The sequence below is a fragment of the Nicotiana tabacum genome, chromosome 13 (assembly GCF_000715075.1).
Source record: "Nicotiana tabacum cultivar K326 chromosome 13, ASM71507v2, whole genome shotgun sequence".
Taxonomy (NCBI): domain Eukaryota; kingdom Viridiplantae; phylum Streptophyta; class Magnoliopsida; order Solanales; family Solanaceae; genus Nicotiana; species Nicotiana tabacum.
The window spans coordinates 102,941,647-103,013,735 of NC_134092.1; the positions used below are offsets into that span (position 1 = coordinate 102,941,647).

The window sequence follows — 72,089 nt, forward strand, 5'->3', positions numbered from 1 at the left end:
TTAGAGACTACGATGGTCGGTATAGACCTCATAATGAATGTCCTACAGATAGTGCCTCCAAATCTTCAGCGCTTGGATAATGGCTACCAACTCTAAGTCATGAACAGGGTAATTCTTCTAATGTTTCAACTATCGAGATGCGTAATCAATCACCCTACCATCCTGCATCAATACTTCACTAAGCCCAATACGCGATGTATCACAATACACGGTATAAGATCCTGAACCTGTAGGCAACACCAACACTGGGGTTGTAGCCAAAGCAGTCTTGAGCTTTTGAAAACTCAACTCACACTCATTAGACCATCTGAAAAGAGCACCTTTCTAGGTCAACTTTGTCAATGAGGCTGAGATAGATGAAAACTCCTCTATGAACCGGTGATAATAACCTGTCAAACCTAAGAAGCTCTGAATCTCTATAGCTGAAGTAGGTCTAGGCTAGTTCTGAACTACCTCAATCTTCTTAGGATCCACCTTAATGGCCTCGAAAGATACAACATCGCCCAAAAAGGCAACCGAGTCCAACCAGAACTTACACTTTGAAATTTTGGCATATAACTGACTATCTCTCAAGGTATGAAGTACAACCCAAAGATGCTGCCCGTGTTCTTCTCGACTTCGGGATTTAACCAAAATATCATCAATAAAAATGATCACAAATGAATCCAAATAAGGCTTAAACACCCGGTTCATCAAATCCATAAATGTTGTTGGGGAATTTCTCAAGCCGATTGACATTACTAAGAACTCATAGTGACCACACCGAGTCCGAAAAGCTGTCTTAGGGACATCTGATGCCCTAATATTTAACTGATGGTAGCCAGATCTCAGATCAATATTCGAAAATACTTTGGCACCTTGAAGCTGAACAAAAATTATCAATCCTTGGCAAGGATACTTGTTCTTGATAGTGTCTTTGGTCAACTATCGATAGTCAATACACATCCTCATCGTCCCATCCATCTTCTTCACAAATAACTCCAGTGCACCCCAAGGCCAGATATTAGATCTAATGAATCCTTTGTCAAGCAAATCCTACAATTGCTCCTTCAATTCCTTCAACTCAACTAGGGCCAGATGATATGATGGAATAGAAATGGGTTGAGTTCAAGAGTCAAGTCAATACAGAAGTCGATATCTCTGTCGGGTGGCATACCAAGTAAATTTATAGGAAACACCTTAGGAAACTTACGCACAACTATACTGAATCCAAGGAAGGAACCTTCACACTAAGATCACAGATATAGGCTAAATATGCTAGACATCCCTTCTCGACCATACGCCTAGCCTTCACATAAGAAATAACCCTGCTAGTAGAATGGCCGGGAGTCCCTCTCAATTCTAATCGAGGCAACCCTGGCATTACTAGTATCTCCGTCTTGGCGTGACAGTCCAAAATAGCGTGATAAGGTGATAGCCAATCCATACCCAAGATAACATCAACGTCCACCATATCAAAAAGTAGAAGATCTATACTAGTCTCAAGTCTCCCAATAGAAACCACACATAAGTGAAAAACACGATCAACTACAATGTAATCTCCCACAGGTGTGGACACATAGACATGAGCACTCAAAGATTCACGAGGCATAACCAGATATGAAGCAAAATAGGATGACACGTATGAATAAGTAGAATTGAGGCATCTCTATAGCAACCCGAAATAATACATGTGATGGCAGCGTCAGATGACTCTGCCTCGGGCCTGGCTGGAAATGCATAAAAATGGGACCTCTGCCCCACTACTCTGACCTTCGCCCCATGGGCGACCTCTAGCTAGATGGCCTCCACCTCTAATGGCCTGAACTCCACCTATAGTAGCCTGACCCCCGCCTCTAGTTGGCTATGCAGGCGGTGGAGCAACCGGTGTTGGCATAATGGCACAAGAACCCTTTTGAGGTCTGCTGATCATCAATCTAGGACAATACCTCCTGGTGTGACTTGTACCTCCACACTCAAAGCACTCTCTCGGCTGCTGAGGCTGACACTAATGGACAGGATAACTATTATAGTGATTGTGCACTAATAAGAGCTGAATGTCACAGGTCCAAATCCTTACATTGGGTAGCAGCACCTGCTCGCCCGTGCGGTGCCTGCAGTTCCCCTCGCTGTAGGCCAGCCTATTTCTTTTCCCAGGATTCCAAGCACGATCCTGTGCTTGTTGGTGGGGCTCGCCCGTAGGCTCGCCCCAACTTGTGCCGCCCATAAGATGTCTAGGCCCTTGGCCCTAGACATGTCGTGGCGCTTCATCTTAGGATCACAATCCATGCGCGCCCTTAGGGATTGGCTTAGGACATGTCTTGTCCCTCGCCCAAGACTGAGCATCGCTCCCGCGTGCACAGCCCAATCCTCAAGCTTGACACTCGCCTAGTGTATCCGCGTCTAGCTCGTGCCTCGCCCGAGTAAGGCAACCTTTAGCCTTTGGCCATTGTCATGCGCGTCTTTTGTGCCATGCCCATACATTGCCCTCGTGACACGCTTCCATCCCGAATGGTGAAGTGTCGCCCCACAACTGAACCTTTAGGCCAACGGACCCTTGCTTGCATGGTTGAACCCAAGCCATGCTCACAAGTCGACACATGATGCCCCTATGATAGGTGCATCAAGTATCCAATCGGCACGGAGGTCTCGTTCCAACATTTGGTAGCCCGCGGGGCTGGCCGTCCCACACATCAAGCCTCCAGTACCACTTTGATTCCCAACGCTATCCCGAAGGCGTTGCACCGTCCATAGAGTTCCCAAACTCGTATGGATATCTTTGACACTCATTTGAGTCATCTAGGCAGGACCTTGAGGTTGCCCCCAAGGTAGCTCGTTCTATACGGCTCGGTGGCAGCACGTATGGGGGAGGTAGGTCGGAGCTTTCATCACCTATACCCCCTTTATATATGCTTAAAATTAAAAAGCCCAAGTTGCCCGAGTAGACAGACCTACGTCATACAATCAGAAGAGCCTTTTCTCACCAGTTCATTGCCGAAATCACAACTCCAAAGTGCGAGTTGTAACATGAAGGTGCACTGAATGTTGGCTGCTCCGGACGATACCCATGTGAATCACGATTGCCTGAAGCACCATAGGATGCCTGGGGTGCTGACTAAATCGGCCTAGGAGGGTGGCCTCTGCCAAATGAACCTCTATCCTCCAGATAAGACACCACTGAAACCCCCAAAGTGATAAGGCCTCTTCTCATATGCCGCCTCTCTATCCTCAATATGAATCAACTAGATCCTTCTAGCAATCTCTACGGCCCTCTAGAAGGAAGTATCATCCCCAGTATCCTTGGCCATTTGTAGCCTGATATCGAAAGTAAGTCCATCAATGAATCTCCTCACTCTCTCCCTCTCAGTAAGGAGTAAGATAACTGCATGGCAAGCTAGATCCACAAATCGGGTCTCATACTAGGTAACAGTCATGCTACCTTGCTGAAGGCACTCGAACTGCCTATAGTAGCCCTCTCTAGTGTGAAAGGGATAAACTTCTCCAGAAGTAGCTGCGAAAATAGATCCCAAGTGAGGGGCAGTGAACCTGCTGGTTTTCTCCGCTCATAATTCTACCACTACCTCTTGGCAGAATCGGTCATCTGGAACACTACAAAGTCGACCCCATTGGTCTCAACAATACACATGTTGCGCAATACCTCATGGAAACGATCCAAATAATCATGTGGCTCCTCAAAAGTTGCACCACTAAAATGAACAGGGAAGAGCTTTGTGAACTTATCCAACCATATCAATCCCTCAGAAGACATCGGGGGCCTCTTTCCGGGTCGTATAGCAACAACGGGCTGAACTACCCTAACTGTTGGAACTGTCACAGTTTGATAAACGGGAGCCATCTGATATGGAGTATGAGTGACGGGAGTCTGTGCTCCTCTCCTAGCCCGAGAGACAGCTGGTGCCATAAGAAATACTCCAGTTTTGAGCCACACTCTCCATAAGTCCAAGTAAGCGTACTAGAGCATCCTGAAGTACGGGAGTGGCTATAAATCCCTCCGGGACCTGAGCGGGTCCGACTAGTGCGACCTGGATTGAGATCTCCTCCTCATGATCAATCTAAGGCTCCACAGTGGGTGTTTTTGTATCACGACCCAAACTGATGGGCCGCGACGGGCACCCGATGCCTTACCCAATCGAGTACCAACTTAACGTATTTTTCTTATCATACCATCATGGGTAAATGAGCCAGAAGGGACATCATGATATAACCAGAATAAAACATAAGGGAATACTAGATATAGGATGACCTAACAGGATATACAAACTTATACATGTGACATACGGATCTATAGGATCGAAATGATAATTTGTATAGTCAAAACATAGGCCGACAAGGCCATACAATCATCCATATACATGACATATGTCTACAAGCCTCTAAGAGTACATAAACGGTATAAAAAGCTGGGACAGGGCCCCGCCATACCAATCTATACATGTCCAAAGCATACTGACCAAATAGGCAACTCCGAAGCAAGTGGAGTGCACCAACACCTTCCGTTGAGCAGATAGACTACTAGGAGGACTGTCAACCTGTCAATCGAGACCTGCGGGCATGAAACCCAGCGTACCTAGGCAAAAGGGTTGTTAATACAAATAAAGTACCGAGTATGTAAGGCATGAAAGCAGTATATAAAAGACATAAAAGAAACATGGAGTAAAGAACTCAACCTGTAAGCCCGAATAGCTCTGTGAATCATGAAATATTTATAATGTCATGCATATGCATATAAATGTCATATCATACATAGGTATATGCGTACATAACATCATCAAGCCTCGGAGGGCATCCCATCATATCATCTCGGCCTCTGTGGGCGAAATCATCAACGTATACCAGCTGATCATGTGATGGTGCGTATATAAGGACATAACCTTTTCCCATACCCCATATACATATAATATACGAATATATAATGCCATATGGTCATGGGTCAATGTACATGTATAAATGAATGCAATGAATAATGAAGTAAGACAATAACATAGGCACGTGGGGAATCAAGAACATAGGCACCCTATCTCTAGTACTTCTAAGAATAAAGTCATTTATGAAAGTTCCACGTTTTCTCGTTTTGTTTGTATCATATGGATCATGCCAAAGGGAAAGAATGGATAGCCTTAACATACCTTTGCAATCTTCTCCCCAATCTTCAACCAAGCTCAATATGATCTTCTTACGTCTACAATGAGTAAACCGACTTCGTCGTCATCATATAAGCATTGTAACTCTCATATTTCAAAACCGATATTCTACAAGAAAACAGACAGCACCTCCCCTATTTTTAATGCATCCCATAAGTTACTAAAAGTCACAAAACAGCCCAAATAACAGCAACATAATTCACAATAAGATCTTCGATTACTTCAACAACCATTTTGAGCGGCAAGCTTGATTTGTGATTAACAAAATATAGTTTTAATCCAATTCCTTTTCCATGAATCTGCCTACAATATCTATAACATCATACTTATGCTTACCATATAATTTACATCATCATAAAAATAATCTTCAAAAATAGTCTACACGTCTAGCACCTTAACCTTTATCGTCAACTTCTTATTTTTCATGTTATCTTCTTTAATCAGCTTAATTAGCACATAGATAATCTTAAAAACAGCAGACATAACACAATCAAACTATTTATAATAATTTTCAGCTACAACAAACTATATATATAGCCTCAACACAGCCCATAAAAAGAGAGAACGATTCCTTATGCCATGTCAATTACTATCTTGTAGATTTCTTCTAAAACAACTCAACCAACACATGATTAACCTTAAGCACAACCAAGAACATGATTTAATTATCTTAGAAAGTAGATACAACTTGAAATCCCCAGCTGGTTTAGCTCACAACAACCCTCAATCACACCACAACACTATAGGAGTTGTATTCTCTTCTTGAATCAACTTTTGTGTTCAAGTTGGTGTGTAAACACTTTTATTTCTCCTTGAAACTCTAATATATATGAGGAAGGAACTGATTCTTACCTTAATAAAAAAGAAAAACACGAAATCTGAGGTTACTTCACCTGAAGAATCCTCCAAAACAGCCACAAGATGAAGGACTACGATCTAGCAAGCATCACGGGATCTCTAGCGCTGGAGTCATGTTTTTCTCTTTGGTTTTCACTCTAGAATCATGGAGACTGCTTTGAGAGTGTTTTCGGAGAATATAGGGTCTGGTTGGGTCAAACAATGACCCCAAATGAGCCTTGACCCGATCTTTAAAGGTTGAAGAATCACCCACCGCCTAAGTGGGTCCCATTGGAGCTGCTTGTGCAGTCTAGCAAAAACGTGAATATCTCTCTACTCCTATGTCGTATCAATGAATGATTTAATGTGTTAGAAATTAGACTCGTAGACCTTTAATTTGGTATGTGTATCATCCCTTAATTCAAAGTATATTGGGAGAAAACCTCGGCTATATTTGACCCAATTTTTAGCATATTATGAATGTAACTTGTGATGACCTTTGCCAACTTTTCTTCCACGACTTGCTTGACTTCAAAACGTAACACACGAATATCATACGACTAAAATAACTCATAACATGACCTCCTTATCATGTTAAGCACCCTAGTATACCCCAAAAGCATATGTTATAACTTCCTCGCTTGTCGACTTTCGACGAAACTTATTTTCTTCAATTCGTTTAGCTTCTAAGACTTCCAACACTCTTGGTACTTGTTATTCATGATCTTAAATATTTGTAACCTCCAAGGTAACATGATTAACTTACTTTATGTACTTTAAAAATGATCTCATTTCTAATCTTACATCAATTGACTTACGACGTACTCTTACGTACGAAAATATGGGTGTAACATGATGCATGTGCTCCTACCCTTAGTGGCTGCAACAGGGGGCTCCGGCTCCTGCCCTACTATAGATGTTGTGCGAGTTCTCACCATCTCCGAGAGAACAAGAATGAAATGATTCAAACATCAATGATAGAATAAAATCGCACGATATAGAAAGAAAGAAGTGAAATTTTCCTAAAGCTCTATAGCTTTTAGAAGATAAGTACATATGTCTCCGTACGGATCCTCCAGACACTATTAAGCTTGCTCATGACTCGTGAAATCTAGGTAACCTAGTGCTCTGATACCAACTTATCACGACCCGGAATCCCATCCCCGGGATCGTGATGGAGCATAACATTTTACTTGTTAGGCAAGCTAACGTTACCTAAATTATTTATCCAATTTTAACAGTTCAATTTAAAACATTAATGGAAATAAACTATAATAACCAGAAATGGAACAATAAAGTTTCAAATGATGAAATCTAAACATATCCCAGAATCAAGAGTCACGAATGCATGAGCGTCTAGAGTGCTACAGATAAGTACAAATGTTTGAAGCTACATAAACAATAAAGATAGACTGGAAGGGGACTTCAGGGCTGTGAACACTATACAACTATACCTCAAGTCTTCAAAAGTAGCTAAGAGGGTGTTTGGATTGGCTTTTAAGATGGTTAAATCAGCTTTTACGCTCTTTTTAGCTTTTTTTTGTCTCGCTACGCGCCGTTGGGATTAACTCTGGTATCTGCACAAGAAGTGCAGAAGTGTAGATGAGTACAATCGAACCCATATACCATGTAAGGTGTCGTGCCTAACCTCGACAAAGTAGTGACGAGGCTATGGCAAGTCACTCACAAATAACCTGTACGAAATAATAATTATAGAAAAAATATGAATAGAAATAAAGAAATAAACTCATGAAACAGATCCAGAAAACCAACTACTAGAGAGCCCCAGGATAACAAAGCCTCAAGTCTCATAATACAATATCAAGAATAACTCTACAATCTCAAACAGGTACAATACAACATATCAAATCCGTTGCGGCGCGCAACCCGATCTCACCATATCATCATCTATTCATATCATAATCCGGCCTTATTCCTTCATATTATTTCAAAATTGGTCAATACAGTTGCGGCGTGCAACCCGAACCCCAAGCAATTTCAAACCATTAACTTAAATAACTCAACACTAGTACTTGCAAAATATCAACACAAAAGTGGGTGAAATGTACAAACAATAAAGAACCACAGAATAACCGGAGAATAACCAACATCTAGCAATCTCAAACAATAGAAACATGTAGAGCATGTGACAACTAAAATATACAATTAAAGCAAGTTGAAATAGGTAGCAAATAAGCAGAAATTGCACGAGAAATGAACAAATCAAGGCAAGTAACAAATATTGCATAAATGTCAATTAAAAACATGTAACAGTTAAAGCATATAACATGAAATAACATAGAATAAATGAAGACATTGAGGTAAATACCCAACACCGCATGCTAAATCCTGTGACGGCGCATATACACTTGTCACCTCGCATATATGCCGCTTCCCCACATAATACACATAACAAATAATTCAATAAGTCCTAATTCCCTCAAGTCAAGGTTAGACACAATACTTACTTCACTCTGCAACCAAATCAAGGCACAACCGCGGCCTTACCTTTAGAATTAGCCTCCAAATCAATCAAATCTAGTCAAATATAGTTCAAATAATTCAAATTAGGCTTTAGAAACTACTCGCGAGTGAAAAAAAATCAATCTTTAATGATTTCAGAAAAAGTCAACAAAAGTCGATCGTGGGCCATCTTGGTCAAAATCCAATATTCGGACCAAAACCCAATTACCCATTCACCCTGAGCCCGATTATGTGATTTGTTTTGAAGGCCTCAGTTTGACGTCTAAATCTCAATTTCTCAAAATCTCCAATTTCTACCTAAATCCCTAATTTCTACCATAAAAAAGCTTCGATTAAAGGTTAAAATCAATGGGTGTTTATGGAAATGTGATAAAACAAGTTAAAATTCACTAACCAATGAAATTGGGATGAAAAACCTCTTCAAAATCGCCTCTAGGTCGAGCTCAAACTTGAAAATCGTAAAAAATGCTGAAAATACCGACTTTGGAATGTTTTAATACCGGGGCGTCAGGTGTTCTTCGCGTTCATGAAGCACCTGACGCGTTCGCGAAGAACAACGGCCAAAAAGCCTTCGCGTTCGCGAAGCTCATAGCACCAGACATCAGATACAGCTGAAAAAACAGCAACTCTAAAGTCCAAAAATGGTACGTAGCCTATCTGAAACTCACCCGAGCCCCTCGGGCTCCAAACCAAACATGCATACAAGTGTAATAACATCATACAATCTCTCTCGTACGATAAAACACCAAAATAACATCTCTAACTAGAATCAGACGTCAAAATGCATGAGATTTCAAAGAAAACTCAAGAACTTCTAAAATCACAACCGAGCATAAGAATCCTATCAAACTAACTCCTTTTGCATCAAATTTTGCAAACAAGTTTCAAATAGTAAAACAGACCTATACCAAGTCTCAAAACCAAAATCCAAACCCGATAACCATAAAGTCAACATACGGTCAAACTTAGAAATTTTTCAAACCTTCAAATTACTAGCTTTCGGTAAAACAAGTCAAATTAACCTAGGGACCTTCGAATTCTTTTTCGGGCATACACCTAAGTCCAAAATCATGATACAGACCCATAAGAATCGTCAAAATACCGATCCGAGATCGTTTACACAAAAAATTGGCCGTAGTCAACTCAAGTTGTTTATAAAGCCAAAAAAATATTTTATTCAAAGTTTTACGTAAAAACTTACCATTTTGACACGCATAATAATTAAGGATAACTTAGTACTACCGGGCCTCAAATATCGAGTCTCGAAACCCATATATGAATATTTAATAATTAAATCTTGTATAATTATAAAAATTAATTATTTAATTTTATTATAGTAAAAAAATAAGTGAGTTATAAACAAACGTATAAAATAAAACATGTAAAATAATAAAACTATATATAAATTAATAAAACTAACACATACAAGAATTCAGGATATCTTGGTGCTACTGGGCCTCAAATATCAAGCCTGGAACCCATATGTGAATACTTAATAATTTTTATAATCTTGTATAATTATAAAACTTAATTATTTAATTTTATTATAGTAAAAAATAAGTGAGTAACAAACAAACGTATAAAATAAAACATGTAAAATAATAAAACTATATATAAATTAATAAAACTAACACATACAAGAATTCAGGATATCTTGGTGCTACTGGGCTTCAAATATCGAGCCTGGAACCCATATGTGAATAATTAATAATTAAATATTATATAATTATAAAAATTAAGTATTTAATTTACAAAACATATAAAATAATAAAACTAACATGTAAAATAATAAAACTAACACATACAAGAATTCAAGATATCTTGGTGCTACTTGGGCCTCAAATATCGAGCCTGAAACCCATATGTGAATACTTAATAATTAAATCTTATATAATTATAAAAATTAATTATTTAATTTACAAACAAACATATGAAATTATAAAACTAACATGTAAAATAATAAAACTAACACATACAAGAATTCAGGATATCTTGGTGCTGCTGGGCCTCAAATATCGAGCCTAAAACCCATATGTGAATACTTAATAATTAAATCTTGTATAATTATAAAATTAATTATTTCATTTACAAACAAATATATAAAATTATAAAACTAGCATGTAAAATAATAAAACTAACACATACAAGAATTCAGGATATCTTGGTGCTACTAGGCCTTAAATATCGAGCCTGGAACCCATATGTGAATACTTAATAATTAAATCTTGTATAATTATAAAAATTAATTATTTAATTTACAAACAAACATATAAAATTATAAAACTAACATGTAATTAATGTTGTTTAATTTACAATAGACGACATAGAGGTTCCACCTATGCATCCCGGACCTTCCAGCGATGAGCTACTGTCGTTACAGGGCGATCATAGGTCTTCCCACATATGGGAGGGAGAGTTACTGGCCCAGACTCTCAGCGTCAGGAGAGTGGACGACATGTGGGACTTTCTGAAGGGCAAAGTTCTCCATCCCCGTGTAGTCAGACGCCTGCAGGATATGGGCTTCTATAGGATTTTGGAGATCGGGCGGCTGCAGCTCGATTGGTCTTTGATCATGGCCCTGATAGAGCGGTGGCGACCGGAGACACACACATTCCACTTGCCCATTGGCGAGGCCACCATCACACTGCAGGACGTGGAGGTTATATATGGGTTGCCCGTTGATGGACACCCCGTTGCTCTGCCACATGCCATGAGAGAGCTGACAGGTGGGCAGTACCTGGACATGCTGCAGCAGCTCACTGATTTCTGGCCACAGGAGGAGACTGTACTGGCTGGGGCCAGTCGTCTGCACCTAACGACTATCCGAGATCGTTTGGAGGTATTGCACCCTGACATCACGGGTGATGCACCAGAGCATATTCACCAGTACACGAGGTTGTTACTTCTCCTTATGTTTGGAGGGGTCTTGTTCCCGAACACTTCGGGGAACCTAGTCAGCTTGAGATTTCTTCATCATCTTGAGCGGCTAGATGATTTACCCCAGTACAGCTGGGGGCTGCTGTTCTCGCCTACCTGTACAAGCAGATGTGCCGGGCGACCATGGGCACCTAGCGTGACATTGCTGGATTTTTGCCGCTGCTACAGGTGAAAACATATTCGAATACTTTATTCATTATAACATACCAAGTAAAAATATATCTTAAATTTTATGTCCACTTTAGATGTTAGGTTTGGGCCTGGGAGCGGTTCATGCAGTTGCAGCCACCTCTACCACCATTAGCTCCGAGTGTACCACCTTTGTTTCTCCCTCTATCTAGGAGGTGGGTTCTCCGGCGAGGATATGGATGAGAGTACGAGGCTCGACATAATCTCCCCTTATGCAGGGATTTGTTGGATTTGCTGGAGGGCGCACAGGTAAATATATACCTAAGTTTACTTGGTCTGGCTTCACATGTGTTGCATATACTCACATTTTTTGTTGTTACATAATAGTTCATCTGGACGCCATACAGCGACGTGCTGATAGCTGGCTTGCCCGATTATTGCTCGGCTGACCGACTTATTTGGAGCTCTTCCGTCCCGTTGATGTGCCTTGATATTGTGGAGCATCATGCCACCGAGCGGGTACTTCGCCAGTTTGGTCGTCCGCAGCTTGTACCGCCACCGCCCACCTGGCAGACCATACATTTCATGCGGGATGATCATTCCAGGGTGAACCAAGCATATGTGGCATGGCTAGAGGCACAGATCGATACTTGGGACCAGCGACTTGAGCTGATTCTCCCCCTCCCCCCCCCCCTCACCGCGCAAGACGGATACTGAGCATGATTATATGGGCTGGTACCATGGCGTTACCCGGCTTTTCATCGGGAATCCCATTCATCGCGCTGGCGGTTGGTACGTTCCATACGTCGGGAGGCACGAGGCACTGGTATGTTATTTGGTATTCTTACTTATAATTGTAACCTAGCATTCCGTAATTTATATTTTACATGTTGTGTAGGCTATTGGTCTACATTTGTTCCAACAGTTGGGACTGCAGATGCAGCAGCATGCCGGCGAGGGAACGGCCACTTTGTACGAGTATAGCCTACAGGTTACAGAGCTGGCTGCCCGACACTGCGGCGAGCCCGAGAGGATGAGCGCTTAGGACATGACCCTGCTTATGTGGCGCCAGAGCAGTACCATCGAGGTAAGGTGTTCCCGCGAGGTAGGGCTATCCCACGAGGCAGGGCTATCCCACGGGGTCGATGAGGAGGTGGTCCCCAGCAAGGGGGCATTGAGGCACCTGTTGAGGATGCTGGAGCTGATCAGCCAGGTGACCTCCATGAGCCAGACTACCATCACGGCAGCATGCCATCATATAGCCTTCAACTTCAGCTCACTCCAGGGTCTTCGCAGGTGACCCCGTCAGATCCATTGTTGATCACGGGCACGAGCATTACACGAGAGGATTGGGATCAGTACTTTCCAGGCCCATCGACCGCTGCTGATGATCGGCCGACCCGAGATGTGGATAGTGGGCGCCGGCTGAGTTATGGCTCCTCATCGAGGGGTGCTGGGGATCTTTCACAGGCGCAGGTATGTTTGTATTACTATTAAATTTAAATTTGTTTTTATCTCATTGATTAGCCATAAATATCTTTATGTTTTTCTTATTAAGGTTTCATCCTCGCCCGTCACGGAGGCCACTTTGTGCGATGCTGACCTGGCTGCGACGGATGATCATGTTCAGGAGCCCGACGAGACCATGGTAAGACAATTTAAATTTTTGTGACTTAACACGTACATTACTAATATATATTTTCATATACTGAGCTGACTTATTCTTCTGTAGGTTACTGCTGGACCGACAGCCCCAGCACTACTGACGATCATACTGCAGCGCATCCTGCGATAAAGAGGCGACGTGATGAGGATGATCCTGATAGCGTAGCCGAGAGGGATGGGATGCGCCTCAGGCCAGCGGCTGCATTGAAGCACACAGGTTATGGGATGCATTGATTTTCTTTTTGTATTTTATGTAAATATTATTTTATGTAAATAATAGAAATAATTTTTATTGTTTACATTATATGTACATTATGTTTTTATTTTTCTGGTTCTTCGTTAATTTAATACTACAACACAAACAGAAACATAGCAACTTAACATAATTTAAATTCAGTGCAACTAATGAAAATACATGACACGGAAAGCATAAAGATAAAATACTACACTCAACACATACATATCATTGTTTAGTCACTACCGCCTAGTATTCTCTGCTCCAACCACTTTAATTTCTCTTCCGGCCTATTTTTTTTTCTTCTTCCGCCTCTTTTAGTTTCTCTTGCAATGCCGTAATTTCTCATTTCATTTCAGACTCACGGCGTTGGTATTCACAGTTCATATCCCAAATATACTGCAAAGATCATTTGTAGCATTCCTGCTTAATGGGTTCATCAAGCCATACCTCAAAATTGTAATATTTTTTGTCATTGCCTCCAAACCTGTTTACACACATACAGTATCTGCGCCCAACATGACCATCGAACCAACAATCCTTCACCATACAACATTTTCCACAATAGCACATTGGTACATAATTGCGTCCAGATATTTGTTAATGCAAAAAAGAATATGTTTTTATGGAAAGTTTTGCTATTTGTTTTGGTTAAGCGCAGATAATAACTAAAATACACTAGTTATTTATAGGCAAGGCAACACACATAACGTAGTATTTAACCGCGTTATGCTTCGCATGTTAAAGATTCTTTCGGGTACAATACAACTTTTGCAGGTGGGTAGCTTTTTAGGTCGACAAGACAACACACATAACGTAGTATTTAACCGCGCTATACTTCGCGTGTTAAAGATTCTTTCGGGTACAATACAACTTTTGCAGGCGGGCAGCTTTTCAGGTCGACAAGACAACACACATAACGTAGTATTTACCCGCGCTATCCTATTACACATGGGACTAGGACTAATTTATATATATATATATTCACATAATCATCAAACATCTTCCTCCTCCGACAATGTAGTTTCTAATAATTTTAGATTGAAATTCGAAAGTCAACGTAATAAGTTTAGTTTTTTAATCCGATACTATTTTTGATAACATGAACGGGAGGGAGAAATTCATTAATTTACTCCACTGATAATGTTAAATATCAATAAGATTTAACAATAATGGAAACATAATCTTATTTGATACATTTTGCAACATAAACAAGTACATACACTTATTACAACCACATTACGGAAATAAAACACCACATGTATCCTTGATAGTTGGTCACATTAGATGAACTTTCACCAGAAGCTGGATTACCACCGCCACCCAAATCAGCTGAAGGACATTTTCGACGGTCGTGTCCTGTTTGCGAGCATATACCACATTTGCGCGCATAAACGGTATCACCAATATCCATTTGGTTCCGTATATGCGTTCTTTTTTGCACCTATCGCTGACGCAAAAACTCCTTGTTACACACCATTTTAAATGGTTCCAGCGGCCAATAATGCTCAGCACCCACTGGCTGCAACTGCCCACTATAGGTGTTTAAGTATGCAGCAACACTATATTGTTTATCAACATAGTTGGTTGGCCCTAAGCCTGTATGTTGAAAGAACTTGATGGCATGTGAGCACGACATGTGGTAGATGGACCATTTCCCACAAGAGCATAACCTTCTAAATTTATTTATGGTGTGTACACTATTCCCCCGGTTTTGATGGATAGCAGTGCGAACTTCAAAAATATTTCAGTCGTGATCATACTGTAAAAATGAATGCCAATGTACTCGCCGCCTGTATTTCTCAAATCTTTTTATTGGTAGTGGCATAAATTCAACACCCCTTTCCATCAATGACGTTGCAGCTGCAACCCTTTCAACAAACCTCTCTGCCATCTGCTTGAATGACATTCACACTATGGCAGTGACAGGCAATCCTCGTGCAGACTTCAATAACCCGTTGAAAGACTCTGACACATTTGTAGTTAGAATTTCCCATCTTCTGCCACCATCCGCATGCAAAGTCCACTTTTTAGGCTTATGTCACATCAACCAACGATAGGCTGCCTCGTTTTCTTGCCTGATAGATTCCATGTGTTTCCGAAATTTATGCTCTTGGTGATCTGTTGCAGCCATCCACATTAAATCATGCAAATCCTTGTTGGGGTGTGCCTTCTAGAAATTGGCCTTCAGGTGCCTCACACAGTAACGGTGGTAGGCATACGGTTCTTGCCATGCAGGAAAATTCTCTACAGAACTTATAATACCACCATGCCGATCAGATATTAGACAAATACCTGAATGCTGTTTAACAACGTGCTCTTTCAAGTGGTTCAAAAATAGTGTCCACGTCTATTGGCTTTCATTGGCATAAATAGAAAAAGCTAAAGGAAATATACTTCCATTAGCATCTAATGCAACGACAATCAACAGCTTAATATCATACTTTCCATAGACATGAGTGCCGTCTATGGATATTACCGGCCGGCAATGCAGAAAACCATCAATTGCTGGTTTAAATGCCTAGAACACGTATTTGAATATATATTCTGGTATTCCCGGACTCTGCTCAAGTTTCCATTCAACAACGATCCCGGGGTTAAAGTGTTGCAATGCGGCCATGTACTTGGGTAGAGCTGCAAATGACTTATCCCTGTTACCATAAACAATTTCAAACGCACATTTGCGCCCGAGAAATACCTTTCTTTTGGTAATGGTACAACTATATTCCTGGTGGACGGATGTAATGCACTCTTTAATCTTGTACCTTATGGACGCTTCAATGTGTGGAATCAGGACAAGAGAAATCAAGTCAACATCCAAGTTGAAGTGATTCCCACCGAATGTGTCCATTTCACAAGTGTGGGTTCCAATGTATTTACCCACTTTCCACGTACATGTTTTCTTCTTGCTCGCATGCAGCATCCAATGACAACCTGTAAACCATCTAAGGCAAACAACATTGTATACATCCGGAGTTAACTCCCATACCGTCATCTCACGACACTCTTTTACGCTGTACATTTTCGCCACCCTGCTTAGGCGCATTTTATCAGGAAAAAGCATGCCATTTGCCAGTACCGTTGGTCTAGACTCATCCCACATTGTTGCCCAAATTTCGTCAGTATCCCTTGTGAGGGCGTCCACATCCGGAATACGTGGTAAATGATCAAGGTAGGGAATCTCCCATGAATGAAACGACACTTGAGACTCGTACACACTTGATCTAACAAGTGTCACGACCTAATTTCCCCTCCATGTGACGTCGTGACGGCACCTAGTCTCTATAACTAGGTAAGCCTAACATTTTGCAGAATAATGAAATAAAAATATAAATTTAACCAACTATTCAAAAATACACAACAAATCCCAAAACCCGAAACATCGTGAATCACAAACTACAGGAGAAAAAAATCTAGCGTCTCTATGCATCAGAGTCTATCAAAAGAAAATACAGAAGATAACGGATATGGGAAAAGTAGAAGGGGACTCCGAGGTCTGCGGACGTGGCAGATATACCTTGAAGTCTCCATATTTGTCCCAGCTCACTGATAGTACGGCAGATAGGAGCACCTGGATCCACACACGAAAAAAAATATGTGCAGAGAGTAGCATGAGTACACCATAATCGGTACCCAATAAGTGCCAAGCCTAATCTCGGTCGAGTAGTGACGAGGTCAGGTCAGGGACCTACTGGTAAATATATAATAAAACAAGATAGAGTATAATACCGTAATAAAATAAAGGCTGAAATCTAACAACAATAAAATCATAGAAAGTAACAGCTCAGTAAACAGAAAACACAACAGAGGATCTCCCGAAGATACCGTCTCGTAATCCCAAACGTAAATGTGCAATACAGGGGGATCTCCCGAAATACCGTTCCGTAGTCCCAAAGTAAATATGCAGTGTAGGAGGATCTTCCGGAATACCGTTCTGTAGTCCCTAAGTAAATATGCAATACAGGGGGGATCTCTCGGAATACCGTTTCGTAATCCCAAAGTAAATATGCAGTATAGGGGGATCTCCCGGAATACCGTTCCGTAGTACCAAAGTAAATATGCAGCGAAAATAATAGAATTCAATAGTTACGGCACAAAATTCTACAGTTCAACCTAAGTACCAGTTAAGGAAAGAGGGGTAAATTTACTAAACATGCTGCACGTAGTTCAAGTAAACGATTAAGGCAAGTAGGCATGCTATGCTAATCTAGCAGGATACTACACATGCTGATATAACTCAAATAAGAAAGAAATCAGGTTATTACTTAGTAGAAAATCGGGTTTTTATACAATTAGCCTGTGTACGTACTCATCACCCCACGTACACGGCGCTCATATATCAAAAACAGTACAAATCTTATGGGGAGTTCCCCCATACAAGGTTAGGCAAGCCGCTTAGCTCGAACCAAGCTCAATCAATCGGTAAGAATGCCTTTCCCCCGAATATCCGGCTTTGAATGGCCCAAATCTAGCCAAAAGCAATTACATATCATAAATACAACCATAATCGACTCATCTAATTAATTAAATCAATACTTTAACAAAAAATCCGAAATTTGCCCTAAAAAGTCAACCCGGGCCCACGTCTCAGAATCGGGTAAAAGTCACAAAATCCGAAAGCCCATTTACTCACTAGTCTAACCATTTACTAAAATCCGACACCACATTGTCTTTCAAATCGACAATTCAAACTTTCTAAATCTCTAGTCTCAAACTCCCAAATTCCACCTTAAATACACACTAACTAGGTGGAAAAATAAATGGGGAAGACAAGCTAAAATCCAACATAAGATAGATCCTTGTCCAATTGGACTGAGCTGAAATCCAACACATGGGACGGATCGCCGTGATACTTTCGGAGCATAGAAACATAGAATACCGGATGAACTCCTGCTAGACTGAGAGGCAAGACAAGCTCATAAGCCACTTCCCCAACTCGCCGCAACACCTCAAATGGACTAATGAACCTTGGGCTCAGCTTGCCCTTCTTTTCAAATCCCATAACGCCCTTTATAGGCAAAACCCGGAGCAAGACTCGCTCTCCAACCATGAATGCCACATCGCGAGCCTTCCGATCCGCATAACTCTTTTGTCTGGATTGGGCTGTGCGAAGTCTATCCTGAATAACCTTAACCTTTTCCAAGGCATCCTGAACCAAGTCCGTACCCAATAATCTGGCCTCGACGGGCTCGTACCAACCCACTAGGGACCGACACCGCCTACCATATAGAGCCTCATACGATGCCATCTGAATACTGGACTGATAACTGTTGTTGTAAGCAAACTCCGCAAGTGGCAAGAATTGGTCCCAAGCACCCCCAAAATCTATCACACACGCACAGAGCATATCCTCTAATATCTGAATAGTACGCTCGGACTGCCCGTCTGTCTGAGGGTGAAATGTTGTGCTCAACTCAACCCGAGTACCCAACTCATGCTGTACAACTCTCCAGAACTGTGATGTAAACTGCGCACCCCGGTCAGAGATAATAGATACCGGTACGCCATGAAGCCTGACGATCTCACGGATGTAGATTCGAGCTAGATCCTCGGAAGAATAGGTAGTCATCATAGGAATGAAATGAGCCGACTTGATCAACCTATCCACAATCACCCAAACTGCATCAAACCCCCGCTGAGTCCATGGGAGTCCAACAACAAAATCCATAGTGATCTGCTCCCATTTCCACTCCGGAATCTCTAACTTCTGAAGCAATCCACCTGGTCGTTGATGCTCATATTTTACCTGCTGGCAATTTAGACATCGAGCCATATACTCTACTATGTTCTTCTTCATTCTCCTCCACCAGTAATGTTGTTACAAGTCCTGATACATCTTTGCGGCACCCAGATGATTAGAGTACCGCGAACTGTGAGCCTCCTGGAGAATCAACTCATGCAAACCATCTACATTGGGCACACATAGCCTGCCCTGCATCCTCAATGCACCATCATATCCAATAGTGACCTCCTTAGCATCACCGTGCTGGACCGTGTCCTTAAGGACAAGCAAATGGGGGTCATCCTACTGACGCTCCCTGATAAGATCATAAAGAGAAGACTAAGAGACCACACAAGCCAATACTCGACTCGGCTCAGAAATATCTAATCTCACAAACTGGCTGGCTAAGGCCTGAACATCCATCGCCATGGGCCTCTCTGCTAGTGGTAGATATGCTAAGCTCCCCAAACTCTCTGCCCGGCGACTCAAAGCATCGGCCACCATATTGGCCTTCCCAGGGTGGTACTAAATAATGATATCATAATCCTTAAGTAGCTCCAACAACCTCCTCTGACGCAAATTAAGATCCTTCTACTTGAACAAATACTGCAAACTCCGGTGATCGGTGTAAATCTCACAAGGAACACCATACAAATAATGCCGCCAAATCTTCAAGGCATGAACAATAGCTGCTAACTCAAGGTCGTGGACAAGATAGTTCTTTTCATGCACCTTCAGTTATTTGTACACGTAGGCAATCACCCTACCATCCTGCATCAACACCACGCTGAGACCAATCTGCGATGCATTACAATATACAATATAAGATCTCGAACCTGTATGCAATACCAATACTAGGGCCGTAGTCAAAGTTGTCTTGAGTTTCTAAAAGCTCTCCTCACATTCCTTTGTCCACATGAACGGAGCACCCTTCTGGGTCAGCCTGGTCATAGGTGCCACAATAGATGAGAAACCCTCTACAAATCGACTGTAATACCCCGCCAAACCAAGAAAACTCTAGATCTCTGTAGATGAGGATGGTCTGGGCCAACTTTGCACTGCTTCAATCTTCTTCGGATCCACCTGGATCCCCTCACTCGATACTACATGACCTAAGAATACCACTGAGTCTAGCCAGAACTCACACTTTGAAAATTTTGCATATAGCTTCTTTTCTCTTAAGGTCTGAAGCGTAGTCCTCAGGTACTGCTCATGATCCTCCTGACTCCGGGAGTATACCAGAATGTCGTCAATAAACACAATGACTAATAAGTCAAGATAAGGCCGGAACACACTGCGCATCAAGTGCATAAAAGTTGCTGGGGCATTGGTCATCCTAAAAGACATAACAAGAAACTCATAGTGACCATATCCGGTCCTGAAAGTAGTCTTCGGGATATCTAGCTCCTGAATCTTCAACTGATGATATCCCGAACGTAAGTCAATCTTGGAAAACACTCTAGCACCCTGTAACTGATCAAATAAGTCATCAATACGAGGCAATGGATACATGTTCTTCACTGTGACTTTGTTCAACTAGCGGTAATCAATACACATCCGCATAGAACCATCCTTCTTCTTCATAAATAAGATAGGAGCACCCCAAGGTGATACACTGGGCCGAATGGAGCCCTTAACAATCAACTCCTGTAACTGCTCCTTCAACTCAGGAGGAGCCATACGATATGGAGGAATAGAGATGTGCTAAGTGCCCGACAACAAATCAATGCCAAAATTAATATCTCTGTCAGGCGGCATGCCCGGAAGATCAGCTGGGAACACATATGGGAAGTCCCTCACTACTGGCCACTAAGAGCAATCAAACACGACCGGTACACGCAGTCCACAACAAGAGAATCTCCCACAGGAGTAGACATATAAATAAGGGGACCCAAAAAATCCCAAGATACGCCCAAATACGGGGCAAAATAAGAGGACACATAAGAATATGTATAGCATGGGTCAAATAATACCGACGCATCTCTATGACAGACCGGAACAATACCTGTAATGACAGAATCAGAAGCAACTGCCTCTGTACGAGCAGGAAGTTCATAATATTTGGCCTGGCCTCCCCCTCTAGGGCTACCTCTACCTCCCTAACCTCCACCTCGAGCTGGCTGAGCAGGTGGGGTGGCAGCTGGTGCTGTAATCATAGCCTAAGGACCCGGTGGAGCATGTTGTGGCTGAGAAGTCTGTGGAGGTGCATCCCTCCTAATCATGGCGAAATCTCTCACCACATAGCAAGTGTCACCGCACTCAAAACATGCTCTGGGAGGGCGTGGCTGCTGTGACTGGGTCAGGCCAGGTCTGCTAGACTGACCACTAGGAACACCCCGTGCAGGAGGCACACTAGATACTGGTGGTGCATAATAAGGCTCCTGGGGCCTAGAAGGAGCTGGAACACCGCTGGCGGCTAGAAGAGCTGAATGAACCGAGCGACTCACATAACCCCTACCATGGCGAGCTGCTGGGGAACGAGCTCTAGAATAAAAACCAGTCTCTCGAGACCTTTTGGCCTCCCTCTCCTCTCTATCCCGGGCAAACATGCCTTCAAATCTCCTGGCAATACTCACAACCTGCTGATACGAAATATCCATCTCCAACTCCCGGTCCATACTACTTCGGATGCTGGGATGGAGTCCCTCAATAAATCGCCGAACCCTCTCTCGAACTGTGGCAACTAAGGCTGGTGCATGTCGGGCCAAATCGTTGAAACGGACTGCATACTATGACATAGTCATAGCACCTTGGCGCAGCTGCTCAAACTCTGCATGCCATGAGTCCTTGAGGCTCTGAGGGACATACTCTCTCAAAAATATGTACGAGAACAGAGTTCACATAAGTGAAGCTGCCTCAGCCGGACTACTCAACTCATAAGCATGCCACCACTGATAGGCTACTCCTCTAAGCTGGAATGTAGTAAAAGAAACCCCGCTCATCTCCGCTATGCCCATAGTACGGAGAATATGATGACACTCCTCCAGAAAACCCTAAGAATCATCTGTAGCCAATCTGCTAAAGGTAGGTGGGTGGTACTTCTTGTACCTCTCAAGTCTGAGCTGCTCCACCTCAAAAGCTGCTGCCCTAACCTCGGGTTGAGCTGGAGCTACCGGGTGCATTGGTACAATCTTTGGAACCTGGTCGACCTGAACCCGCTGCTCTGGAGTACCAGCAACGGGAGTCTGTGCTCCTCCCTCGGCCTGAGATATGGCAGGAGCAAGTGGAATCAACCCAGCCTGAGCTAAGGTGCTGAACATGCTCAGAAACTGGGCTAGAGTCTCTTGGAGGGCTGGTGCAGAAACAGGTACCTCAAGTGTCTACCCTCCAGCTGGAGCTACTGGGGGCTCCTCTGTAGCAGCTCGTGCGGGTACTCTGGATGCACCACGTGGACGTCCTCGGCCTCTACCCTGGCCCCGACCTCTCGCGGCTCTAGCAGGGGGCGCGGGTGCCTGGTCATCAGATTTGCTTGTACGTGTCCTCACCATCTGTGAGAGAATAAAATACAAAAGTTTCGAATTTTTGAAGTCAACAATTTTTTGCACGACAAGGAATCAAAGTAGTGAAATTTTCCTAACAATTCCATAGCCTCCCGAAGATAAGTACATACGTCTCTGTACCGATCCGCGAGATTCTACTAAACCAGTTTGTGACTCACGACACCTATGAACCTAGAGCTCTGATACCAACTTGTCACGACCCAATTTCCCCTCCGTGTGATGGCACCTAGTATCTACAACTAGATAAGCCTAATATTTTGCAGAATAATAAAATAAAAATATAAATTTAACTAACTATTCAAAAATACACAACAAATTCTAAAACCCGAAACATCGTGAATCACAAACTAAAGGAGAAAAATCTAGTATCTCTATACATCAGAGTCTATCAAAAGAAAATACAGAAGATAACAGACATGGGGAAGAGTAGAAGGGGACTCTGAGGTCTACGAACGCGGCAGATATATTTTGAAGTCTCCAAAGCTGTCCCGGCTCACTAATAGTGCGGCAGATAAGGAGCACCTGGATCTGCAGACAAAAAAAAATATGTGTAGAGAGTAGCATGAGTACACCACAATCGGTACCTAATAAGTGCCAGGCCTAACCTCGGTCGAGTAGTGACAAGGTCAGGTCAGGGCCTTACTGGTAAATATATAATAAAATAAGATAGAGTGTAATACCGCAATAAAATAAAAGCTGAAATCTAACAACAATGAAATCATAAAAGGTAACAGCTTAGTACACAGAAAACACAACTGGGGATCTCCCAAAGATACCGTCTCGTAGTCCCAAACGTAAATGTGCAGTACTGGGGGATCTTCCGAAATACCGTTCTATAGTCCCAAAGTAAATATGCAGTATAGGAGGATCTCCCGGAATACCATTTCGTAGTCCCAAAGTAAATATGCAGTACATGGGGAATCTCCCAGAATACCGTTGCGTAGTCCCAAAGTAAATATGCAGTACAGGGGGATCTCTTGGAATACCGTTCCGTAGTCCCAAAGTAAATATGCAGCGAAAACAATAGAATTCAATAGTTACGGCATAATATTCTACAGTTCAACCTAAGTACCAGTTAAGGAAAGACAGGTAAATTCACTAAACATACTGCACGTAGTTCAAGTAAACGGTTAAGGCAAGTAGGCATGCTATGCTAATCTAGCAGGATACTACACATGCTGATGAAACTCAAATAAGAAAGAAATCAGGTTATTACTTAGTAAAAAATCAGGTTTTTACACAATTATCCCGTGTACGTACTCGTCACCCCATGTACACGGTGCTCATATATCAAAAATAGTACAAATCTTATGGGGAGTTCCCCCACACAAGGTTAGGCAAGCCGCTTACCTCGAACGAAGCTCAATCAATCGGTAAGAATGCCTTTCCCACGAATATCCGACTCCAAATGGCCCAAATCTAGCCAAAAGCAATTACATATCATAAATACAACCATAATCGACTCATCTAATTAATTAAATCAATATTTTAACAAAAATTTCGAAATTCGTCCTAAAACGTCGACCTGGGTCCACGTCTCGGAATCAGGTAAAAGTCACAAAATCTGAAAGCTCATTCACTCACGAGTCTAACAATATCAAATTTACTAAAATCCGACACCAAATGGTCCTTCAAATCCACAATTCAAACTTTCCAAATTCCTAGTCTCGAACTCCCAAATTCCAACTTAAATACACACTAACTAGGTGGAAAAATAAATGGGGAAGCAAGATTATTCATCAAAATAATCACAAGGGACTTACCTCAAGAAATCTCTCAAAAATGCTCTCAAAAATCGCCCTAAACCGAGTTTGCAAGGTCCAAAATGACAAAAATCGCGAAGCCCTTCGGTTTTAACCACTGCCCAGGTATTTCCGCACTTGCGGAGCCTGGGCTAGCACCTGCGGGTGCGCTTGTGCGGAAAAATGTGCGCATCTGCGTAAATCACTTACCCCCTCTGCCTCCGCACCTGCGATGAAAGGGCCGCACATGCGCGTGCGCGCCTGCGGAAATCCTTTCCGCTTCTGCGGACCTTGCGCACATGGGATGACCTTAACGCGTCTGCGGGCATCGCAGATGCGAAATTCACCTCGCACCTGCGACCCCTGGCACTCCTCCACTTTTCCACTTCTGTGCTTGCCTCTCCGCACATGCGATCCCGCACCTGCGGAATCTCCACCGCACGTGCGAAAATACCAGATGCCTGAAGACTTCAGCAGCAACACAAATCCAACTTTTTGATCCGTTAAGCACTCGAAACTCACCCGAGGCCCCCGGGAGCTCAACCAAACATACCAACCAATTCTAAAACACCATACGAACTTAGTCGAGCCCTCAAATCACATCAACTAATGCTAAAATCACAAATCATCCTCCGATTCAACCTTCAAGTACTTGAAACTTCCAAATTCGACAACCGATGCCGAAACCAACCTAACCATGTCCGATTGACCTCAAATTTTGTATACAAGTCATATTCAACATTATGGACCTACTACAACTTCCGGAATCAGAATCCGACCCCGATATCAAAATTTCCACTACCGGTCCAAATCTCCAAAAATTTAACTTTCGCCATTTCAAGCCTAAATAAGCTACGGACCTCCAAAACACAATACGGACATGATCCTAAGTCCAAAATCACCCAACGCAGCTAACGGAACCGACGAAACTCCATTATGGAGTCGTCTTTATACAGTTCTGACTACGGTCAAAATCCTAAGACTTAAGCTCCCATTTTAGGGACTAAGTGTCCCAAAACACTCCAAAAACCAAAACGAAACCTCCCGGCAAAGTCACAACAGCAGAAATAATTATGGAAGAAGTAGTTAAATAGGGGATCGGGCTATAACTCTCAAAACGACCGGTCGGGTCATTACAACAGGGGGTGGAGCATTCTCTTCCTCCTCATTACCACCCTCATCAGGGAAGGGTGTGTCATCTCCGGACTCATTGGCATTGTTGTCATAAACACTGTTCTCTTTCTGATTCTTTGCATCTGCCAGATCCCGATTAAATATGTCATCTTCGGGCAATTGAGTCAGGACATGAGGTTCAACTTGCTCGTTTTTACTGCACAAACAACAAAATAATGAGCTACTCAAATTGATAAATACTTTACATATAGCTATATCACTTCACTTACAAGTCGTAATGTGTTGACATCCCATGATGGACATTATCCTGTTGGTGATGACTCCCGAATGGACCACCATGATCCAACACACCAGAACTATGCATATTCCAACTGGGCGTGGGTTCATAACTTGTAAAATTCATATCTGGCCGGTACCACCTGTGGAATATATGAGTGTTAATACAAATTCAATACAACAAAAATAAATATCGTAACACAAAGAAAAAATGAAGTTTACCACTTGTCTTGTGGATTATGTAAAGTAGGAGAGAAATTATTTCCTTGCTCCTCATTCGCCTATGGAGATAAGTTTAAATCAGGCCAAACTCTTTCAGTCGGAACCTGTTCGGCAAAAACTGCTCCAGAATAACCACCTGATGACTGAGGGTTATCCCTGCTTTGTGTAACCTTATTATTGCAAACGTCTTCAACCTTCACGTACATTTCCAATATTTTTATCAAAAGAAATTCTCGGTATTTATCCGAAGTTTTCAAAAAATAACTCAAAGTTTCATCATCCTCGATGTTAAACTCAGCGTAACAAGCAATCCCTTGCGGAGTGACAGAATACGGATATCTTCCGGTTACTTTAAAGTTCACCGAACATTTGCTCACACTCACTTTGTTACACAACAACGATACCAGTCTATCGTACTTCATTGTAAGTGGCAACTTAACATGACAATGTGGAGATAAACTATAGCTCACTGAGTTATTCGCCACCACAATCTCATCCCCTCCCCCCCCCCCCAATATAATGAAACCCTTACTTTTCGCTCTTCAGACATCATGACAAAATGCTTGAGAATTTAACAAGAAAAATTTAACAAGAGTTGAGAATATTTATGAATGGATTTTTGCAAAATCCTTAATGCCTTTAAATAAGGCAATGCTCAATCCAGGGGGTCGAATTGTTTAAGGTATATCGCCCTTTTTGTCACGACCCAAATCGATGGACCGCGATGGGCACCCGGTACCGTACTCAACCGAGTACCAACATAATGTATCTTCCTTATTACAGCATCATAGGTAAGTGGGCCACAAGGGGCATCATGAGATAATTAGAGTAAACATGAGGAAATACCCGACATAGAACGACCCAACCTGATATAGAAACTCATATTTGTGACATACGTGCCTATAAGGCTAATGTGATCCATTGTATACTTAACATATAGGCCGACAAGGCCATACAATAATCCATATACATGATTTATGTCTACAAGCCTCTAAAAGTACATACTTATCATAAAGGTCGGGGCGTAGCCAAACCAAATAATACACGTCTAAATCATACTGACCAAACAAGCAACTCCGGAGCAAATGGAGCGCACCAACATCTTCCGCTGAGCTAATAGCCTACTTGGAGGACTCTCGACCTGTCTATCGGGACATGCGGGCATGAAACGCAGCGTCCCCAAGCAAAAGGGACGTCATTACAAATAATGTACCGAGTATGTAAGGAATGAAAATCAGTAAATAATAGACAATAGACATGAGAGAGACATGGAGTAAAAGACTTGACATGTATATCTGAATATCTCTGTGAATCATTTAATATTATAATGTCATGCATATGCGTATAATTGTCATACCATGCATGGGTATATGCGTTCATAACATCATCAAGCCTCTGAGGGCATCCCATCATATCATCTCGGCCACTATAGGGGGCTCAAGACTTATCCAAAATTTTATAATTAACTAACTAATCTTCCACAAAAATTATTAATTACCCAATTATCCACATAATTCCCTAATTAATTAGGTAATATCCCATTACCCAATAATTAAGAATTATCTCAAATTACTTAAAATACTACTCACTTTTAACACACTTTATACACCGTAATATCATGGTCATGTGGTACCTTATATGGCACTAGTCCAGAAATATCGAATATTTTAGCTCAGGCCGTATTTTATCCCAAAATGTCAAACTTCGACGAAATTCATTTTCTTCGATTCACTTGCCCTCTCACCTTCACGAATTAACTTATCACTTGTTTGAAATAACATAATACCTATAATCCCAAAATAAATCTCATTCCCGAATTTACGTCGATTAACTCACGACGAAGCTTTAACATATGAAATGCGGAATGTAACATCTCATTTCCAAGCTTACATTAATTTACTTATGGCATACTTCCACGTACGAAAACATGAGGTGTAACATCATTCTCCCTTTTGGAATATTCATCCTCGAATGTTGACTGATGCACTTATCATTTTCATAACTTATGTCTTCCTAATACTTTAATATTCTCCTTGCCATTTAGGCAACTGTTCTTTGAATAAATCCAAAGGTCAGGGCATTCCCCCCTTTAAGCCTCTTTCTCACACCACTGTCTGTGGTCGGAATTCTTCCAATCTCGTAACTCTTGCTACCTCCCACCATGCAGCCTGTAGGACTTTTTTCTTGTATGTGCTCCTATGCGACTCTCTCATTCAGGTTTTAGCCAATATTTAGGCCTCACTTTGGGAACATATACAGAACTTGATAAGATGTACCTCTGGGCATCTATAGGTGTATTGAAGTTCTTCGGTCGGTACTTTGTCGAACTTACGAATATTGCCATTTCTCCTTTCGTACTTTGTAACTTCTATCCATCCATTGTTTATTTACCTCAATGTGGATCTACAATCTACCACTGATATCTTGAAACTTCTTACATAAAACATTTCCACTAGGGCTTATGTTGCATCTCTTTTAAATATTATTAGTCTTAGACTCCTTTGAGTTCATTCAGGCTATACTGAGCTTTCTATAACTTAGAAAAACCATCAACTCTCTTGTTTTCATGGGCTTAATCCTAAGGACTTATCCATTCTCATCACCTTCACACTCACCCTTTCTTATCCTTACTCCTATCTTCCTAAAACCTTGTCGCTTTACCATACTTTCGCTTGCGACCTATACATATCTATTTATATTACTCGCAACCTTTCAACTTGCTTGCATCATAGATTTTCTTATGTCATTCTGGAACATCAAGCGAGATATCACATCAACCCTGATTACTCTCTTAATCAGGCTTCTCGATACCTAGAAATCATAGGCTAAAAGATATGCCACTGACGACGCCGCTATCATTCCTGGATAATGAATCCCAGCGCTTTTCGCCTTCTATCCGACGCATGGACCATTTACGACCTTCTGTATTTGAGTATCTCGTACGTTGTTCACCTTTACCTTACTTACCTTAAAATCCCGCATCACTTCTTTTATCTCTTTCGTGACCTCCCTTCCACATAGGTATAATTCACATCCATAACTTGAAGCTCTATTATAATGACTTGCACCTCTGGTGCATACACAATCCGGTAAGAGCTTCATACTGACTTCTTATGAGGCTGGTACTCTTTTAACTGGCTTTATCATAGAGCCGTTATAAAATATGACTACTATACTATCTCTCTTGTACCTCTGATATTAAGAGTGATCCTGCAATGTTCTCAATCATGATTTCTATAATTTTCTAGGTCCAATAATCAGACTCCTGATTTACTTCGTTGTTGTAACTCTTTAGTTTTCTCTTCCTTCTGATAAATATTTATGTAGGTTTTAAGCTATCTTCCGATCTGTGGCTCGCGGTATTAGTCATTACTTTATCCTTACATGGACGCTATGGACTATCCATGGTACAATCCTCAAACAATTCAATCCTTTATCTATGACCTGGGCTCAGTTCTTTCTTTTAACTTATACCGGAATCTTCTACGACTGTATGATTGTCAACATATATGATGCATGGATAATACTCCGAAATCTTAAGTGCGTTCATAACGTAACTAACTCTGGATCATTGATCGAATAATTCTTTTCATGCAACTCATATGATCTCGAATCCTACTGTTGCTTTTACTTCCCGTTCATTAGCCATGGTAGGTGCCACTTTCTTATAGAGTGCATAATATGTTGTAGTGAGACTGTTTTTACATGACCATTTTCTCTTTAGGTCGCTGAGCTTAGGTTGAAGCCTTCTTCCTTATTTTCTCAGCTAGTCTTTCGTTGTAGTACTTAGGGAGGATCATCTAATTCTTGTAAAGTTGTGAGCTTATTACATTGTATACTCGACGGACCTTTTGATGTCCTTTCATTGCCTATAATTATCCGTAGTTACTTACCTCCATGCCCTTGTGCTTGTAGGGTTGCTTTTGAACTTGATATTTTGACTATCTTCCCAGTGACACTCTCTATTATTTCCGTAACACTCATACAGTACCTTTAACTACCCCAACTCCTATTTGAACATTCCTTAAGGGTCACGATGTCATATTTGTGAGACTGAATTCCCCTTGTTGGGGTTCACTATATTTATCTTGCACGATCTGTTGATTTGTCTATATCCTCTTGTCTAGCCATAACGAGGCTCTTCCCGAATCAACTACTAATTACTCGTTGGTCCATTCTCATATCTATATTCCGCATAATCTTTCTTGGGTTATTTTCTTTGTCTTAACTTACCTCTCGCACTAGCTCCTTATGTCTCAAGTGTTCATTCACATTTATTTATCAATAACATCCTGGGGGAAACCCTTACTGCCTTTCCCAGGCGTGTTACTTGCAAAATATTCTAGAATCGTAGCATATCTGTAGGATTTGAATAAGTGCAATTTTATCCCTTTCTCATTCTTATCGCATTCTTCCTTTATCATTTCATAGTTACTAGAACCGCTTAATTCTGACTTAATGTCATATCACTCCACATTCCCCCTTTTAGGGGAGTACTAAGATTTAGTGCTATGATGATCTACCTATAGATGTTTTACATCTTCATCTTTGACGTCTATTCACATCATCGATGACCCTTACTCGCGAGGGTGACACTTAGTGTAACTGGTACATACAGTCCCTCAAGCTTAACTTTGCTCACATTGCTTGCTTTAGAGATGTGTTTTCCTGAATGACCATTCTCTGAATTTCTCATGAATCTTCTTATGTTGTCCATTATATTATCGCCAGAACGCAAATCTGAAATTCTCATGATGCCAACCATTATCAAATCACTCAGTCCCTAATTCATGTTTAGTTTATTTTGTTCATCAATCCATACTGATTTCTATTACTCTGGGTCTAACTTTTCCTTCTGGTAATCACGTTGGTGTCACAAACTTATTTCTCGAAATGAGGATATGACTTTATGGCCTATGCTCTTTTGTTGTCTCAAGGCCTGTCACCTCTCGTCCTTTCCTTTACTTGACTATAGACTCTGTAATATTGTCATTTTTTTGATCTACCGTTGTCATCCATGTATCATATCTTACTCATAATGCTTCATTAATTCTCTTCTTATTTTCCGCTAATATTTATGTCTATCACTTTATTCTGAAAACTCGAACAAGGCATTCTTCTGCTTTTAGCTCCTCTTGCTCCATCTACTGGCTCTTTGGGTTGCCTAACATTCTTTTTCCACTAGGAACGGGAGCTACACTAAGGTAATATTTATCCCTTCAAGGCTTCCAGTGCCTATCTTTGTAGTATTCATATCTAGCTGTACTATTTTAGAGTGCACCCTCTGGGTGTCTCACTGGGAGATCTATTACCACATTTGCAATATCCTTCAGAAATGTCAACTAACACAAATAATCCATTCACCATTTTGGATTACTCTAACCCCAATCGAATCCTGATATCTTGTCCTTCTCTTAAACTATATCTATCAGCTCCCATAGGGCATAGCTGAGATAGGTGTGACAAATTGTACATACCTCTGTTATTATTGAAGGTAACTTAAAGGCTTATATTCCTCTGCCAGAATTGTAAATACTGATAATATTCATTAACTGGGCGCCTCGTACCCTTCTTCATCTTGCTTCTTTTACTTGTTCAAACTTGTGTCTATCTTCTGAATCTTTCATTGCCTTTCACCATAGGGGTGGATAGATATTCTTGCCTTAAGGCTCCTTTTTAAGAGGCTTACACATCTTAGTACACACATGGTCTACTGAAGACCTTACATTTACTTATCATAAGAATTATGCAAATTCGAGTTCCTCTGACTCAACTTTTCCACAGCTATATCTCTTATCAACCGTCTTTCTGGATGTAGGCATCGTCGTATTATGAATAAGATAGAGTTTAGGAAATTGAGTTCTTACAACTGAGCTCTACCACACGATCTAGAGTAAGAAGAAAGAATGACAGTCCTAAATGCCCTGTAACCTCCTGCTTATAAGTGTGGTGTACAACACACCCATAAACAAAACTCTACTAGATACGGCTTGCAGACTCCCTAGGACAAAACTGCTCTGATACTACTTTTGTCACGACCCAAATCGATGGGCCGCGACGGGCACCCGGTACCGTACTCAATCGAGTACCAACGTAACGTATCTTCCTTATTACAACATCATAGGTAAGTGGGCCACAAGGGACATCATGAGATAATCAGAGTAATCATGAGGGAATACCCGACATAGAATAATACAACATGTAATACCAACTTATACATAAGACATATAGGCCTCTAAGACCAAAATAACCACTCGTACATTGAACATAGGCCGACAAGGCCATACAATCCTTTACGTACATGACATTTGTCTACAAGCCTCTAAGAATACATAATTGTCATAAAGGTAGGGACAGAGCCCTGCCATACCAAACAATACACATCTAAATCATACTGACCAAACAAGCAACTCTGGAGTAAATGGAGCGCACCAACATCTTCCGCTAAGCTGATAGCCTACTTGGAGGACTCTCGACCTGTCTATCGGGACCTGCGGGCATGAAACACAGCTTTCCCAAGCAAATGGGACGTCAGTACAAATAATGTACCGAGTATGTAAGGAATGAAAATCAGTAAATAATAGACAATAGACATGAGAGAGACATGGAGTAAAAGACTTGACATGTATATCTGAATATCTCTGTGAATCATTTAATATTATAATGTCATGCATATGCGTATAATTGTCATACCATGCATGGGTATATGCGTTCATAACATCATCAAGCCTCTGAGGGCATCATATATATATATATATATATATATATATATATATATATATATATATATATATATATATATATATATATATATATATATATATATATATATATATATATATATATATATATATATATATATATATATATATATATATATATATATATATATATATATATATATATATATATATATATATATATATATATATATATATATATATATATATATATATATATATATATATATATAAAATACGTTAATAAAATCTCTCGGTACGTCATGAAAAATAATATGTCTGTCGGATAAACTTTATCAAATACGTATTTTTCTCAGACCCATGAAAAGAAGATATAATAATAATTCACATGGGGAATCAAGAATATAGACACCCCTAGTATTTCTATGAATAAAGTTATTTATGAAAGTTGTGCATTTGCTCGTTTCGTTCGTCATATAGACCATGCCAAAAAGAAAGAAGGGATAACATTAACATACCTTTAAGGCCAACTTTCTACTTGTATCCATGAACAATCCCCTCCACGCCTCAATCTTATATGCCAAAACTAGTCTTCTTCCATGTTACTTCACTACAAGAAAGTTCCCAATTTGCTATTCTCCGGAGGAAACCGATGTGTGTATAATATCTATGTTGTTTTCTGCATTTGCCTCAATCATAAAACTTAGTATCCAAGAAAAGAAATCCTTTGCCAAATATCATGTTGCTGAAGTCATAACCAACGGTACATTTGTTCTTGAAATCAATAAGCAAGTAGAGGAAATCATATGTATTCTTATGAGTCTCATCAATATTTGTTGTGAGTAGCATCTTTTAAGTATACTTGTTTGGAATGTTTTTAAGTATTAAAGTAGTCCTACTATCTTCTCCAAGACTCATTTTATTCATGCCACCTATTTAACTAGATTTATGAGTCATTTAGTTAATCCTATATAACTGCCACGTTAGGGGGCTCAAGACTTATCCAAAATTTTATAATTAACTAACTAATCTTCCATAAAAATTATTAATTACCCAATTATTCACATAATTTTCTAATTAATTAGGTAATATCCCATTATCCAATAATTAAGAATTATCTCAAATTACTTAAAATACTACTTACTTTTAACACACTTTATACACCGTACTATCATGGTCATGTGGTACCTTGTATGACACTAGTCCATAAATACCGGGTATTTTAGCTCAGGTCGTATTTTATCCTAAAAGGTCAAACTTCGACGAAATTCATTTTCTTCGATTCGCTTATCCTCTCACCTTCACGAATTAACTTATCACTTGTTTGAAATAGCGTAATACTAATAATCCCAAAATAAATCTCAATCCCGAACTTACGTTGATTAACTCACGACGAAACTTTAACGTACGAAAATACGGAATGTAACATCTCATTTCCAAGCTTACATTAATTTACTTATAGCGTACTTTCACGTACGAAAACATGGGGTGTAACACTTTTAAAGGGCGCTATACCCATTTGAATTATTGTTATGTTAGTTAAGCGAAGAAGAGTTATTGGTGGGCCCACAAAATATGTATAACGCCGTTTATAAAGGCGTTATACCTGACAGTCTTGTTAAAGTCAGACCATAGCGCCTTTATAAAAGACGTTATACATATAGCGCCATTTCAAAGGGCGCTATATATAGTTTGGTCATAATATTTTTTTTTCCATTCATTTCGGTCATATGAGTCCAAAAAAAAATAGGTTGCGGACTCATTGAATGTTGAACTCATTTCTCGAAAAAACCAAATGTGTTCTCATTTGTCCGTGGACCAATAAACAATTGGCATGTCTCGTGTATTATACGACCATACAAGTCACCCAAGGGACAATAGAACGTCCAAAAAAAAAAAATTACTCCCTTATGACAAAATCCAATGATTCGTTGGACATAAATTTTAGTCCAATATTTACAAATTAATGTATCCCTTTTATCTTCTTCTGTTTTTCTTTTTCTATTTTTAGCTCGGCCTCTTTTAAGTAGTTTCTCACATACTCATAATTTTTCGCTGACTATAAGAGCTAATTTGGCTAGTAAATATCGTAAAACGAAATAAGGAATCAAATTTCGTAAGATTCACTTTAAAAAATGTGAACTATGTATTCATCAAAGTAATGATTATAGATAACTTTTTTTGATTTCATCCAATTTTTTTAGTTAAATAACTCTGATTGTTATAGCAAAATTTTAAATATGTACCAAATGTAACAACTCGTCAAACGAATGTTGAGATGGTTATGAAAAATGATCCATTAATAATTTATATTTATTTCAAATAAATACTTTGCTTAAAAAAATCACAACATAACTGCATAAGTATCAAAACCTGATTTTAAAAGTAAAGCAAGTAACATAGGAAAATATATTTCATAAAATAATCCCTAACATAAAATTTGTTATTAGAAATACCGTGTGAGATCGTAAGATGCACTAAAATAGATAGTTAGTTGTAGTATACCTGTTCAAATGTTGCATGACAATTGACATGTAAATCATAACTACCTAACAAACAAGACTTGTGAAATAGAAATACAGTATCGTAATGTATTGGTAAAATTTTAATATAGACATAATTTCAAGAACTTAATTTTTTTTGCCCCTAATAATAAGAAAATAAAGACAATTACATCTTTCATATCACAACCATCATTGAAATGTGGTAAAACAATTATTAGTTCGATGTACAAATATTTCAGATAAATAGAGATGATACACATATAGAGAGGAACAGAGAAATTTAGAGTGAAGAAATTGAACACGATTAAAAAAATATATATATATTATGGGATTCAAGCTATTTGTTCTGTACTTCTGTCTAGCTTAATCTTTGTATATTTCAATATTAGCTATAAAAACAAATCGCAAATGGCAAAGCAAACAGATCATTTATAAAGTTTGGAGCCGCAGATCCTACATGGGACCCGCCAACACGAATCTTAAACAGCCCTTTAAAACCCTAAAACTGCCCTCCCTTTCAATTGATGTGAAATCATTTGATTGGGCACGAGTTTAAGAAAAGAGAGAATACTTTTGAATTTGTGGGTAAAATGAGTCACATATATTTTGTGTGGTTATAAATTATTACATAAAGGTAAATTGTTTCCAAATAAGGAAATAGTTCATTTTTTTTGACACAGACTAAAAAGGAAATAGGTTCATATAAATTGAAATGAAGAGAGTAATAATTAAATTAAATAAAAAACTAGAATCTTTCCAAAAATGGTCGGAGAATCAATGGCTCAGATTAACTCAAGCTCAGCTACTGTATATATATATATATTAAGCTCTGAGTCAGCAGCCTCCCCTTTCATTTCATTTCATTCTAACCGCAGTCACAACAGTTATCTCTCTCCATTTCAGAAGAGAGAGAGAGAGAGAGAGCCATGTGTGGAATACTAGCAGTTTTCGGTTGCATTGATAATTCTCAGGCCAAGCGTTCCCGAATCATCGAACTTTCTAGAAGGTAGAATTTTTTTAAAAAAAAAATTGCATTCCAATTTTTCTACAGCATTCTTATTCTTTGGGGTGACAATGGTATGCATGTGTTTTGGATTTGCTATTCGTGGACTTGTTCGCTTTCTCGTGGTCTTCGATTTGTTTTTGTTAATTTATAATCAGTGTTTTTATATGGATTTCTTTTTTGAATCTCTCAAATATATGACATTTGATTTCCACGAGAAAATTTGGCATTTTTATGGTTCTTATGATATGCGGTTAACCCTTCGCCTTGCATCGCTTCAGCGCTTTAAAAGACGAAATGATGGCTATTAGTAATACTGCTAGAGTGGTTATTGAATTACATTAAATAACAGATTGCTAGTAGATCAAATTCAGAATGACAGTGAAATATCTCTGGAAACTTGAATCCCCGTTCAATTCGCTGGTAAAACCTGGCAAAAAAATAGCTTTATCTCAAAGGAGAGTATGTCACTGTGAAATTGGTGGTATGTGTTGTTTAAGCTTTAAGGCATGATATGCTGCTCTTAGGTGATGTCAGGATGATAATACCATCCTTTTCACACTAGACTCAGCTTTGAAGCACTTTCATCTCAGTTAATCGGTGGAGGAAAATCTAGTTTGCTTTGGGCATAATATACCAAATGTCTTCCTTTTGTTTTCTAGTGTTGTTTCTCAAGAATTGAAAAACCAACCTACAATATAGTGATATAATTAACTAGTTAGCTCTTCCTGTTTTTCTGAAAATTTCCAATAATTGAGAAGCGTTTACAGGTCAATTAGTAAAGGGAGAACGGAACATTTTTTTCCTCTAAAGAACTTCTCTTTTTCCATACAGAATGACTTTCTATACAAGGCCTAAGTCTGCTTTAGTGTCTGCGATTAAGCATCTTCTGGGAAACTTCACACTTGAAAGAAGTAGAACTAGGAGGGGGCAGGTCTAGCAAGATAATTGCTTCAGTCATTTCTCATAAAAAAACATTGTTTCATTCATTATGTGCATTCATATAGAGTTGGTTAAGCTGCTAAGCTGAGCTAATAGTATGATAGCTATGAATCTCGACAAAGTAGGTTGCTTCTTAGGGCTTTATTCTTTGGCTCCGTAAAGAATTTCTTTTGGAAGGGCTTCAGAGTGGGTAGGACTGTTCTGATGATAAGCTGTAACACCAACGAAACAAGCCTTTGTAGCTGTAGAACTCGGGGGGGGGGGGGCAGAGGGGAGGAGTGAAGAGAAGTATATATTTTAAAGAATAGGGCCTTGAGAACTTATAGTAGTAAGCATGCATTATTATTATTGTTGTTATTATTATTATTATTATTATTTTTATTATTATGTAAGATGTAATTACTTAGCTAATGAGGTTTTTCCAACTATTTCCAAATTGTGAAATGTGTTGAAAGCATAATTAAGTATATAAAAGCGTGTTCTTTCTAATATCTTTAGCTTTAAGAGGAGATAATCACAAAATTTATCTTGATAATATAGCAGACAATTTTTCCTAGTTCAAATCTCACGTCACCCTTCATAAAAAATTTCCACGTGCTTGGCTTGCATGTTAGGGGACGTCTTGACATAATTAAACAAATATAATTGTCCCTCTCTAACAGCTTAAGCTTTTAGATGAGGCGGTCAACAATTCAACAATTTGCATTTGTTTGATAAGAAGTTATATTAAAAGAACACTTAAAAGGTGTCAGTATGTGCACAAACTCAAGGTGTAGACTAACTAGAAGTCAATTCAAATTTTCTGCTTGTTCTCTCTGTTTTACTTCTTTTGCACTATAGAAATTGCATTTCCAGCATTCCCGAAAGCTGCTTCCTTTGCATATAGACATCACATTTCCAGCGTGTCTGATAAGCGTTCTTGCTTATTCCTGTCCCTCTACTTGGTTGATTTTCCTCTCACTTAGTTCACTGTCTTCTTGCACGCATTATCAAATTGTGTTCTCAATTCTCTTGCCTTCTTTTCATCTGACCCCACAAAATACCTCCCAAAAAGCCTTTAGTTTCTGCTTTTCCGAGTCTGAAATTATCTGCTTATTACTGCCTTTCAAGTATTCTGATACGTTGACCATTGTTTTCCCCAGTAGTAATGCATTGTTCTCTGTCCAATCTCTATTTTTTTTTTTGTGAACCACTATTCTTTGTTGCTTCTGTTTCGTCATCCTCAGTTCCCCATCTTCTCAATTTGATTTTCCTCATTTAAAAAGCGTGTGCCCCTTTTCTTGTGCTACCCTCTCAAAAATCAGTTGCTGTCATCTCGTTTGATCTGTCATGAACCCAGTTGATGCCACATGTTTAGTTCTTTACCTCTGGACAACTTTTACTTCCTGAGAACCACAATTTCCTTTCCTTAAGAAATTCTTAGAAATTGGTTATGTAAACTGTAAAGGGAAAATTTCCCAGCAATCACCATTTGGCCTCTACGTGGCTTGCTTTTCAACTTACCGACACGTGTTCATCCCCTTTTAACAAATGCTGACCATTATCTTCTGCTTGTTGGGGCATGCTTCTTACCCATGGTGTTAACCCTGATCTTTCGTATCACATTTTTCAACTCTTAATTCTCATCTTATAAAGTGCATATCCTTGCCTCTTTAGTTGATCTTGGGTTGGGCTGTTAATCCAAATTCCATGGGCTTTGCTTTGAAGTATGATAAGCATTAGCTTTACTACAGTAGCATATTCTACGTTGCTACAGACATGAAATTTTCCTGATTTGTCTTTGATGTGATGTCTGGCAAGTGTAGATTACGCCACAGAGGACCTGACTGGAGTGGATTGCATAGCCATGATGACTGTTATCTTGCTCATCAACGGTTGGCAATAGTAGACCCAACTTCTGGAGATCAGCCACTTTACAATGAGGACAAGACCATTGTTGTCGCGGTAGGGAAATATTTATTATATCATTTCTTAGATAGTTAAGTATTTTACCAGTACATGGACTTTGGACAATATTTGTGCGTTTTGATCTTCTATAGCACAAACTTTTCTCGTAGGATAAATTTCCTCTACTTTGAGTGAATCTTAACAGGAAAATCGGAATAAACAATTTGTGATTTCGAAATTTTTAGTTCTTACATATTTGAAACATGTGCGGTGAAGTAACTAGGCGCTTGACTAGGTGAATACGGAGAATTTCCTCTACTGTTATCGATATTTTCTCAGTTCATTTGAAAGATCTCTGGGTCGTCTAGCAGTACAACTATTTAGGCAACTTAATCAAATCCCCTTCCCATGAGTTTCACTTTCTTGACTTGTTTTATATTTTGACATTTTGCAATGCCGAAAATAAATTGTTTTTCCATTTTATGACCTTTAAAATGTTGAGGTGAAGGGCTAGGCGGTACTTTAATCGACTTATCGGCAACAATGTATTAGATACAGAGCACAAACTTGTTTGGGTGCCTAAATTGATATTTTTGAAAAGTCGATGGAGTAAATGGAAATATGGATTAGCAAAAATATTGAAATAGTAGATCTAAACAATGGATGACTGAATTTAGAGGAGGACCTTTTCTTCTTTCCTTGTTGAAGTGGTTATAAGAGAATTATTGGAAGAAAATGTAAGCTTTAGGGTAGTGTTGCACCATAACAGTCATGCTTTCCCTCAATTATTAGTGTAGCTGATGAATGCTTTTGGAAAGGTGGCTGATTTTTTGCTGCGTATTTTATGTCTTTCATCATCTCAAAATTTGTTGTGTTTTAACAGTGCTTGGAAGGCCTAGAGTCTTCTGAAAAAAGTAGGCTGAGAAAACATGAGTAAGCAAATTTCTTCCTGCTGGCAATTAATCTTTGTATATGAGGTGAAGCCACATAATCTAACATGGTATTAGACATATAAATATTATTTTTGACATAGAGCAGACAGAAATCTTGGGTCTAGTTGCTATCTCCCTTCCTAATAAGATGCCCTCATTGCTATATCCCAAAACAGATTCACCCTAGAACGAATAAATCTCTCCTTGCAGCCACATATATATTAATAAGTAGTGTAACACTAAAACATTTGTGCTTCTGCAAAGTCTGTTGAAGTGGGCGATTAAGTAATAAATTGTGTGAGTTTGACTGAAGAGAAAGTAATAAATTGTGTGAGCTTCTCACATTTTCATGATAATGTCAATTCATCTGATTGAACTTTTTGAAGGACATCTCCTTTTCTAAAAGTTTTTGTTCACTTCCTGAAAATGGTTGCTTTCCCAAATGTATTCTCCTGTATTTTCCTTGTGCTTTATGTTGACCAGGATGACTCTGGCCTTCCCTTTTTCAAATGGTGACTTCATTACCTTTTAACAAAAGATCAAATAGCCTTTGTATGCTTGAAATCGAAGCAGAATTTAGGGCTCAATTTCTCTAGGAGATGTGTAGCAGTAACATAACACGTGGTTAAAGCAACTTTTAAGCACTGCCACTGTCAAATTTGATATGACGCTATTACTATTTAGAGTGTCAAATAGTATTTCTTTTGACTACCAATTTTTCAATATCTTTTTTATACCTTTTTTCTTTGACTGTGACTTATAGTATATTTTATGTAGTTTCAGAATATATATTTTAGTTTTTAAAGAATTGATGTCTGAAAGTACAGCCAATTAGATGGTTTCACCCTTGTACTTCAAATCTTATAAGTTGTTTAGGTTAAAGGAATAATATGCATGATTACATTGTTTGGATTGAAATTCAGAAGATCAAATGTGCAGGCAAAAAGCTTGCGGAAGATATAATTCTGTCATTTTGTTGTTTAGATTAACTTCCCCTGTCAAATAGCTAAAACTAATTCATACTTTCTCAGGATCCTTCTTGATTGGACTACTCTGATCTTCTTCCATATATTGATATATCATATTCCTTTTGCTTTTAGGTTAACGGGGAGATATATAACCATAGAGAATTACGGGAAAAGCTGAAGTCCCACCAGTTTCGAACTGGCAGTGACTGTGAAGTTATTGCACATCTTGTAAGTACTTTCAGAATATATTCAAATAAATATACATGACTTCTCAGTTTCTGTGCGAAGAATGATTTCAAAATACCATGACTCAAATTTCTCATCAAAAGAGAAAAAGGTGGATTGTAGTAAGAGAATGAGATTTTTTGTCATAATTTCTTTCTTATGGTATTTGAACTCCGCAATCTACCTATCGCAGTATGAAGACTATGGAGAAGACTTCGTTCACATGTTGGATGGAATGTTCTCCTTTGTGCTTCTTAACACCCGTGATAAAAGTTTCATTGCTGCTCGGGATGCAATTGGCATTACGCCCCTTTATATGGGATGGGGTCTTGATGGTATGTAATTTTTCCATTTCATAATTTTTGGTATATTGCCCTTTTAATAAATAGCCTGTGAGTTATGTGAAGTTCCTTTGTTGTTTCCTTGTTTTTTATTTGCCTGATGCATCTTTGTTGTTTTGCCTACTATAATGCTGGTTTCATGCTGTTGTTACAAACAAATGATGTATAATAGTGAACAGTACATGTTTTCTTGCCGCTGTAGATCAACAATGTACCAAGAACATCTGTCTTAAGCTAGTTCAACCTAATCTTCAGTTATCTATCATTCCAGCGAATAACACATGTAGAGTTAACCGGACATTACCTAAGGCCAGCTATACAACATTGTGAGGTGTGACTAAGGAACTCTGAACACTGTTTGGAGAAATGGAAAGCAACATATCCGTGTTTGTTTTGAAGTACTATAAGGAGGCAGCAACCTTGCTGGATTTATCACTTGACAGCAAATGTCAATGGTTGAGGAACATTTTTTATGGCTGGAGGAGAAACAGAGAAGAGAAAAAATAATTGATTTTAAAAAACAGAGGAGAAAATTTTGTGAAGTCGTATGTTAATTTCAATGGCTGGAGGTGCAATATTTGACTTGGCAACTAGCGTGTAGAAGTTTCTGGTTGGGGTTGAGCATGGAAGACACTGTTGCTTTTACAACTGTCATTAGAGTCGGAAACATATTGTATTCTTGAGGGAGCGTTGCAATGGATAAAAAAGTCCTACCTACTACTTGATATTTGGGCATTCAGAACTGGTTGTCTAAAGCTGAGAAGGAAGAAAAGGATTTAAAATGGTGAGTATTGTAGGCTTTCTTTTCTGTCCAGGGTGCCTGGACTAGTTCCCTGAATTGGGATACTGGTGGAGGATTTCCTGAAATTGATCATGGCCAAAGAGATATGTCAGGGGATAAGAACATTGAAGGATCAAAGGAAGGTGCTGCGCTAAGTTTTGCTAGAAATGAACAGTTCCACTATGGCTTTTGTCAAAGATGGGAATTGAATTGGCCCCAACTTCTGGGCATCTCCATCCATCGTCAGGTGAACAAAAGTAAGGTTACAATGGTAGAATTTTTCATTATTTCAAACAAGTAAGGTGAAGTCGTCAGCAATCATTGCCTGAGAAGGAACCAGGAACAAAATCTAGAAGATGTCTGCTAAAGTGCTAATAGATAATCTGCCAAATTTAGCACGGTAAGGCTAGTGCAGATCTGGTTCAAATTTTAAATTGGTCCAAAATGCTTTAATAAATGTCGGACCTCGTTTTGGTCCCCCAAAAGGTTGCTATATAAAGACTTGACAAAGAAACAGGTGAAGGAGAAGCCCAAACAATTGAACAAACTACACCTAGCCTAAAGAAAGTGGTTGATAGTTTGGTCGGAGGAGGAAGAGCGAGCCTGCGGAGAGAGCCTCAAACATAAAAAATGACCTAGTCTTGTAATGAGTCTGGCCAAATCAAGTAAGCTCTGACTTTCAAGAGAGATCAACAGAAAACTTCGTCAGTCTAGATAAATCAAGAAAATTATGATAATGAAAAGGAGGCTGGACATTCTACTGCCGACCAACCCTGGTTTTGGTGTCAGTGAGACAAGTGGAACTAAAGAAGAATATGGATCAAAAGAGTTTATCCGGTTGACACCTGATAAACTCACTACATCAGTTTTCAGTTCAAAAACATTTCAATTCTTGCTGATAAAGACAGGCAAACTGTCACCTACCAATCAAAGGAGGTTGTTTCAATTGAGTTAGAGGTATCAAAGGAGGCGGCAGTATATATGGAGCAAGTTTTGATGAAGGGAGTTGCTTCTATTGGAGACCACCAGGTACTCAAGTGCTTCCCGTAGTTCCTAGGCATTTTATAATTGATATGACAGAGAAATGTCTTATTGACAAGAATAGACTAGGACTACAGGGATAATAGTGTTGGGAAGGTGAGGACTTCTTTGGTTGCTGTCAGGAACTTGGAAACAAAGGGAGAAAGGGGTTGGAATCAAAGGTTTTGATTTCATTTTTGATTTATGAGGAAATAATGGGTAGTGGATGGAGTCGAGGATGGGAAAGAGGTTTACCAATTGCACCATTGAATATGTAATTAGAGACACTATCCTCTTATTTGGGAACACGACTAGGGTGAGGGAACGCTCCGACAGGGATGTGGTTTATTCGGGTATGTTGGCACGAAGCTTTTGTGTCTAGGTTTGGTGTTGGCTTAAGTGCAACACCTTAGGAAGACAAACAAACTTAGGACAGATTTGATAGTTGTCGGAAATTGCACAGTGATGATATTTTCTTCTTCCAAACGTTGGGAATGATTGCACATGTAGTAACTAGAGTTATTTCTCATTTAAGCTTTTATATGTAAGAATCAAATAAAATAATTGATGAAATGCATGAAAGCAACTGTCTTACGCCTGAATGCTTTTAAAAGGCATGCTTTACAAAGTTTTTGGTACATCTATCTGACATGACACACTAACATTCACTCTTATATGTGTACATATTTAACTAAGTCCAAGCCTAACTATCTAACTGGAGATATCAAAGTTCTTAGCTCTTTAAAGCTTTCTTAACTTTAGGAAGATCCTGCAGTGTTGTTTTTTTATAACCGTGGTATCCAGGCTAGCTTGCACACATCTCGACTAATTCCACCGGGTGCTTGCTATCTCCCACCAACACAGATTACCTGGTAACTCATGGGAAGAAATCACCTATTGTTTTGAGTCTGCTGGCATTTGAAGTTTTGGACTACTAACCTCATGGTTCTCATCCCACTTCATTGACCACTTGGCCACATCCTTGGGTGCCTGCACTGTAGCTGTAACGAAGATAGTTTTTTTTCCGGGATACTCTTATATTGTGATAATTTTTTTGTATTCGCTGTTAATGGATGAGGTTATGTGACTCTCCGGTGGTGAGAGTGTTAATGAACATCAAGCTCATATGTCATTTCATTTTCTGATTGATCTTGCTCTTCACTCTTTACGAGTTTAATGTGTTAGTCCTTCCCAGTTTTTTTTAAGAGCGAGAAGCGCAAAAAAGCGACAAGGGCTCGCCTCGCTTCAAAAGCGAAGCGCAAAGCGAAGCGCACACTTTATTAAAGTGAAGCGCAATTCTTAAAAAACATAATGTAAATCTTGCAAAGACACAATATAAAATTATAAATAATCAAAAAGTTCAAATTGTCAAAATCAAAGCTACTAAATTACTAGAATCAACCTCTTATTCTTCTACTCTTCTTGTTCTTCTTCAAGATTGTCAAAATCTTGAATTCCTCTGTTATCTTCATATTGCTCGTCATCTTCCTCCTCCCCCTCCTCTTCCTCTTCATGATCACTTTCATCTTCATCAATTAGGGATAGGGATCGACTTGTAGTAGCCACACTTTTTCCCTTCCTAATCGAGCTTGAACTTGAAGTATTCCCCCTTAAACCATAAGGATTCTCCCCAACTCCACTAGCAACCGCAACATCACCCCAAGTGAAATTAGAATCGCCTTCAAATACTTCTTCATCTTCACAATTTTCGGGGACTCCGGTTAGCCACTCATTAGCCTCATCAATATTGTCCAAAAGAATTGGATCAATTAGATTGCGGTGGTTGTAGCGACGCCTCAATGCTCTATTGTATTTTATGAACACTAGATTATGGAGGCGCTTCAAGGTTAGTCGATTCCTCTTCTTTGTATGAATCTGCAAACAAGATGTGTCAACTAATTAGTAGGAGTTGGGACAATTGAGATATAATTTACTTTATCTCAAAACACGAAATAATTCTTTTTATTTCTCACGTGTTCAAAAACGCTCCAGTTCCTTTCACATCCGGATGAGCTACAAGTTAAACTTAGAACTCTGATGGCGAAAGTCTGTAAATCCGGAGTCTCTACACTATATTGGTCCCACCACTCAACTATAGAAGTGAAAAAAAAAATTCAAGAGTTAATAAGTATAAAAAATATTAAAATACATTAAAGTTAGAGCTATAAAATATAGAAGCACTTGGTCACCTGGCGATTTCGTCTTTCTTTGTTTAATAGCAAGTCAGAGCTTAAAAAGTCCCTCAGCTGCCTTGTAAATAGCCAGCTGATCTACTATCTTTTCTTGCATGTCTTCATCTGGGGTCAACTTGATAACAACCTCATGGAATCCTGTCCACACTTCTCTAGCCAATGAATTATTCTCATGCTGATCATAAAAGAGTGACGGGTTCAGAATAAGTCCAGCTGCATGCAAAGGTCTATGAAGTTGCTCACTCCATCTTGCATCAATGATCTGAAAGACCTTTGCATATTTCTGCTCATCAGTGAATGATGCTTGAATAGCCTCCTTGGCCCTATCCATAGCTTCATAGAGGTAGCCCATTGGTGGTTTTTGCTCCCCATCCACCAAACGGAGTACTTTAACCAAAGGGCCACCAATTTTAAGAGCATGAAGGACATTATTCCAAAAAGAATAAGAAAGAATAATGCGTGCAACATCTTTCCCTGCACTTTCCTTTGCAAATTTACTCTTGCTCCATTCCTCTGAAGTGAACAACTTTCTCAAATTGGATTTTTGCAAGTGGATACTATGTAAAGTCAAGAAAGCAGTGGCGAACCTTATCTTGCCCGGTTTCACCAAATTTTTTTGTCCGGTGAATCTTCTCATCATATTCAATAACAAGGGCCGCTGAGAAATATAAGAATGTACCCTAACGCCCTGGCCAAAAACTGTAGAGAAGGGTTTTTCCTTGAAAATGTCCCCGAAGATTAAGTTGATACAATGAGCCGCACATGGAGTCCAATAGACATTCTTGTACGCTCCTTCCACCATGCCACCCGCTTTCACATTTTCACTCGCATTATCAGTGACCACTTGAACAACTTTGCTTGGGCCAATCTTTTCAATGGTGTTCTGAAACAAGGTGAACATTTTGATGTGGTCAGTGGATGAGTCGCTAGCATCAATGGACTCAAGAAACAAACTTCCCTTGGGAGAATTCACCAACACGTTAATAATCATTTTCCCAGTTCTTGCCGTCCACTTATCCATCATAATGGAGCAGCCATACTTGTTCCACGCAACTTTATGTTCCTCCACAATTTTATTAGTCTCCTCCACTTCCTTATTTAGATAAGGACCTCTGATTTCATGATAAGTGGGAGGCTTCATTCCAGGTCCGTATTGACCAACGGCCTCAATAAAGTCTCCAAAAGTGTCAGTATAGTTGACACAATTGAAGGGGAGCCCAGCATCATAGACCCATCGTGCAAAAGCTCTAACTGCACGATCCCTCAAAATGTCCTTAGCAATTTTTTGTACATCTTTTCCACCGCTCTTTCCTTCCGGCTTCTTTGGGAAATAGCAATCTATAGGACCTTTAGTCCTACTCGTACCCGTCGATCCATGGCTTGAAGAGATTGCATCTCTTCCCCGTTTTGTTGGAAGTGACAATTCTTCAATATCATCATCACCATCATCATCAAGATTGGTCACCAATGGTTGATGACTCATTTGATTTTTTTGCTCCTTCTTCTTCTCAACAAAATTCTTTATTTCATCCCTCACTTCCGGTGGACATTTCGGACAACTTGTGACGTTTCTATCGCCACCAATAAGATGGAATTTAAAGCGATAAATTTCACCCGTTGTAATCTTGTTACAAAACTTGCATACAATATTTGTATTCTTCTCATTAACTCTATCGCCATATCGCCAAGCCGGGTCTTTATCTTTCGATCTTTGAGACATTTTGAAATCCCTATTAAGATATAAGAAAATACATAATCAAATAAACTGAAAATACATATAATATATATAATAATTAATTTTATAAACCGAAATACACATTAAAAAAATCAAATAAACTAAAATATAACATATATAATTTTCTAAAATGAAATACATATAAAATTAATCAAATAAACTGAAAACATAACATATATATAATAATTAATTTTATATACTGAAAAATGCATTAAGAAAATCAAATAAACTGAAAAATATAACATATATAAATAATAATTAACTTTATATACTGAAATATACATTAAAAAATCAAATAAACTAAAATATAACATATATATATAATAATTAATTTTCTAAAATGAAATACATATAAAATTAATCAAATAAACTGAAAATATAACATATATAAATAATAATTAATATTATATACTGAAATATACATTAAAAAATCAAATAAATTGAAAAATATAACATATATAAATAATAATTAATTTAAAATCAAATAAACTGAAAAATATAACATATATAAATAATAATTAATTTTATAAACTAAAATACATATTAAAAGTAATAAATAAGAAGAATAAAAGGGGGGAAAAAAACAAAATGGGTTTGAGATAAAAGGAAGAAGAAGACGCTGAAGTCTGAACAGTGCAAACTGGACTGTCAGAGTCTCAGAGATAAACGAAGAAGAAGAAGGAAGAAAGAAGGAAAAAGAAAGAAAAAAAAGCAGAATCTGACGGGACCAAGAAGAAGAAAGAAAGAAGAAAGAAAAAAAAGAGAAGAAGAAAATTACCTGGACTGGTCAGCAATGTCAATGAAGTTGAACCCTAGGCTTTGGTCGACCTCGATCGAAGAAGAGAGAAGAAGAAATGGCCATTTTTTGTCAATTTAGGGTCTGTTTTGTATAATAGAAAAACAGACCCAAAGTTTTTTTTTTTAAAAGGGCCCTCTGCGCTTTTTTAACAAAAGCGATCGCTTCGTCGCTTCCTCCGTTGAAGCGTGCGCTTCCCTCGGTCGAGTCGCCTCAGGCAGCTAGAAGCGACACTGAGTCGCGTCGCGTCGCTTCGCGCTTTAAGCGCGAAGCGATCGCTTTTCTAAACACTGGTCCTTCCAAGTTCTGTCCATCTTTCTGGTGTGCTTAACCCATGTATATTGGACCACACTTTGTATTCATGCTGATTGCAACAAAGCCTGACTGATCCTGAACTCCTCCTTTTTGCCTTGGGTAGAATTATTTTTGTGTTTTTAGTGTTACATATTTCAATTTAAAGGAAAAAGGGAGAAGCTTAAGGTAGAATCCTGCTCCTTGACCTTTGGATCCTTACACATTGAAGTGGACAGACATGTTTGCTTTGCTTTGCTTTGATGAGTTGTTTTAGTAGTCAGTCTAAGCAACTGCTGATGTATTCTGCTTTATTGTAAGTGTCTATAATTTTTATCTTTCCACAATTTGCTTTCAGCTCTTTCTGCATATAAGAGAAAATAACAGAAGCTTCTATTCGATCATGTAATATTGACTGCACAAGTGCATATTTAAACAACTTTGGCTATGCGTATGCAAGCAATAATAAATATTACTTTTTATGCAGGGTCTGTATGGTTTTCTTCAGAGATGAAAGCCTTAAGTGATGACTGTGAACGATTTGTTAGTTTCCTTCCCGGTCATATTTATTCAAGCAAAAATGGTATGCCCATACGAAGCTCATTTCTGAGCTTGCGCTTCATTTATGATCAGCGTACTTTTCCTATTTATTTCAGATTTACTTTAGGACCCTGTTGGAAACAGTCTTGAACTCTTATTGATGGTGTAATTATTATCTCTTGATCAACCAAAGGAGTAATTACATGTAATTATTACAAATTTGCAACAAAATAACTTTTAGGATAACCAGTGGAGCTTCATGAATCTTTTAGGATAGTTGGGATGCTAGAGTGATGTACTTTTGATAATGTCGGTTAACATAAATCCTCTGACTTTGTACTGATGTACTGGCTGAGCAGATTTTATATTACTTTCTAATCCCTCTACAAATAAAAAAATTGTGAGACTGCAATATAACACCATTTTTTTAATGCATTTACAATGTTTAAACTTGATTTAGCAACGTAGAACATGTCGACCTTAAACAGAGGTTCTATTTGTCCTAGATAAAGGAAGATCAGCATAATGAAACATTACAGGAGAGGAGCTCTATTGAGTTTTTGTTAATCTAGAGGGAGCCCGTAAATAGTACACCAATTCATCTCTTATATGACTTCTTTTTCATTTTGGAACGTTTTAAAAGTTTGACTACATTTTTTGATCTCCGTACACTAAACTTTTTGATGTATTAAACTAACTATTTCCACTACTTTAATATTTTCTTCCTTAAACAACTCCTGTTAGCATCTTAAACTCTGTGTGTTCAATACCCTCATATAAAATTATACGAGTATTTTTTTTATATTTGCTTATGTCCTTGGAGTTTGGGATGGGGAAGCTCATCATTTGAGGCGAAAGGTAAATTCTTTTGAATGGACAAAAAGTGAACCTCGGTCTTTGGCATGGAGGGACTATTTAAGTCGCCATCATTACCAAAGTCATCCTTTCAAGTGTTTGCTTTCAAGAACTATTCATGCTATGTCTCAAGTATATTATGTGTGCAGGAGGACTCAGAAGATGGTACAACCCACCATGGTACTCAGAAACCATTCCTTCTACTCCATATGATCACCTTGTCTTACGGAAAGCTTTTGAGAAGGTCATTCTATTTTGGAAGTCGCTTGTTTCTGAGTTGTATATAATATTTAGGTGCCACTTTGTTATATTTTAAACTTCATCAAAAGCCTTTGGATTCTTTGAGGACACATATCCCCTTGACTGACTGGGAGCTGAATTTCCTTGATGTATAGTGCTTATTTTGATTGTCCTCTCCTTTGTAATACTCTTGCCTATAAATAAACCTTCCTTATCAAAAGAAAATGATAAAATGTTAAAAATACTTTGTGATAGATGTTGACTATAGACTTTAAATGATATTTTATCTCAATCTTTATCAATTCTTTTTTACCTTCACATGCAAATTATACTACAGTATGTGAAATATGCAATAGTTTGTCCTGCAATTTTCATCTTTCATGTACCTCTCTCTACTATCCGTGTATTACTACTGATTTGATGCATTAAATGCTAATTTTATTCCCAACCTTTACTTTATGCAGGCTGTAGTCAAGCGACTTATGACGGATGTACCATTTGGTGTGCTTCTCTCAGGCGGACTAGATTCTTCACTTGTTGCTGCAGTGGCCAACCGCTATTTGGCTGATACTGAAGCTGCGCGACAATGGGGATCACAGTTGCATACCTTTTGCGTAGGCTTGAAGGTGGTGATGCTCCTTTTTGTAAACTTGCTCTGATTTGGGAATTGCTAGCTGTATCATCCCAATTTACATGGAAGTTCTAGACCATTATTGCTGTTTCTTTTCCATATATAGGGATTTTCTGAAAATAGTAAAAAGGAAATGGAATTTCTCTTTATTAAAGATACCGAATGCCTTTTTGGGAAATGATCTTACAGTTCTGAATCGAAAATTTCCTTTTGACATTGTGATTAATTCTGATATGAATTTGGTCCATCCTGGCTTTCCTTCTCTTGATTGTAGATTTTCCTTCTCTTGTTACAATTATATGCCTGTCTTTTTGTCTTACTCTCTGAGACAGGCAATGTAACTCCAGTTGCAAGGTTTGGTAATATTGACTTGTTTATTTCTGTTATCACATCCTCCTGAAAAAGTGCTACTAGCTTGTATTCATGCGGGAATTTGAAATTTTCAAGTGTATAGCTTTACAAAATGATCAGAACTGATCACAGTCATTGCTCTAAATAAAATTTTCTAAAAAGCAGGTATTGTTGTGATATAATGTGACACTTAAATAAATTTAAACCTACATCCTTTCGAAATCTGTAATAGCTCCACTAATATTTCTTGTGCTAAACTATTCCAACACCTCTTATCGATGCCAATTTTGACAGACCTTAGTGCACTTAAAAGTGTTTAGTGTTCTTTATGCAGTAGGTATGTTATTGTCCAAAATGACAGAAATAAAGTTAGAGATTTGTTGAAAGCCACTTGGTGTGATTGAGCAGTTCGGAGATGAGTGATTTATCCATTTTATATACTTGTAGTGTTTTGTTTTCTTTTGCTTTTGTCATTGTAATTAAGGTTGTCTTTTGTTTGACATTAGGGTTCTCCTGATCTGAAAGCTGCCAGAGAGGTGGCAGACTACCTTGGAACCCGTCACCATGAGTTTCACTTTACAGTGCAGGTAACTTTCCACAAAGACATCCTACCATGTGACCAGGAGGTCACGGGTTTGAGCTGTGGAAACAACCTTTTGCAGAAATGCAGCGTAAGGTTGCGTACAATAGACCCTTGTGGTCCGGCCCTTCCCCGACCCCGCACATAGCGGGAGCTTAGTGCACCGGGCTGCCCATCCTAAGCTGATTTTCCTTATAGGAGTATAACCGCTTAAGTCAAATTGGCTATCTACTTCTTTCTATTGCTACATCAGGAAGGAATTGATGCACTAGATGAAGTCATTTATCATGTTGAAACATATGATGTGACCACTATCAGAGCCAGTACACCAATGTTTCTCATGTCTCGGAAGATAAAGTCTTTGGGTGTGAAAATGGTTCTATCTGGTGAAGGTTCTGATGAAATTTTTGGCGGTTATTTATATTTCCACAAGGCACCCAACAAAGAGGAGTTTCACCAAGAAACTTGTAGAAAGGTGGATCTCATTGTCATTTCTTCAGTCATTCAGGATTATTGGAAGTAACTGTATTTTTACTAGAATACTTCTTTGAACTATTTCTAGCTCTGATGGACGCTTTGATGTTAATCCAGATTAAAGCACTTCATCTTTATGATTGCTTGAGGGCCAACAAATCTACTTCAGCTTGGGGTGTTGAAGCTCGTGTACCTTTCTTGGATAAAGAATTTATCAATGTTGCAATGAACATTGATCCAGAGTGGAAAATGGTAACCTACAGTGCTTCCGTCTCATTTCTCCACCCCCCACCCCCCCAAAAAAAAGAACAGAAAAGAATTGAAAAGAGAGATTCTTTTCTTCCTTCAAGGAAGAAGGGGGTAACAAAAGAATAGCTGCAAGTTATGCAGAAAAAATAGTCTTCCATGTCATGGGAGACCAGGGTTCAAATCTGATTGTTAAAAAAAACACTAGGTGAACTCTTCTAATCTGTTTAAGCCTTGGTGGACATAGTTAACTAGTATATGAGCTAGTTAGAGCTGACTCGAAACCACCATTATTCAAAAAATTAAGAAAGTCTTCAATGTTGTTCCACCGTGAATTCATGATGTGTCGACTTTCATGTGTTTATCTCTGGATAGATGAAGAGTTTTTTTGGATCTTGATTAATTCTGTTTGGCCCCTTTGAGGTTCTGCACGCTATTTCTAGACTCAAACTTGCTGCGACCTATGTTAGGTCTAGAGAATATCTGCCTAATAAAACAATGGAAGTTACATTCAAGTATTTTACCTCCATATTACAAGTCAGTGTTAGTTAAATGGGTCTGATATATGGGATAGAAAATGGCTTCATACCCATAACCTCGTTAAAATGTTGCTGATGTGCTGATCTCATCTGTACATCTAGTATAATCCTAATTACAAATTAATGCATCTCTTTGCGGTGACTATAGTATGCTGAAGAACCTGTCTTGAAACATTGCAGATCAGACCTGATCTCGGAAGAATAGAAAAGTGGGTTCTACGCAATGCTTTTGACGATGATCAGAATCCTTATCTGCCAAAGGTTTGTTTGTTTTCTTGTATCAGGTCCAATAATCATAATCTTTGTTTATTCATTTGCATAAAAGGCAGTAGACTCCCAATACATTGTGTACGCTTATGCACAAATGTATGAGATGTGTATTATATGTGTCACATATAAGGGTATTATATGTACACACTCCTCCCACCTTCCACATATATTATGTGTGTGTGTGTGTGTGTATAATGAAATGATGTTTGAAAAGACATTATGATCAAGTAGTTGATCCTCATCTGCTTTCTGTTTTTAGCATATCTTGTATAGGCAGAAGGAACAGTTCAGTGATGGAGTTGGCTACAGTTGGATTGATGGCTTGAAGGATCACGCAAGCAGTCTGGTGAGCTCTTTAGTTGTTTTCTCTTCCCTCCTCTTCCATTCTTTATCCCTTCCTTTTGTGGTTTTGTTGAACACATCTCATATACTTGGTCCAGGTTTCTGATTCTATGTTAGCGAATGCAAGTTTTGTTTACCCGCATAACACACCCACGACAAAGGAAGGATACTATTATAGAACTATTTTTGAGCGATATTTCCCCAAGGTGGGTCTTACATAGTCTTCTTTTCCTTGTTATTCATGTTCAGTTTATGATATTTTGTCCCAAACAATGTTTTCTTTTTCTTCCTTTTTCTGTTAACAAGATCGCTTCTATCTTCGTATTTGTTGATAAAGTTAATCACATTGTTAACTATTATTTGGAGCAGAATGCTGCGAGGGAAACAGTTCCAGGTGGTCCAAGTGTGGCATGCAGCACTGCAAAAGCAGTAGAATGGGACGCAGCTTGGTCCAAGAATCTAGATCCATCTGGTCGAGCTGCACTCGGTGTTCATGCAGCTGCTTATGAGGATGCATCAGAGGTTAAAACCACAGTCGCGACAGATACTGCTCAGAAACTTGACGTTGATAAAGCTGCAGTAGCTGTTTGATTGTATATCTTCATTTATTGAAACGTCACTTGTTGTTACTGTCAATTTATTTAACTTATTTCACGAGTTTGAATTCTTCGGTATTATTCCGCGTGTTTATTCTACTGAGAAGAAATATGCATGAATTGTGACAAATATATGTATGACTTTAGAACCTGAGTGTGAATGACAGACGTCCTGAATCAGGAACGGAGCATTTCGAGGCTGGGGTGGGATTATATACACCGTCAATTCATGAAAACTTCATATTGGGTGACGTTAAAACATAAACAAACATACACCGATAGTGTTTTCCTGAAGCTTAGCCGATCATGCTCAAATAAAGGAAGAGAATTATGGTACTTAGCAACCAACTTAAATATTCTAAACTAAAATGAATCCTCTTGATGCAACTTGAATGGAGCACAATGGATATTATGAATTAGTGATCTGACTAATTTGCCATTTCTAATATACTTTTTTGTTAAATTCATTTCCATTCGCCGATAGTGTTTTCCTGAAAACTCGCAGAAACACCCCATGACTCAGAATGATTTTTCCTCAAAAAAGATGATACGAACCTATTTGCTGGGAATTAGAGGTGGAGATAGGATTTCAAGCTTATGGGTTCGGGATTCTAATCATTTTAAGTTAATAATTTATATATATTTAATGGATTTTCTAAGACAAATATAGGGTTCGAATTAAATCTACTGAGTTCGGCCGAACCCGCTTCCGACACTCTAGCTCCGGGAATCATAGTCTTACTTAAGCTGTTTGATTATTTCACTTGGTTTTGAATGATTCTGACAAGGAAATTAGAACATTAGATAATCTAATGTCAGTAGTATTTTATGGGTTTTAGATTATGACATACATTAACATATAATGAAACTTTTCGAGATTATGGGATTAAGTACCCTTTACACTATTAATACACCAAAGTCAAACGCTAGATTAAGTAGTATTCTCATTTTGCTTTCTCATTGGAACCGTTGCAGCAGAAATGCATCTCTATGACACTCTTGATATCTAAGTTATAATGAGATAAATCTAGCTTCTAACCAAAGTGTCGAGAATAACCATTAACACCCTGCTGCACTCGAATTGAGAACCCTAACTCTAGCTTGTAAATGTGAGCTGAGTCAAGAGAAGAAGCAGAAGACAATAAGTTGTGAGCAAATAAAAAATGATTCTCATTTTTAAAGATGAGTTACAAAGTATACATATGTACACGTGTTCTAACTTCTACTGACAGCTGTCAACAACTAACACAACAACTTAACTAACTATCTAATATTTAATTAGGCACTAATTGTATCCTATTGACACGTATCTCTCAAGTTACTGCATCTTCAATACTCCTCCTTAAGCTAGTAGGTGCAAACACATTAGCACTCCCAGCTTGGATACAAGATACTCATGTTGTGATCTTCCTAATGCTTTTGTCAGAATATCTGCATGTTGCTCTCCTGAACTTATATGCAATGTTTTCACCATTCCCAACTGAATTTTCTCTCTAATGAAGTGGCAATCCACTTCTATATGTTTGGTTCTCTCATGATAAATCGGATTTGCTGCTATTTATAGTGCTGCCTTACTATCACAGTATAATTCTACAAATAAATTCAGCTTTGTCCCATGCTCTTTGACTAATCCAACTAGCCATACTAACTCTGAAACTGTCAGCCATGCTTCTATGCTCAGCTTCAGCTGAGCTCTTAGATACTGTGTTTTGGCTTTTTGATTTCCATGATATCAATGAATCTCCATACTTCACAGTGTATTTGGACAAGAGGCCCAGTCTGCAACACAATAAGCCTTCAGTTTCTCCAGCTTTTTAGAGCTCATCAGAATCCCAAGTCCTGGTTCTCTTTTCACATATCTCACAACTCGTAGGGCTGCTTCCCAGTGTAACTTCTTGAGTTGTTGCAGAAACTGACTAAGAGTCTGAATTGCAAATGCAATATCCAGTCTTGTCATTGTTAGATACAACAGCTTGCCTATTAGCCTTTGATATTTTCCTCTATCTTCAAGCAATTCATCACCTTCTTCCCTGTGACTTCATCCAGTTCTTTGGTTGTAAATTTCTGATTGTTGTCAAGTGGAGTCCAGGATGGCTTAGCAGCACTCAACCCCACATCTGTTATAAGTTCCAAAGCATATTTTCTCTGATTCATAAGGATCCCTTTCCCTGATCTACTGAACTCCAGTCCCAAGAAGTATCTCAGCCCCCCAGGTCTTTGATCTTGAATGCTTTATGTAACCTAAGCTTAATTTTCTCAATTAAGTCCAAGTCAATCCCAGTCATCAACATAGGCAAGTATGATGATTGTACTAATTCCTTTCTTATTTATAAATAAGGAGTAGTCTAAGCAACTTTGTACAAAATCAAGTTCAAGCAAAGCATCTGTCGGCTTCAAATTCCACTGTCTACTGGCATATGTGAGCCCATAGAGGGATTTAACAAGCATGCATACAACTTCAGACTCCCCCTGGCTGGTGAATCCCTTTGGAAATTGCATGTAGACTTCATCATATAGATCACATTGAAGAAATGCATTGTACAACATCCATTTGATTGATGTGCCAACCTTCAACTGCTGCAATGGCAATGACTAATCTGACTATTGCAATCTTCACTATTGGAGAAAAGGTCTTATTGTAGTCCAACCCTTCCTTCTGATTGTAGCTTTTAGCAGCCATTCTAGCTTTGAACCTCTCTATAGATCCATCTGCCTTATACTTCAATTTGTAGACCCATTTGCAACCTATTGGTCTCTTCCCTGGTGGCAACTTGACAAGTTCCCAAGTTCCATTGTCTTCTAGAGCTTGAATTTCTGTCCTCATTGCTGCCACCCATCTTTTATCTCTTGATGCTTCCACAAAAGCTCTTGGTTCTTCAATAGCAGAGAATGTAGTTAAGTAGTCCCTATAAGCCTTATATATAGTATTATAACTGACTGAGTTACATATGAAATAAGGTATTTGCTGATCTTCAGTGCTGCAGTTGAGACATAGTCTGTCATCCAAATAGGTGGCCTTTTAACCCTGCTAGATCTCCTCAAGGAATCATCATGTGGAATAGCTAATGGCTGAGTTGAATTTTCAAGTTGTTCTGATAAGTCATGGTTATCTTCTGATGAAATGCTATGTAGATCAGAATCATTAGGAATGTCAGCATCATAATCCTGTGGATTATTGACATCATAAACTGACCCATTAATGTACTAATCAGAGGCTTCAATGCTTGGAACAACTGTATCAAGATCTGCATCACCATCTACAGCATTAGGAAACTAATGTGTCATACCAAGATCATTATCAAGTGGAGCCGCATCTATGTTATTGAGAAACATAGAGGATTTTCTATGGTTCCCTTGCTTGAAAGGAAAGATATTTTCCTGAAAAACTACTTCCATGTTCACAAAAAACACATGCTTAGTTAGATCATATAATATGTACCCTTTTGTCACTTTTGAATATCCCATGAATGAAACTGATATTGCCCTTAATTCAAATTTGTCATGATTGTGCATCCTCTTGACATAACATAAGCATCCTATAATCCTGAAGTGATCCCAACTGGGTTGCTTGTTGTGAAATATTTCATATGGACATTTTCCTGAAGGGACACTGTAGGTAGCCTGTTTATAATGTTGGTTGCTGCCAAAACACAGTATCCCCAGGAATTTAAAGGAATTCCCCTTTGAAATCTAATAGCTCTTGCCATTTCTAGAACATGTCTATGCTTCTTCTTGGCTATCCCATTTTGTTTGAGGTGTATAGACACATGTCCTTTGGTGTATTCTCCCATATGACCGAAATAACTCTTAACATTCATGATTCATAAATTTTATTCCATTGTCTGATCTAATAACCTTTACCCTTTTATTAAATTGAGTAAGTACTAGCTGCAGAAATCTTCTTAAAACAAACACAAAATCACTTTTTAATTTTAACATATATAACCATGTCATTCGAGAATGATCATCAACAATAGTCAAAAAGATTTTATTTTTATCAAAGGTTTGTACACTATGTATCCCCCATACATCAATGTGTATCAAGTCAAACACTGCATCTTCTCTAGTAGTACTACTTTTGATAGGTAATCTGATGTGTTTAGCTAAGGGACGAACATTACAATTTTTCAAGACTTATCTACAAGCATCTACAGACAAGTGAAACACTTGGTTTATTGTCTAGTTGAAGTATGCCCTAATCTCTGTGCCACAATCCAATGCTCTTTTCTTCTTTTCTGACAGAAAAACCTTTAGATGTATTCTTTAGACCTTCAGTAGAAGCGTAAGGGAGCATTAGGTAGATTCCTCCTCATTCTCTACTAATTCCCTTCACCTTCTAAATGCAAAGGTCCTGAAATATACAAAAGTCATGGTAAAAGGCAATCATGCATTTCAGCTCTTTAGTTAGTTTGGAGACTGATAATAAATTGTTCTTAAAATCAGGAAAACAAAGCACATTGTCAACTATGTCTCCATTACTTAGCTCACATGACCCTATATGAGTTACATATGTAACACCTCCATTGGGCAAATGAACCTTTTTGGCTTCTGCTTTATTAAGTTTGATCTTATTAAGCAATAGATTAGCATCAGATATCATATGATTGGTCGCACCCGTATTAATTATCCATTCTTTCCTACATGTCTCTACTAGAAAAGCATTGAGTGTACCTGCCATATTAGCTAAACTCTCTCCAATTTTTTCTTTGTTGAGTAGCTTCATGATTTGAGTGTACTGGTCATGAGTGAAGAAAAAGCTTTTTGATGCATCTGAACTGTTGTGTTGAGACTCTTTGGTAGTGTGAGTTCCTCCTCCCGGACCCTGCCTCTTGTAATCTTCCACAAACACATTGTGAGCAGCATGAATTCCCCCTTTCATTTTGTATTTGAAGTCAGGTGGATAACCTATCAGTTTGTAACACTTTTCTCGCGTATGTCCTTTCATTTTACAATAACCACACTGAATACTATAGTTCTTTTTTTTGTCTCTGCATAGCTCCTGCTCTTGCAGTCATTAAGGTTGTTACTTCACCTCCTTCAATTGATGTAAATAAATTTGTCATGCTCCTCTGACTTTCTCGTTCTGTAAGCATTGAATACACCTTATTTATAGTTGGAACTGGAATCATCATGAGGATTTGGCTTCGAGCCTACTCATAAGACTCATTTAGTCTCATGAGAAACTGTAAGAGTTTCAGACGCTCCATGAAAGTAACAAATTCTCGAGATTTCGCAGTCACATCCCGGAATTGGAGCTAAGGAGTCAAATTCTGCTCACAACAACTTCAATATTGAAAAATAGTCAGAAATTGAACTTGTTCCCTGATTAATTGTCACAATTTGTTTATGAATCTGAAAAATTCTTGAGCAATCGATTTTGTCGTAACACCCTTTCAATTCTCCCCAAACTGCACTGGCACTTGATGAGTACACAATTCCATTGAGCAATTCAGGTGAGACGCAATTCATTATCCATGACAGTACTATAGCGTTGCATCGCTCCCAAAGAGGAGGTTGAGACCGTAATTTTCTCTTCTGCATATGCCTTCGCTCGACTCCATACAGAGTAGTTCTCCAATCTTTTCAATTGCGGAGAAATTAACACTGCTCCTAAATTGTCATTGGCATTCAGAAATACCGGATGGTTGTGACTTAGCTTTTTTGGCAATTCATCGTCGAGCGCCATCAGTTGAACACACCTGCAAATTCCGGCGAAAAACTCCGATCAGATGAGATGACCACACTAGTGGCCGGTCCGCTATGATACCATATCGAGAATCACCATTAACACCCTGTTGCACTCGAATTGAGAACCCTAACTGTAGCTTGTAAATGTGAGCTGAGTCAAGAGAAAAAGCAAGAGACAATAAGTTATGTGCAAATGAAAAATGATTCTTATTTTTGAAGAAGAGTTATAAAGTGTATATATATATATATATATATACACGCATGTTCTAACTTCTACTGACAACTGTCAACAACTAACATAACAACTGAACTAACTATCTATGTTACCGCATCTTCAATACAAAGGGAATTGCTTAAAAACATAATCAAATTAGCGAATTTATAAATTTAATGGAAGATGAAAAAATATTTTATTATAAAGAAATTTTTGAAAGAAGATGTTTACAGAATTGTTGGCAAAGTATATATATTAGAAAGAGAAATTTATCCATTTTATGGTTTTTTTATATTAATTATAAATACATAAAAAGAATTGTTACAAAAAGGATCGACGTAAGAGAGGTAAATTATATATGTAATATCGTAAACCACAAAGAAAGCTAGTTTACAAAGTGAAACCTCGTATGAGTGTGTGTGTGTGTGTGTGTGTATATATATATATATATATATATATATATATATATATATATATATATATATATATATATATATATATATAACGCCCAACTATGCCTCATAAAAAGAACTAAGCGGTCGTTGCAAATATAATCCGATTTACAAGTTCGGAGTCGAATCCCACGGAGAACTAAGGCTTAGCTACAGTTTTTCAATATTGCTAAGAAACACAAGTCCAAGCAATTTCCTAGTTATAAAGATTTTGTTTTTTTTATTTCTACTAATTAACTAACAAATAGTATAAAGCACTAAAATTATCAACTAACAAGGATGAAATTGGAGATAAGCCTAAGGAGGTCTAGAGTTGTGATTTTCCCAATTGTCGGAATCTTTTCTGCTACGTTTTCTATAATTTCGCCTAAGTATTCTCTATCGATCGTGAGTACTTCGAGTGTCGTAATTCTTTCTCGAGAAACTACCATAATTTACTAGACGCATTTTCTCGAACTACGCTAGCTGACACTAGTTCACTGCTCACTACAATCGCACCAAGGTTTCGTTATCTCTAATCCCACCTTTAAACTCTCCGTATTGATCTCTCAGATACGTTAGGAGTGATGTTGTTCAACAACTACCTAAATGTGTACTCTCTCTCGAGCAATATACACACTAAATAGGCATAGTTAATTGATGGTCATTCAATTAACAACAATATAACACGTAATTAAACAAGTAGAGGAATCCAACGGCTCAATTATATAAAAACATAAGAAGAATTTATACTACAAAAGGTTCTATCAAAACACTAGATAACAAATTAGCTATTCATAATAGTATGCAAAACTACAATACTAGAATTCATAACCAATAATGAAAATAGGAAGAAGGAAGTAAAAAAATCATAGAAGAATTCGCCTTCTTGCTCCTAGCGTGTTCTTGCATCCTTAGGTTGAATCCATATCCAAAAACGTCCTCATTTGGTTGACTCTACCCTAAAATCGGCTCCTCTTGTGCTTGGCAGCCTTTTTCTTCTCCAAAATCATGTCCAAACCTAGAATAACTTGTTTGGGGAGTATTTATGTCAATCCCCAGTCCAAATTCAGGTTGGGGTCTTTTTAACCCGTGACTTTTAATTACTGTTCTATAGACCTCGCTAAGCCTGGTCTATAGCGCGGTCGAAACCTCGCGAAGCCTGGTCTATAACGCGGTCAACCTGGCTATAGACCACACGAAGCCTGGTCTATAGCGCGGTCAACCTGGTTATAGACCTCGCAAAGCCTGGTGTATAGCACGGTCAACCTAGCTATAGACCTTGCAAAGCCTGGTCTGTAGCACGGTTTGGATACTTGATGCTTTTGTGCTCTTTTCTTGTATTTTTGTCCTCTTTTTGTGCAACTTTCATTCGACGATTCCTTCCGATGTTCCTACACATAAAACATCCCAATTTAGCTTAAATGTCGCATAATACCTTATTAGAACAACAAAATATAGGGTGAGCAATGTGCTAAAAGTATAGCATTTTGGCCTCACATCACCACCCCACACTTAAACGTTGCTCATCCTCGAGTCAACCACTAATTCCTAGAGCACTTTTATTCTCTTTAAGCACATCTGAGCACACCAAATCTATGACTATGGTTGATAGCAATAATTAAACCTTAGCATATGCCTTCAAACTTCTCTTTACTTTATACCATACTTCAAATCTTTATTCAACAAAAGGACAACATGTTTCTAACAATCCTAACCTCACAAACCGACTCAATATCACAATGCATTCATGGCTTGAATACTTAACATCATAGAGAAATCTAATAACGTCACATATCCCTTGCGAAATTATTTGCCCTTACAACAAGAACAAGAGGGTAAGTTGAATCCACAAATTCGAATCAAATGCTCAAATGTATTTTAAGGACTCACATATATCAAAGAATCCCTCACTCTCATAAAGAAGTCACATGCATGCACAAAGTACCATAAGTTTGCCCATTATGTAAACCTCTACTAATGTAGGCTTGCTCGATCTAAAATCAATTAGGACTTTTTATGGATATAATGTGGGCTAAAGGACGGGTAGAAAAATTTTAGGAATAGTGACTAACCCTCCTAAGCACTTTAACACATCACAAAATTAATTATAAGTGCATTTTTCTTCCACCAAAGTGCAATTTCACAAACGATTTCATCCCTAAAGTATTTCCTCTTTCTTTAAGCACCACTTTAATTAATACACACTAGCAAGGACAAGATATGCTTATTTTCCTTTGCTACATATTTTTTTTCTTTTCAACAATACTCTCTTTTTTTTCTTCTACCATTCCTGCTAGTGGTGTATTCCTTATAATACAAATGCACATTTCTTTCTTTCATTGGTTCCACTCAAAATCTACCAAAGTTCTATCCTTACTTCTTTTAGCGCTACCCAAGTTCCATCCTTACTTCTTTTAGTGCTCATTTTACAATTAAAGTGCTTTAAGAGGTAAAAGAATCAAAATAATGATAATTAAGAAAAAAGGGGTATGGGCTTGTAATGTGGTTGCCAAATAAAAGTTTATAGGCTCAAAAGGGTTGACTAGGGATAATTTTTATTGTGGTAAGCATTAAGCTCAAACAAATCAAAGAAAACCTAAAATCATTTTTCAAACCGAGCAAAACCTAAAATTTCGCTTCAACTCACATGCCGGGCAAGTTCTAGACTCTAATGCAATGACATGGACTATACACTTTCTCACCACAGATGGTACATGACTTACTAAGGACGGTTCCATTCCGATTCTCAAACAATTGCAAGTATTCACGGAGCCACAAAATATTAAGTATCAAGCAGAAAGTGACACCAACCAAGAAAACGAGATATAGGCATCAATAACATGTTATCTACTCAACAAGGCATCATAAGCGTTTTCAAACCATAGGGAAGGTACTACACATGCTAGAGCCTAAATATGTTACTATCAAACAAGTCAAAAGGGCGCCTAGAAATTTCATCTTCCTTCTTTTATTCCCTAAATTCTATTCTACTCTAGAAATAAATAAAAAACTATGACCCGGTTCAAACTACATCCCATGGAAAAGAACCGAGGTACAAAGAAAAATCACGAGGGATTATTACTACCTAAAAGAATAAAAAGACATATTTTTGAATTTTTCTATTTTCTCTATTTATTTTTTCTGTGTGTGTGTTTGGTTAGACTTTAAACCCTCAAGAAAATTGTCTAGTATATCTATCGTCGGGAAAAGTCCAATCTTTTTTCTATTTTTCTAAAAAAAGTATTTATTCAATTAAACTAACATAATTAAAATAGCATAGAAAGTCACCCATACAATCTCCTCACCCCACACTTAAAATTGTGTATTGTCCCCAATACACACCCATAAATAAAAGAAGGTAAAAGAAACTCTCTGGTAGGCCAAAGGCCGAAGCATTAGCATCTCATGGGTACTCAGACTTCTCCCATACTTGGTTCTTTGTGCGGGCACCCCACACTTAATTCCAACTATCTGGTTTGTTGTTGCATCTTTCCAATAGCTTTGCTTTCCATGCTCCTAGAAAATAAAAAATCGACACTATAAAAATAATATAATTTTAAAATAAAAAATAAAAAGAAAAGAAAAGAAAAGAAAGCAGTAAAGCTGGGTTGCCTCCCAACAAGCGCTTGATTTAACGTCGCGGCACGACGTGAATCAACTTTACCATTTTTTTCTCCACTTCGAACTTATAAATTGGACCCCAAGTTTTGCTTCAAGCTTATGATTATACACCTGGGGTGGTGGAACGAATCTAACTAGCCTAAGGAAACTATGTAGTATTTTGCACTTCTTTGCCTTTAGATGAGGTGTGTAATCCTGACTTTCTGGCAAGAAGAATTCTAGAATATAGGCACTTTGTTTCTCATTCCTTGACTCCTCAAGTAGATCGGATGACTCTATTTCTATATCATCATCCAAACATAATGTGGAAAAATGCTTGGAGTGTGGACCAATGCGCTCAACTACATGAACAGTGGGAATGTCTATATCCTCAATACCAATGACACTAGAGTCAACTAAATATGTATCCTCAATATCCTTGGTTGACTCTAGTATCTCTTCTACAATATCGGCATCCTCAAATTCTAGTTTGATTTATAGTTTGTGTTCTACTCTGACTTCCTTCATTAGAACCTCAATTTCGGTATCTAATTCATGCTCTTCTTGGCTACTATCCACAATATTGGCTTGTTGAGCATTAAATATTTCAACTAGTTGACTCACTTGTACCTCCAAGTTGCGAATAGTAGCATCTTGCCTTTGTATGTACAGTTGTTACTCATTATTTTGTTCCATAAGGCATCTTAGCATATCCTTGATCTCTTTCAAGTCCTCGTCCCTGGGTTCTTTATTCCTATTAACTTCACAAGAAAAAGAAGAACCATCAAAGTAAGGAGTTGGGGGAAGATAAGAAATATAAGCACAACCATGAAAGTGACCATCTTGACCACCACACATATCACACACATTCCACATATAAGATTGAGTTGGTGCACATAACTCGCTCTCGGAAATATTTTGATAATTTTTTCGCAGGTGGTTTCCTCCACAATACATACAAGGAAGATCAATAGTAGAATTATCAACATCAAAACTCTCATAATTTCACGATGCCATATTTCTCAGATTAATAAGTAAAACAAAAACTAAAAAAAATCAAATACAAGAAAACAAAAATAAAAGTTCAAACTTGAAACCTAGCAATATGTACACATACAACTACATCGTTAGTTCCCCGGCAACGGCGCTAAAATTTGATCACGCCCAACTATGACTCATAAAAAGGACTAAGCAGTCGTTGCAAATATAATCCGATTTACAAGTCCGGAGTCGAATCCCACGGAGAACTAAGGCTTAGCTACAGTTGTCCAATATTGTTAAGAAACACAAGTCCAAGCAATTTTCTAGTTATAAAGATTTTATTTTTTTTATTTCTACTAATTAACTAACAAATAGTATAAAGTAGTAAAATTATCAACTAACAAGGATGAAATTAGAGACAAGCCTAAGGAGGTCTAGAGTTGTGATTTTCTCAATTGTCGGAATTTTTTCTGCTACATTTTCTATAATTTCGCCTAAGTATTCTCTACCGATCGTGAGTACTTCGAGTGTCGTAATTCTCTCTTGAGAAATACACATTCTCTCGAACTACGCTAGCTGGCACTAGTTCACTGCTCACTACGATCGCACCAAAATTTTATTATCTCTAATCCCACTTTTAAACCCTCTGTATTGATCTCTCACATACGTTAGGAGTGATGTTATTCAACAACTACCTAAATGTGTACTCTCTCTCGAGCAATATACACACTAAATAGGCACAGTTGATTGACGGTCATTCAATTAATAACAATAAATACGTAATTGAACAAGTAGAGGAATCCAACGGCTCAATTATATAAAAACATAAGAAGAATTTATACTACAAAAGGTTCTATCAAAACACTAGATAACAAATTAGCTATTCATAATAGTATGTAAAACTACAATACTAGAATTCATAACCAATAATGAAAATAGGAAGAAGGAAGTAAAAAAAATCATAGAAGAATTCGCCTTCTTGCTCCTAGCGTGTTCTTGCATCCTTAGGTTGAATCCATATCAAAAAAACGTCCTCATTTGGTTGACTCTACCCTAAAATCGGCTCCTCTTGTGCTTGACAGCCTTTTTCTTCTCCAAAATCATGTCCAAACTTAGAATAACTCATTTGGCGAGTATTTATGTCAATCCCCGGTCCAAATACGGGTTGAGGTCTTTTTAACCCGCGACTTTTAATTACTGTGCTATAGACCTCGCTAAGCCTGGTCTATAGCACAGTCGAAACCTCGCGAAACCTGGTCTATAGCGCAGTCAACCTGGCTATAGACCTCGCGAAGCCTGGTCTATAGTGCGGTCAACCTGGCTATAGACCTCGCAAAGCCTGGTCTATTGCACGGTCAACCTGGCTATAGATCTTGCAAAGCCAGGTATGTAGCACAGTTTGGATACTTTATGCTTTTGTGCTCTTTTCTTGTATTTTTGTCCTCTTTTTGTGCAACTTTCATTTGACGATTCCTTCCGATATTCCTACACATAAAACAACCCAATTTAGCTCAAATGTCGCATAATAACTTATTAGAACAACAAAATATAGGGTGAGTAATGTGCTAAAAGTATAGCATTTTGGCCTCACATCATGTGTGTGTGTGTGTGTGTGTGTGTGTGTGTGTGTGTATATATATATATATATATATATATATATATATATATATATATATATATATATATATACTAAATGTTAAACGACAAAAATACCCCAAAAATATTAATCGACTTTTATGCCCTTCAATAGCTAAAATATTTATTCAAACGCTAAATAACTATTGGATATAATTGTAAATTTGAGAACATATTTCTTATAGAAATTTGCATTGAACTCTAATACTAACCAAAGTCCTGCCAATACGTTGATGTTCCAAAAGTTATACCAATCCTATATAGATTAAATTACTTCTATCCACGTCCCACAACTAGCTAGATAAAGGGTTACGGTGTCTATATGTTCTATAGAAGACTAAGGAAAGACAACTACTTGCTTCTCCTTTCCCAAGTAATGTTAATTCCCTCTTTTGATTTTTTTTTCCCACCGCTTTCTCTTACTATTTTTTTCTATTGTTCATGTCGGTTTTAGTTTGTTTTGATTGTCATGCCCTTCACAAAATCAGTTGCTTCACTTGGTTAAGTTTTCCGAGGACAATTGTGAAGCTAGGTATTCACTATCTTGCAAGTCGTCTCTCGAACTTGCTTCTCTTTTCAGGTGTTAATTAATTTAATTATTTATTTGTTAATTATCACATATGGTTCATGATGTTAGAGCCTAATGCAAGGTGTATCTTCTTTTCTACTACTACTTTTTAAATGTTATTGGATGAAATACTCTGTATTTTACGTAAACTTCCAACATATCCAAAATTTAGAGTAAGTTTGTGGTGGGTATAATAATAAAGGTGCATATCAATACAGACATATTATCTAAAGCAATGGTCGTATGTTGCATTCACCAGTTATGTAGTTATGTACTAATACATCCGAATATCCGATCCATCCACGATTTCAGATATTTTTTACGATTTAAATTATTGTTGTTATCTCTTAGTATATCTTTTTAATTTTTCCTTTTACGCTGGGCTTTATTCTAATTTTGTTTTTCGGCTCGCATATAATTTGCATACGTCGCTTTGATCTTTTTTTTTTTTCCTCTCTCTTCACTGAACTACTATTCTAATTTCAAGCTAATAACTTTTTATAAAAATTCTATAGGAAAAGAGGAAGGAGAAAAGATGAGAGGTACTAGGCTTAAAAAGCTAAATGTTGATAGATCAACATATAGCTAAATATCGATTGACCAAAATATGTTGGTCGATTTTGATATCCTTTATTGATTAGATTTCTCTAGAATATTAATCTACAAAAATGTAAAAGTATTCATGAGTTGTAGAGTCCATGTCAAAATGTAGAATCCAAGTCAACTAGGAATCACTAATTATGATATCTTGTAAAAATAAATTCGTATAACTCTATCAAGTATTGCACTTATAGGGTTTTTTTCACAAGTATGCTGGAGAATAACGGGGGAAAGGATTGACAAAGTAGTTGTAGCCTTGTTAGTTTATTACTCAGGAGTAATCGATGAGGCACAATAAGACTGCCGTGTGCTTTTTAACTAAAGATTGTATGAACCATTTCAAGCAAGAGCAAATATAGTTGTGTAACTTTTTGTATATAACAAAGTGATTCCATAATATTTAGTTCTATTTATATACTATGAGATTGAAAGTATACTATTTTTTTTTACGGATTTTATAATATTTGACACAAGATATTCGTGCAACGCACGAATATATATATATATATATATATATACACACACACACACACACACACACACACGAAGGCCTTCAACGAAATGTCGTTTGCCTTTTTTACCCTTTAAAAAGTTACTTTCACATTCGACAAAATAGTCATTTAATAATTTTTCAATTATTTAGTATTTCAAAGTCGATTAAAATTTAATTATTATAATTTTTTTTTCATATTTGAGCTATGAGGATTTAAAACCAAATACTTAGGACTTGAAAGTCAATTAAGACTTTGTTATTCAAAATAACGTATGTTAACCCAAAAGGAACATACTAACGTTAGTTAGTACAAGTTAACTTTTTTTTTTCTTCTCTTTTTAGTTCCTCTCTAAATTTATTTGTACAACTATATGCATTTAATTCTCCTTCTACTATCTCCTAATGAAGAAAAATATGGTCAAAGTCAAAAATTATTTATTGAAAAAATAAGAATTTTGGTATTCCAGAAGATAATTTAATATGATAATTATTTTTAAGCTATACCTTTTGAAAACAAATGTTGTCAAAGATGATTTAAAATGTAGTGTCTTGATTCTAAGAAAGTGATTTGTAAAATTAGAATAAATTTATATTAGTATCTCGATTGAGATGATTGAGGACGTCTATAAGACACAATTTATTACTTTATTTAGTTAGCTATATAAGATCAACAATCATTTCTTTTAGGAACCTACACTTATTTTCTTCAACTTTTAATTTATAATTCATAATTCATAATTTCATACTATAATATTTTTTTTTAATTTTTTGAAATTGTTTACTTAGCTCCCGTTTGACCATAGATTTTGGCTTCATTATTATAAAAAAATTAAAAATATTATTTGTTTATAAAATATGATCATATTTTGGGAGGAAAAAACTTCAAAATTTTCAAGTTCCCTACCAAACTAGTTTAGGGCAGTTTTTTAGTAAAATTTTTTCTTCCACTCACAAAACTTTAACCTTTCTTCAAATAAAATGTATGTCCAAATACAACTTCAACTTTCAAAAAATATTTTCGACACAACTTCAAAAATATTTTTTTCAAGTTTCAATCAAATGCATGTCCAAATGCTAGCTTAGAATAAAGTACACGCGCAATGTGCGTACCAAAAGACTACTATACTTAAACACCCCTAGCAATGCATTGCAACATATTATTGAAAAAAGGCTTTTAGTCATTTCAAACAAATAAATCCAACATCCTTTGGTAGCCCTCGATTTCCGCCCCCTCCCTGCCGTCCCTGTGTGTTAGGGATGTTCATTGGTCGGTACAGTACGGTATTTAAATATTTCGGTTCGGTATTTTCGGTATTTGATTTCTTAAAATGCTATACCAATACCGTACCTAATTAAATTCGGTATGATTTAATTTTTCTCCTTTCGGTTTCCGTTTATTCGGTTCGGTTTACTCGGTTTGAATACTAACTAGTGCATAGAGTTATAGACTGTAATATTCTTAATTAAAGTAATTAAAAGTACAAAACTAAAAATATTTATTGTCAAAATTTTGTCCAAAACCATCAAATATCAACCCAAAGAGAAAATTGTACAGAAAGGAATAAATTTGATCATTAGAAATGTCTTGTTACTTGCTTAGACTTAATTAATAAACTTAGAGAATAAAATAAAGTAAAATTTTATATTTTTTATAATTATGTTATAATTAATAATATGTGTATTGTGTAATATAATATATATTTCGGTACGGTATCGGTATTTCATTTTAAAATACCAAATACCAATTTTTTTTAAAACTTAAACCAAATATCATACCGAATGCCAAAATATCGAATACCAAATACCAAAATTTTCGGTTCGGTACGATAATTCGATATTTACCAAATACTGTATGTCCCTATCTCCTCTCATTCTTGCAAGTTGCAAAGATTTCAGAAAACATAATTCTTCACAGTTTGCTCCGGCTTCTCTCATTTTCCCGAAATTGAGAAGGGGTTCAAAACCTTTGTAAGTTCATTGGTTCAATTCCCACTAGCTACTATCTTTTTTAACTTTTTAAAAAAAAAATTAAGTGAAAATTCTGTCTCCGCCGTTGATCGTGTCCCGTAAATGAAGCTAAAAGCAAACTAGTTCTAGCTTGTTTGAACGTTTTGGAACCAAACCAAAAGCATACCAGATTTTTTTTCCCCGACAAGTGGCAAAAGCCATAGTACTAGATTGCTTGAGTTTTAAAGACCAATTTTGAATTTCCCTAATTAATTACTGAGGATGGAACGAAACATGATGGAGGGAGAAGATTTAGTTTCTTGAGTGAAAAATACAAAGATACCCATTTAACTAATGTGTTGCCAACATATTTTTAGAAACATTTAAGTAAATAAGAAAATAGGTACATTACTAACATACTACCGTGCAACAATATAAAAAAGCAGAATGACTTTAATTTTATGTTATTTGTAAACTAATGAAGGATATTCCCATGCAGTCATGCATGACATGGAGTCTTTGCTTGTTATTTTGTAACTTCTTTTTTCCTTTCTAAGGATCCCAATCCAGCTGCAAAAAAAAGAGTGTTATTTTATTTCATATTTCATTTTAAACCTGATGTTTTATGTTGCCTTTTGGAGTGTAATTATTCTCTCTTCGTGGCTTTTTAACGTGATAATTGAGCTATGTGCCTTGGGGGTGTTAAATTCGTTCTCTTAAAAGATTTGCTTAATAATGTAGAACCTTTTACATAACGGACTTCAACTAGTGACAAAGCTAATTAAAGATAAAGAAGGGTTCAACTAAATTACCTCCTCGAAAAATTATAATTTTTCAAGTGGTGTACATGAAGGTAGTATATCCTTCAAGTTAGTCCAATACGCCATTGATCCATGATAATAACAAATTCAAACGCAAAGCAAGTACTTCATGGAAAAAAGGAAAGAGTTTGAAGTGTTATTGCGGCGGAGTAAGAAATTTCACTTAAGAAATGCTAAAATATAAATAATTAAAAATATAAAGAAGCTAAGGGGTTTTAACATATATATATAATATATATAAAAACTAAAATTATAACTTAGTTATACAATGAAAATTTTCAATGACACCTTAGCCTAAGGTGGCTCCGCCTCAATTGAACCTTATGTTTATTCCTCCTCTGCTTAATTTATACAATGGACCCATGTGCATGTGTATGTCAAGTATCGTGAGTAGCTCTATCTTACCCTGGTATTTATAAGGCTGAATAGTTACCCCTTGACGTTTTCTAATGCGTGTACACCTTAATTATAAGTGGTTCCAAATATCCATTTACGCTTATTTTTTCGGATGTTATTACCCTCCTAACCTGTCACATGGAACCGAAAGTTATTTTAAATGACTGAGTGTGCATGAAAGTATATTGTTTATGCCATATCAGTTTAAAATTCCCCTTTCCCATCCCCCAACGGTAATAACTTAATTGTCGCCCAAAAATTAAGACCCCAAAACTAACAACCTTACTTGTATCACGATCCAAAATCCATTAAAGGTTGTAATGACGCCAAACACCGTTGTCAGGCAATCCAACAATACGTGATTGCCTTAGTTACTCATTTTAGTATTTTTAAAATCATAATTTCCTTCAATTAAATAATAGATAAAGTTTACAGAGTAAGTGGAAATATTTTCATGACTACAATACTGAACAACCCATAAGTACACCCAAAACCCGGTGTCACAAGTGCATGAGCATCAACTAGGAAGGAAAATAAAATACAACATCTGTCCGAAATACAAATTAGACAGAAAAAATATAAATAATTCTGAAGGAGACTCTACTGGCTGCGGATCGTAACAAGGGATGCAGCTCACCTAAGTTCCCGCAATAACCACGCCTCTGCGCTCATAAGGGCACTAGACATATATGTACCTGCACAAAAA

At 37.9% G+C, this 72,089-nt stretch overlaps 1 protein-coding gene and 1 long non-coding RNA gene across 2 annotated transcripts; one reads left to right on the top strand and one right to left on the bottom strand.

Annotated features, from left to right (window-relative positions):
- Positions 1-36,060: 36,060 nt before the first annotated feature.
- Positions 36,061-54,136, top strand: LOC107817957 (asparagine synthetase [glutamine-hydrolyzing] 2). The gene is made up of 14 exons (XM_016643856.2): positions 36,061-36,235; positions 38,980-39,118; positions 41,094-41,189; positions 41,380-41,521; positions 48,830-48,925; positions 49,887-49,981; positions 50,442-50,603; positions 51,466-51,546; positions 51,793-52,014; positions 52,131-52,265; positions 52,979-53,059; positions 53,328-53,414; positions 53,509-53,616; positions 53,780-54,136. Exons 1-14 carry the CDS (start codon positions 36,156-36,158, stop codon positions 53,999-54,001), a joined length of 1,746 nt encoding a protein of 581 aa, XP_016499342.2. The 5' UTR covers positions 36,061-36,155; the 3' UTR covers positions 54,002-54,136.
- A 3,837-nt stretch (positions 54,137-57,973) lies between these two features.
- Positions 57,974-58,816, bottom strand: LOC107817955 (uncharacterized). Its single transcript, XR_001655319.2, has 2 exons — positions 58,678-58,816; positions 57,974-58,357 (listed from the first exon to the last, which is right to left on the bottom strand). It is a non-coding gene; the product is annotated as an uncharacterized LOC107817955 (long non-coding RNA).
- Between the last annotated feature and the right edge of the window lie 13,273 nt (positions 58,817-72,089).

Coding starts and splice junctions, on each gene's coding strand:
- LOC107817957 (XM_016643856.2), top strand. CDS start 36,156: ATGTGTGGAATACTAGCAGTTTTCGGTTGCATTGATAATTCTCAGGCC. Junction 39,119..41,093: donor ACAAGACCATTGTTGTCGCG/GTAGGGAAATAT, acceptor TTTTGCTTTTAG/GTTAACGGGGAGATATATAA. Junction 50,604..51,465: donor CCTTTTGCGTAGGCTTGAAG/GTGGTGATGCTC, acceptor GTTTGACATTAG/GGTTCTCCTGATCTGAAAGC.